This window comes from Jatropha curcas, chromosome 1 (genome assembly GCF_041381405.1).
Source record: "Jatropha curcas cultivar XTBG-Jc1 chromosome 1, XTBG_Jcur_1.0, whole genome shotgun sequence".
NCBI classification, from domain to species: domain Eukaryota; kingdom Viridiplantae; phylum Streptophyta; class Magnoliopsida; order Malpighiales; family Euphorbiaceae; genus Jatropha; species Jatropha curcas.
The window spans coordinates 18924841-18996929 of NC_143151.1; the positions used below are offsets into that span (position 1 = coordinate 18924841).

The window sequence follows — 72089 nt, forward strand, 5'->3', positions numbered from 1 at the left end:
GATTATCGTGGCCACAACTAGGGGTGGCCATATTACGGTTCCGGGAACCGAAACCGTGGGTTCGAACCGGTCCGGAACCGTAACCGGAACCGGTGAGAATCGGAATCGGAACCGGTGCCAATTCAACCGAAATTTTTTCTACTATTTGTTAGACTGTTCTGCTTCCTTGAAACCATCCTCAGTTTTTAAAATGGAAAGGGAAAAAAAAATGATAAGCACAGTATTGATTAAAATGGAAAGAAGAAAAAATTGAAAAGCATAAATATTAATAAAGCAGAAGCGAAGGACCTTTAGATGATGGTCCCTTTATGTCCATGCCATGGCCAATGTAGCAAAGTCCACTAATTTTACAAAGCACCAACAAAATTTGCATAACAAAAGAGAGAGTATGTGGCGGGGTGGGTGTTTGACAGCGATGTGTAAATGTAATAAAGATAAAGAGTACAATGAGGTTTAGGGATTATGAGGATAGAATTGCGGTTTAATTTTTTTATCTCTCCTTTGACCTTAATTTATTAGGTAAACTAACAGAAAATTGGGGGAAATTTTGACGGAAGGAGATAGGTATACGAGGGAATGAAAATTTAGGGAGATTTTAGTTAGTGTCTAAATATAAAATGAGGCATGTGTTAATTTCACTATAATTTAAGGAGGTGTTTTTTTTTTTTTCCTAATATATAAATATATATTAAACCTAAAAAACATTTTGACTTCCTTCCGTTGTTTAATTTTACATATAGAATTTTGTTTGTTTAAAAGCAAAGTACAGTATAATATTTTTCTGTCTTTTCTCCAATAATTGGACAATCAATATAAATAAATAACAAATTGCTAGTTGCCAATTGACAAAGCTCACATCCTAATATTTATCAAGATTCATCAAATCACAATTATTAAAATATATGATTTTTAATTTGGCAAAAGTTCGAAGCCTTTTTTTTTTTACCTTATAGACATGGAATTTTTTAATTTAACTTTTATTTTATGTAATTATATTGTGTATTGATGGGTTATTTTTGAGGATTATTTTGATTGTTCTTGTTATTTATTTCAAGCTGTGAACTCTTATTTAGGTGTGAGATTATAAATTTTTAGGGAATATATTAAGGCTTTGTCCTATAAAATTAAAATTGGAAAAAATGGGTTTACTTATTTTTTGGATTCTAAGTTTATATTTCTTTCTTCATTTTCATTTTTTTAATTACCATAGCAATAATTTTAAGATTAAATTACCCTATTCATGTTTACTTTCGTAGTTCTTTTGTTTTTAATATTAAACTGAAACGACCCGAAAAATTTTTTTCAAAAATTATTCATTTAAAAATTTAATCATAAATTCTAACCAATGAAATTCAGTGGAAAATAATTTTATTATTACCAATCAGACCCATAAATCAAGTGGAAATCTTGCAAACCAAGCAAAAACTGAGCCAAATTATTAAATTGAGCCAAACCGATTCGAATCTAACCGGAATTGGCCCAAAAAGCTCTAGAAACCTTGCCTTTTCTTTTCCTTTTCTCTTCTTCTTCTTATTCTTCTCCAGCGCCGCTCACCTCTCTCTCCTTCTCTTTTGTTTCCAGCCACCAGAGCCGATCGAATCCATCTTCTCCTCATCGTCGCGCCACATCGCTCTGCAGCTTCCTTCTCTCTCTATTTTCATTTTCGGTGGGCGCAGCAAACTGGCGACCTGCGATCTCTCTCTGACGATCGACGCAATGGCGCCTTCGCCGTCTCCGGTGACCTCGACACAATTGAACGGCTCCAGCAACTCCCTTGTCGATGGCATAATCTCCTTCACGCTCTGTTTGTTTTCAGTCTGCTAAACAGGCAAGTCGAGCCCGTTCCGATCAGTTAGAGGGCCGATCTCGCTCAACCAATGCCAAAAACGAACTCTTGAGTGAAATCCAAGCTAGGCGGAGTGAAGAGTGCTCGATTACGAGCAGCCATGGGCTTTTCGGCCACCATAGGCAGCGGCGACGGCAACAGTCCAGCGAGCAGCCGGTGAGGCCCCAGGAGGTGGAATCATCTCCTCCTTGCGCAGATCGTGGAATCATAGTCTGATTTTCGATTGGTACCCTCTAAGACCTAGTTCCTTATTTTTGGTATAAAATCCAAATTTAAAATTATTAGTTGATTAAGTTGATTTCGAATAAATAGTTAATTGAATCTGATTCTTGTTAAGGAACCTCAATAGATAAATATACTTAATTCTAAAAATTAAGAATACAAGTCATTTAGAATATTTTATTCTTTATGTTGTATTAGTTGGTTACTAAAGTAGACATAATTGAATGACAAGAAATTAGATTATTTGAATAGCTTTATATATAAATAGAAAATTTTTAATCTTATATAAATAAATTAAGTTTGATTAATTTACGGTATTTATGGTAGCCAATTGTGATTAATTAACTGGTTTAGAATTTTAGAATTATTAAGTGCATATATGTGTGTACATACATGTATTTGAAGTTTGGGATGTGATTATGTTTGGATATTGATATCATAAAATTAAATTATGTGACTGAATATTGAGGATGAGATTTTGATAAATGTTGTCAATGGCGGATGGGTTTGATAAGGATTTGCCCAACGGATGGGCTTTATATATTGTTTGTGATTTATGGATAGTCAACAGGTGGTTAAGTCCAGTTTTTAGAGGAGACTCTGTCAAATTTCCGACAGAATCTCCATAGTTCTAAGTTTAGCTAGTGGCTTAAGTTAAGTAATTTAATTTTGAATTCTAATATAAGCTTTTCTCTTATTTCTGTCTTCACTTTTAGATTGTATGGGTCTCTTCTCGGCTTCCCCAAGTTTGAATCAAGAAGAATTCTATCCTCTCCAATCACTATGAGAAATAATAAATAGTGCATTACCATTTGCATTATACATAAAATCATTACTATACAGAGCTTTGTTTTTAATTATTTATTTATTTTTATCATTTATTTATTTATTTTCAAGTATCAATTATTATATTATATTATTATTTAATAGTCTTATATTTATTTGAATTGGTATGTGAATGTCTATTTGTGCTCTTGCATGATAGTGTTTAATTATTTAATATGCTTGAATTTAATTGCATTATTTGATTATTTGCAATGTGATATATATTTGCCTTGTTTGCGTGGAATTGGGATGAAGTGGGTCACCATGGGTTTGTGAGGGTGATCTTCGATACCGTCGACCATGTGTGGGGAGATCGGCGCCCCTGTGTGCATCTGATGATACGGATTATATGGAAAACTACAGGGTGGCCTCCTGTTGGTATGGAAAGAAAAAAGAGTATAAAAAAAATGAGAAGGCTGATCAAGTGAAGATTAGACCAGTCGGCTATGTATGGGGGATCGGCTCCCTGGTGCACATGTCATGAGAGAATGGATCATGTGTGAGGACAGCTCATCGGGGGGTTTCGGTGACGCCACTAACCAATTTCCACTTGTTTGATTACCTAAGATGTAATTACTTGTTGATACTAATGTTGTGCCATATGCTTGACCGGCTGTATGTTCATTTTAGTACTTTAGGAAGCATTTCGTGTGAATGCTTGTATTATATAATAATTACTATTCATTATTAAACTCACATTTCTTTTGTTTAACTTTTCCAAGAAGTAGGTACTTCTTTGTCCCGGTTAAAGCTCTATCTCCTCCCCCGCAGAGCTAGAAAAGTAATTTTTATAGTCAGCAGTTATTTAAATTATGTAGCTATATGTTCTAAAACTTTTATTTATATTTATCTGTTAGTGAACTCCGCAGTTGTAGGATTATAACCGATTAATTTAGGTGGATGTTTAGTTATTCATTTAAGTGAACGCATGAACCAATTAGCCCATATTATGAATATTTTATATTATAATTGGGCCTGAGCTATAAAATGTTTAAGATGCTAGATTTGGTCCAAAATATAATATAATTATGAGATTTATTATTTATGGCAATATGGGCTGATTGTTTGAAATTCATATTATTATGGTTGAATTTCTGTGGTTCAGGCTTACTACGAGCCTCGAGGACCTTATACTTATCTGAGTCCTAATGCCGGTCCTGCCTATGGTTTCGAGTCGTGACATAAACATAGTAAATCTTCTTTTTTTCGCCAAGTGATTCTTAATTTTTTGTTGTGATAGATTTGCAACTCTAGGAGCTTAACAGTCATTTTAATGAAGTAAATATAGAGTTGCTTATATGTGCTTCATGCTTGAATCCAGTTGATTTATTCAATGCTTATGATAAAGAAAAATTGCTTCATCTTGCTCAGTTTTATCATGTTGAATTATCATCAGTCCAACTCACTATTCTTGATAATCAATTAGAGACATATAAGCTTGTAAACTAAGTCTAGTTGTGAGTGTTCTGAAGCAACTAGAATTAGTTTACAAGGTTATAACTTTAGCTTTGGTCTTACCTGTTGTAACTACATCTGTTGAAAGCACATTTTATGTTATGAAAATTGTGAAGAATTGGTTACAGAATATAATTGGACATCAATGGATGGCAGATAATTTGATCACGTATATTGAGAAAGATATTTTTGATAAGATTGACAATGACACTGCTATTCAATGTTATCAAGGCATGAAGACTCGCAGAATACAATTGTCAATTTTTTTCCTAATGTAATAAATATTATAGATATTTGATATTAACTGGCTACTTATTTCTGTTTTTTCGTACTTTATATATATTTTTATTTTTATGAAAAAATATTAAAAGTTTGCCACTGTGTTAAATCTTAGCTTCGCCCTGATGGTTGCTCTAAAAGAAATATAGGTATTGCGGGTTGCGATGGTTCTCTTAGAAATGCTGAATGGCTATGGCTTAAAAGTTTTGTAATGAGGATTGATTCTTGCTCTACATTTGATGATGAGCTTTTGAGGGCTTTCATTAGTACGGCAGATGGATTGTTGAAGAATTGAATTACAGGTAGATATATTATCTAATGAAGCTTTAAAGATGCCAAGAGATATACATATGTTGGAGAAATCATGTTCCTTGAAGATGATTTAATTGGATTATTCAACAAATAGTTTATTAATGTGGGTTTACATTCTCCTTAGTATAGAAAAATGAAAATTTATTACGTATTTAAAATAAAGAACATCGTACAATTTAAATTCAAAATATTTAATTAGTCTACAATATATATAAAAGTGGGAATACGAAGGAAGAATATTGGGGTTGATAAAAATACCCGACTAAATTTAAAGATTGAAAATATATATATATATATATATATATATATATTTAAGGCTTTAATTTCATTGGTTGAGAAGATAAAAATAATTTTAATTTGATAGTTATATTGATTTCCTATTTAAATCTAAATTTTATTGACTAATAAATAAAATTAAAAATTATAATCACAAAAGATTATAATTATAAATTTTAATTTAGGAAGTTAATTGTTTAGCAAGAAAATTACTTTAATTAAAAACTTATGTAATAAAATAGAAAAAATAATTATTTCGTCCATAACGTTTGCTATAATTATTTAAGTAGTTCCTGACTTTTATGCCAATATTTAAGACGTCCCAAAGGTTTGCCTCTGACTCAGTAAATAGTCCAATTCTTGTGTTTTTACCATTAAAATGGGAGTAAAAGACTTTAATACCCTTAAATATCATCATCCCATTTAGAACTCAACTGAAGACTCCCATAATGAAGTATGCTCATTCTTACCTTTTAAGTGATAAATCTCATCAACAACCAAATGTTTGATTTCTAAGTCTTCATATTAAGTATTACAGAAGAAGAACAATTCAACTAAATTCCGGACATAGTTGCCTAATGAGATTCCATTTTTGATTTTTAAGGCCCATGAACTGATTATCCAATGGCCTAAAATGGAGCATCATTTTCTTTAGGCATGGCCACCGGTTCGATTCTAACCGGAACCGAACCGTACTGTAGACGAACCGAAATCGGACTGAAACCGGCGGTTCAAAATTTTGAATCGGAACCGGCGGTTCAAGGGCCGGTTAAGGTTCATGTGAATGTTAAAAAATGAACCTGAACCGGCCTGGAACCGGCGGTTAACCGTCGGTTCCGGTCCGGTTCGAACCGGATTCACATATAAAATTATTTATGAAAAAAAACATCATCATTTTAATTTTAAAAAAAAAGAAAACATCATCATTCACCTTTTTTTGTTTTTTTAACATCATCAACGTTTAAATTTTTTTTACAAATACCTTTTGACCTATGTAATAATCATCATCATGAATATAATATACATTAAATTCACACAACGTTAAGCTTAAAGTTCAAACAAAGTTCAAACGGCTATAATTATTTTATTATAATTTAATTATTTATTTATTTATTATAATTTATTAAATTATCCAAAAATATAATTGTTTTTTTTCTGGTGTAAGGGACAATTTGGGAAACTACATAAATGAAAAATATGTATAAATATAATGAGTTGATTATTTTTTTTTCACAACCAATTATATTCTATCTCTCCTCTTCTTAATATTGCTTTATTTTCATACATCCAATTCTAAATTCTATTAAATTCATATTCCATTTATTCATTTTTTTTTTCCATAATTCCATTTAAAATTATGGCACACAATTCACAAATCTCCAAGGGAAAGCGAGTTGCTCAAAGCGTGGAAGAAATTGATTCGAATGATCCATTGTTTGATTTTTCACCACAAGAAGCAATATCTCCTAATATTTCAATAGGTAAACCACCAAAATCAGATATTTTCAAGAAGCACTTTGCAAAAATTGTTCAAGATAATGGAGAAATCAATGCGGTTCGATGTAATTATTGCAAAAAAGAATATGCATTCAAGCTTGGAAGAGGATATGGCACTCTCAATAGGCATTTAAAATCACATCATCCAAGTGAGGTAGGAATGGATGTAACTCAAACTCAATTATCGTCATTAAGGTATGGTGATCCTAACACTCCTCTATTTAAATATAATGATGAAACTAATAAAATTGAAATGGCTAAAATGGTTTGTATGGAACGATTATCTTTTTCATTTGGTGAAAAAATTGGATTTAATAACTATTGTAAAAAAGCATTAAATCCTTTAGCAAAAAAGATACCTAGGAATACACTTAAAAGGACTATTTTATCTATTTATTTAAAAGAAAAAGAAATTTTAAAAAATTTATTTGCAAATTTTAATGGTAAAATTGCCATTTGTTGTGATATTTGGTGTGATGCTTGGCAAACTCATTCTTATATGGGTGTTACATTCCATTGGATTGATAATGAATGGAAACTTGAAAAAAGAATTATTGCACTTAGAGTTTTTGATGACTCTCACACCGCGCATAATATTTTTACCATGTTAAATATTATTTTAGAAGAATATGGTTTGACTAAAAAAATTTTTACAATTGGTTTTGATAATGCCAGTGCAAATACCGCATCAATAAATGAATTAAAAACTCTTTGTCAACCTAAATTTGGTGGACAGTTTTTTCACACTAGATGTGCATGTCATATTTTAAATTTATGTGTTCAAGATGCATTAACAACATTAAATGTATTTTTACGTCCAATAAAAAATGTTTTAAATCATTTATGGACACATGGATATGTTAGAAAAGAATTTAAAAATTTTTGTCACTCTATGGGAAAAAAATATAAAAAATTTTCAAGAGATATTCCTACAAGGTGGAATTCAACTTATAAAATGTTAAATGAGTCTTATGAATATAAAGATATTCTTTCTTCATTTATGCAATTGCATGCATCACATTTTCAACTTTATCCAACCAATTGGACTATTTGTAAAAAAATATTAGATATTTTGCAAGTTTTTGAAAATTGTACGAGAATTTTTAGTGGTATTTATTATCCTACCTCCCATTTATTTCCATTTCATTGTTTGGCCATAAGTAGTGCCATAATTGAAAATGAAAATGATGATGATTTACGAGAATGTATATTCATGATGAAAACTAAATGGTTAAAATATTATAATGAAATTCCGAATTTAAATTTAGTTGCATTTTTTCTTTGTCCTAGATTTAAATTAATTGCATTACAAGAATTTTTTCGTCTTTATTATAAATCTTTTAATATTGAGGGAGATTATTTTTCTCTTACTAATAATGTTTTAAAGTATATCCGTCAATTGTATGATGAGTATTCTAAATTAGTATCTCCCCTTCCTCAAGTATCAGATTCACAAACTACACAATCCACTAAATTTCATTCTACACAATTTACCTTCATGCAAAATGTTTCAAAAAAATCAAGGGAGGGTCCACATTCATACACAGAAATTGAGACATATATTAGCACAGATTTTGAGTTTTTAGGTGATGATGCGAATGAAGACCCAACAAAATTTGATATTTTGGGTTGGTGGAAAAAGCATGCAAATCGCTTTCCAGTCTTAGCTTCAATTGCAAAAGATATTCTTGCTTGTCCAATTTCTACTGTTGCAGTGGAACAAGCTTTTAGTGTGGGTGGACAAATTTTAGATCCAACACGATCAAGATTATCGCCAAATAATGTGGAAATGCAAGAGTGTGTTGACGATTGGACTAGAGCGGCGTTGAGAACTCAAGACCAGCAAAATTCAAGCGATGATGATGATTCGGACTCATTAACGGAGACTAGTGGCACCGATGACTAAAATTAATTGTAATAATTAAGAGATTATTTTCCAATGTAACAAAAAAAAAAAGAACTATATAGGCTTTGATTTTCTATATCAGTGAGTTAGCAAAATTTGTAAATTTAATATAATAATAGTTCTAAATTAACAGAAGTTTTTGTTTTAAAATTTTATAATAATTTATTTAGTTAATAAAATTTAAACATTTTAAAATTATTATTTATTCATGAATTCGAAATCAAAATTTTATTATTTTTTTAAAAATTTGCGTAATGTCGGAACCGAATCGGAACCGTAATTTGAACCGTCGGTTCGCCGGAACCGTGCTGAACCGTGCCGGAACCGGAACCGGACCGAAACCGGAGGTTCAAGGGCCGGTTCCGGTTCAAAATTTTAAACTTCTCGAACCGGCGGTTCAATGAACCGAAACCGTTGGTTCATTGAACCGGCCATGCCTAATTTTCTTTATACTATAGGCAAAATCATAGAGCTCTTATATGTACATTATCTATCATAGTTTCTCCCATATTCCCAGTCTATGATATCACAATCTCACTAAGCTAGCACATATATTCTCTTGACATGAGACAATCATATATAAAACAAAATAGCTTTCATAAGTTTATTATTTCACTCTTTATTGCTGATTTATGCATAAGACATTGTAATTGCAAAAAATATCGAGACAAAAGTGCAGCATAGAATTCCTAGCCTGTGTCAATGGTCCAAAGCTCACTGCTCCCTTAATTTCTCTCTCTAATGTCTCGACACCTCTCTCCACTGTTTCGATCTCTTTCTCCACAGTTTCTATATATCTTTCTCGACCGTTTCTTTCAAGTTCTTTCTCAGCCATTTCTAACCAATTGGCAAAAACCATAAATAAAGACAATTAGTAATAGAATTAAAAAATCAACTCAAATCTCATTATCCAAATTGAAAATCCAATTCACATAAAAACAAGAACTAAAAACCAAATTGGAAAGAAGATTGATAATTAAATCAAAATTGAATAAAGACCTCATTATCTAAATTTAAAAACCCAATTACAAAAAAACAAGACAGAGATTGAGAATCAAAAAGAAATTATAGATAAGAAAACTAAAAGGATCTCATGTCAAAGCTTACCTTTAAAGATAGAGATTGAGAATCAGAAAGAGAAGAATGAGCAAGGGTTGAAATCATTTTAGGAAGATGATGAGGGACAGAGTTACCATGAGAATTAGAAAGAAAGTCTCTATGACGACATTAAGCTTTTTTGTGTTTTTGGATGGATTCAAGCTTTTTTGTGGTGAGTTCTTCCTTTTTTTCACTTTTTAGTTTTTTACTGCGTCTCTAACTTCATTAAGGGTATCAGTGGTATTTTAAAATCTCTCTCACCTCTTTCTTAATTTATACCTAATTTTATTGGAAAAAAATATAAAAAATAAAAAAAATGACTATTTAATGGGATGGAGGCAAACATCATGGAAGTCTTAAATATTTGTATAAAAGTCAGTGAATATTTAAATAATTATGACAAACCCCAAAGACGAAATAATTATTTTTCTAATAAAATATTATATTATGGAGCCTTAAATTTTGCTATCTCTTTGCATTTTATAAAAGCAAGAATGCCACTACTTGATAGATGGCAAGAAGAGATAACATGTTGCTTATGGTAAATATATAAATAATTAATAGATATGGTTGATTCTTTCATTCACAATTGTCGAGTACATATTGATTTTTCTATATTTGATCGCAATGTTTCTCTATTACTTTTGTAAGAAATTTAATATTTTTCAATCAACAGATTGATTTTCTATATTAAGTTGCAATGTTTATTTATTACTTCTGTAAGAAATTTAGTATTCTTCGATAATGTTATGAATTAAAGGGGGTGAGGGTAAGGTCCAAACTTAGACGTAAAAGTATCTTTATCTTGGTTTTTCGCACATGACTAGCTTGTCAGATTATGTTATGAGTACAATTGAATACAAAAAAGTGTTCTTAGTCATTTTAGACACGCATGGTCTCATTTTTAATAATAAAATTAGACACTACACACAACATTGGATTTCATGAACTTCAATGATTATATATTAAAAGTTTATATAGATTTTAAAATTTCTTTTAAATGTTTATATTGGATACATATAACATATGGTTCGAACATAATATTTGTAAACCCTTTTTTCTATTCAAAGGTTCTATTGGATTATGAAAGGCATACCTCATAGCTAATGACGTCATTAAAAGACTACCGCGTGAAACTTACCAACTCAATTAGAAATCTTTAGGATTAATATTTTATAATTGTCATTAAAAGAACTAATATTTCAACTTAATTATAATCCTAATATCATAATTAAATTATTACATATAATGACTAAAATGTGAACTATGACTAATAATTATATCTAATTTCTAAAATAAAAACATCATATTCCAATATCAAAATTTAACGAAAAAATTCACGAACATTACTAAGAATAAATAATTAATATTTAAATTTAAATTTATTATTAAGAAATATTAAATTAGGAGTATAAAAGATCATATGGATAACATGTCCATGTCTAAAAAACTAGTTACTGTCCTTTACATACTTTTTTTTTTTTTTTTGAAAATCAGATTTTTTTTTTTCACAAATTTTAAACAACGTAACATTAATTTTAAGTGCCTTTTTATTCCTATTTTTTTAAATTATTTATTATATTATATTAAATCTTAAATTAATTTTATTACAGTAGCATATAGGGGCAAATCCATAAATTTATAATAATGGGGTAAATGTGCACAAGTCTACGCGCATGCATATAAATTTTATTGTTGGCCAAACTATTAATAATCATACATTTTTAAACTTTGGATGAAAAATAAATTTTATCTATATAGTTTAAACAGAGAGAAAGCTCAAAGACGTTCTTTATGTCCACTATTCTATTTTTCTTTTTTTTATAAATTTTTAAGTTTTTCTTTAAATTATTTGCGTTGCGATTGAATGACTTGTGATTGAATGACTTGAATATTTTAATCATTATCTTGGTATAAATTATCCATATTGAATTATTTAAATATTTAAAATTTTTCGATTTTTTTATCTATCTACTCATCTATTTGATTAGATATTCAAGGTATTTGGAGATTGAAAAATATATTTAGTGACTTTATTCGTGAGTTTTGACCGCTTCTATTTTTATCTCTTTGTTTATTTGTGATATCTTTGGATATTATAGGCTCCACGTCTCTTGCACCAAGGCTGAAGAAGAAGATTACATAGTTGTAAACATGATATTTTTTGCTTCACCATGTAAGGCATATACTATTTTTCTTAGATTCTTAATTCATTATTAGTAATTTGTCTTACTGAATGTAAATAATTAATTGGTGACACCAAGTGATGGTATTTTTTCCTTCCATAATATCTTTTCTTCAAAGGATTTTCTTAACATGTTTGTGTATTCATTTATTATTTTCATTTAGAAACCTCTTCTGGCTAGTATAGTTCCTATCAAGTCGGATCATTCCTTTTCATAGTAAGTGAAATCTTTTTATTCAGTTTTCTTTTGGTATATATACAAAATTTTAGTTACAGTGACTCAAAAATAAATTTTGCGAGAAAATAGATTCATTTAAAATCAAAATATCATAAATTTGTTAATTATCATGAGTTATATTTTTCATGGCTTGACTAACTAATTTGAGATTTCAAATTAAATAGTTGTGATATTTATTTGGCATGTGAAAATAACTTATCTAAAAATTTTGATTATACATACTAAAAAAATTAGTTTAGCATTAGAAAAAAATAAGGAGATTTTAATTCAAAAATTTTTAAATTATATAATTTAACTTTCTTAATTTTTTAAGAAAATGATTTTATTAAAAGATCATAAAAAGTCATAGCTTACTTCATAACCTATTCTATGAGTTACAAGTTACTTAATTAATGTTTTAATTTGAAGGTGAAAGAAGAGTTTATCAATAGAGAAATCTCAATTTTATTATTGTAGTTTTATCTTTACAACTCATTCAAATTTACAATACCTATTTTCAATTTAAATTTATAATGTCTCTAAATTATTATAAAAAAGTTTAAATTATTTCCATTATGTCAACTTTAGATATAAAAAATAAAATCAATATTTTTTAAATTTCAAATATTCATTAGTTTTTTGACTAAATATAAGGGTTAATTATTGTTCTTAATAAGAAGAATTTCAATATAAAATTAAAAATTAAAAATTTATCAAAATATTTTACTAGTAATAATTATGAAATAATATGTAAAAATCTGCGCACAAAGCGTGGGGCTATAACTAGTTGTAATATATATTCATTTATGTTAGTATTTTATTTTATTTTTCAATTACTAGGAAGGAGATTGAGATAAAATTCACTCTAATGTAACTTTTGAATAATCTTATGACTTTCATCATTGTTTTTTTTTTTTTAAATACTAATTAAATAATTATATTTTTTAGTAAATTTATTCTAATATACCTCCATAATCTTATCATCTTTATGATTTTTTTTTTTTTACTTTTTTTTCTTTCAATATTAGAGAATGGGATTCGATCCTGGATCTATTATTAGGTCAAGTTGTATATGTACTTATCACTAGGTTATATCTTGGTGTGCAGTTTCTTTTACTTTTTAAATACTAATAAAATAAATTTACATCATTTGTTAGTTTCAGCTTTTGAACTTTACATTTATCACTAATTACGAAACCATTTAACAAATTTGCGCATAAAAATTATTCAGAAAATAATAATAATATTAGTGAAAGGCATGATAAGGAAAAGATGGTAATAATATTTTTAAAGTTAAACCTTAAACATGTTAAAGACCAAATCAAACAAAACTAAATTAAAAGATAATTCATTTTTAAGTTAAAAAATAAATAACAAATTTAATTAGTTAGTAGTTAATTTTGAAGCTCATCAAAGAAATTATATAATTATGAAATTTAAATTACTAAGTGGAAAAAAATATATATACATGCAAATATAAATTTTTAATTGTGGGCAGAGAATTCAATTAATTAAAAAATACAAAAAAAAAATATTTTGTGGATCAATATATTAAGAATATCTTGTAGTTGAGTTTATTAGAGTAAAATGGATTCATACTTTAGGTTGTAAGTGTCGAGATACCTAAAAATTTGTCTTTGAAGTAATTTTTTTTAGTTTCTATTTTAGTTTTTAATTTATTTTCTTGTTTAATAGGTTGCTGATCCAAGTGATTGAATGATGGATTTTTTTTTTTTCTTTTTAGATTCAAAGTGTAATCTTTGGATAAGGATCGATCTTATGTTCTTAATTTTATACGGATTGAGACTACTTACTACTCCGATTAATATGTTATTGGTTTTAATAATGAATTTCTACTAATAAAATAGATATATAAATAATAATAAAAAAAAAACTCTAGCCACTCTCTTTTCTCCCTGCTCTTTAAAATTCTTTTCCTTTTTTTCATTAAAACACAAGAGTCAAGTATGTAGCTACGGGGGAGGGATTGATTATCTCTTATGACAAACCCTCCCTCCTTTTTCTCATTTTTTTATAAATTTTTATTTTTTTTTAAATAAATTATAAATCTATATCTTTTTAGTATAGATCTATGTTATTTATATTTTCATTATTTTATTATATTTTGTTTCTATCTTGTATTGAGTTTGCGGCCTCTCCATCCTATGTAGAATATTTGTTGTTTGCATTTGATTTGTTTATTAAATAGACGATGATTTTTACTTTTTGGAGTCAGATAGTGTGGCCTATTTCTCCTTTCAATTTAGTGATTTAAATTTTTATATTCGTCACAAATAACTAGTTCATAGATATTATGTCATGTATAGAAAATTTAGAGTCTAGCCAACAACTTTAAAGATATAATAAATTTTTTAAGTTCACCTACCAACTTTTCATTATGAGTTCTTATTAGATCAGTGAACTTTACTATGCTATTTTAGTTATAACAATTTTATTCTATATCTATTTTTGAGAAGAGTGGTCTTGTCTTCCTTATACTATTTGCATTGATTTGAAGCTACTAATAGAATTCTAATATGATATATATATATATATATATATGAATCCACCAAAAATATTAGATAATCGACTATAAAATCAATTAAGCTGTAACATTTCTCTTTTGCAAGATCTTAGATTTTTTAACAAAAAATTGAATGAAAAATCACTTTCAAAAGAAGCTTTACAATACATAATGCAAGGATTAAGTCTTGCCTAGTCACTCTTTCAAAAAAAAAAAAAAAGTCTTGCCTAGTCAAGATAAGAAAGCTTATTTTGAAGGAATCGGAGTCTAAACTCAAACTAAGCAATCATATGGGGCAATGGGACCGAGTCGAATCAATTCGAGTCAAGTCATTCTAAAAGGTTCACTTTTAGGTCTCCATTATTCAAGTTTACTATTAGGCTATTGAAGCATACAATGATTCTAAAAACAAATTATAAATTTTGAGTTTAGCTGAGAAATGTTTGATCAAACATAATCTAAATTATTAGCTCAAAAATGATTTAAATTTAAGAATAAAAATTAAATTATTTTCATTAATTCAATAACGTTAAACAGGCATGTAGATTCGAGTCAAACTAGTTCGAATCATTTTGGATTTCAAGTCAACATTAGCACTAAAACAAATTCATTCTTTGTGGCTTAATGATGTTTTTTTTTTTTCAGCTAGAACTTCTCACAATGTTGCAAGTCAACCCTGAAACCACCATTATTTAAAATATACCCCGAACTTAAAATTTAGATACAATTACATCCTATAATTGAATAATAAAAAAAATATTTAGTAGGATCCATATCATAGCTTGGTTAAATTTAACCAAGTTTAAACTAATATTGATTGCTACTGTTTCAATAATTATTTAAAAAAATTAAATCAAAAAATAAATGTATATGTCACTTAAATAACTTAGCCATAACTTAAATTAAATCAAAACATTGTATCATATAACTTGGCCATAATAATAAAATTAAATAAATTAATAAAAATATTTAATTAAAAATTTGAAGATAAACTCTCTCATCTTCAATTAAAACAAAACTTAAAAAAAAAAAGGTTGAGAGAACACTTGCGTTAAACCATGGGTGAAAAGGCTTTTGTTTAGCTTGACACGTGTATGAAATAGCTGATTCTTGAAGAAACAACGATGAAATAGTGGCTTGACTTAGGGAAAATTTTTATTTAGACAGGTGTGATGCGCTTTTTCATTAACTAAAATAATGAGAATAAGATTTTTTATTGAAATAAGAGTATTTTTAATTATATATTGAAAAAAAAGATAAAATCAGAACACTTTTTAAAAAAATTTTATTATTATTGATTTAATTCACTTTTTAAAAAATTTTTATTATTATTGATTTAATTCATAAGCATGACTATAAATCCAGTTAGGCAAGTAATTTGCTTAACTTAATAGCTGCTGAATTTTCAGCCATTGTCTAACTTAGGGAAATACAAAAATATATATATTTGTTTTAATATCGCACATCAACGCGATTCGAGCCGTAAATCATTTCTGTTATTATAAGGGTAATTAGAAGACTTAAAAGTATGAGATTTAGCCGCGGTATTTAATTAACATTTTAACTCTAAGCATCCTATAACAGCTGATTATTATTATTGTTATTATTATTATTTAAAACTTATAACAACTGAGTCACCGGATCTCAGGTTTCGGCGTTTTGATATGCATATGCATCGCATTTCGATGTACGTTTGAAAACGCAGTTCGAGTTGAACCCTCGTTTTAAGTAACTTTTGCACTATCTGATTACTCTTTATGTCAAACCCAACAAGTTTCAACTGGAATACAGACTACTTCAAAGAGCTAACCCAAATGACTCGGTATCATTTTTTGCTAAAATGTTAAAGGGTCGGAATCCTTCCAGATCATTTAATGTTCTCCCTTTATTGTCAAGGCGTCAGCTTGCCTCTTGAAGCGAGATCTCGGTTTGGCCATATTACAAAAGCTGTTTATGAGTCTGACAGGTTTTCTCCAATTCTTTGATTCACATGGACACTTCTTTTGGAGATATTTAGCATGCACGAAAACCGTTCGATGGACTACCTCTGAAAATTTTGGTTCCGTTGAATTCCATGCTAGATGGCTTTGCAAAGTATAGTACGCCAAGTGTTTGATTGACGGTATGTTAAGAAAGGGGACTACGAGATGCTTTAGATTTTAATAAAATGCTTTAGTTTCATCAGGTCTTAAACCGCTTGAGCTGACTATAGTGAATGTTTTATGTTCTTGTGAACATTTAGGTGCTGCTGTTGAAATGCAGGGAAATACCCAAGACTTTAGATGAGATCCCATACTAATAATAGAACTTGTTGAGCGATTGTGCTCATGGTGGATAAGTAAAGGAAGCTTGTTATTCTTTGATTGTTTGGTAAAAATAGCAGGGACATACCAATTTGTATGTCAAATTCCAATCGAGAAGCACAGCTTCAATGTGACGGCTGTATGAAGCTAAAATAGTAGGAAGGAAGCTAAGTTTTTTTAGGCAATTTAAGTATTTTATCAATTTTTATAAATCCAGTAAAAACTTAACATTTTCATATGTCTAAACTCGAGCCAAAAGGCTCATCTTAAACGACCCAACTTAACCTAAAATTGTTAGGTAAAAGACAGAACCAAAACAATATAAACTTCGCATAGGAAGGACGCTTATTAACCTGTAAATCAACCATTAAGCTTCAGATATGGAGAAACAGTTTTCTCCAGTAAAACAGTGAAATATTTAGTACAACACGCACTCACAATCAGGCAGTTTTCACCTGAAATTATAGAGAGTGATTTCTATGTGATTGTTACAGGATGCATACATACTAGGTTTGACTAGTCTTTCAGTATAATAGGTGTACTTAATATCCTTTATTTCTTTGCTTCCATAGAACACAAACACACAACTACGTACGTAGAATACCAGGACATACATACAAAGAAAAGTTTCCAAACGTTCAAGTTATGCTAGATTGTTTTGAACTCAAAGATGACACACCACTACTGTTTAATTATAACTTCAAACCATAACTTGAAGAACATTAATGCAATGAGAAACCAAATATATTAACAGTCTGTCTTAGAAGCAATGAACGCATACTGTCTATAATTAATTGCACTGTAGTTGTACTTGTACTAAGAAACCCATCACTGAAAATCTTATTATTCTGCAGAAAAAAAAATGAAAAAAAAAATAAGAAGAAGAAATAAGTTGTAAAGACAGAGATTTAATGCCTTAGTTTATGAGATAGCAGGAAAGTAAAATGGTGCATATTTTGCTAATATACCTTGAAGGTTGGGCTGAGCAAGCTGGAGATGGTAAGAGTGGATTTGAGAAGGAATAGTTGCAAGCTGAAGAACACTACTTGGTTCTCCACAGAATGGGAATTGGTCAAGAACATGTTGATGCTCCACTGGCTTTGCTTCTATTGTTGCTTGCTGATACTCCATTGCCACGCGGTGATCCTGGATCTGGTTTGAAATAATCATTTTTATACATCAATTTTCAGAAACTTATATAACAACAAACGATTCCTATAAAACAAAATAACAAGATATGGAAATATTTGGTGAGAGTCGAATGGGATCCTTACCCAACGGTAAATATTCCCATTTTCTTCCTCCAACATCCGCACCTAACATTTTAAAGAGAAGGGAAGAATTAGGTTATGCGTTAAACTAAGAAATGTGCCTCTAACATTTTGCTTATAGTTATTTGCTTTAGAAGAAAGAGACAACTTAACCTTCCTGTGCAGATTGTCCAGTTGCTGTTGCAAGAGTTCATTCTGTATGTACAACAAAGCCAAAGAACCCACAGAACAAACTCAGAAATTAGAGAAAAACAAACAATGTATATGTTCTTTTTCTCATTCTTGCAATTTTTGTTCTTGCTAATTCAGAAAAAAAAAAAAAAAAAAAGACTAAAGAAAAATTACCTTCCGGCTGCGGATTTTGGCAACGGAGTATTCCAACTGTTGCTCGAGTTCATCTAAATCCTCAAAAGGGATGGAGCTCATGTCTTCACCGGTGTACCGTCGCATATTTAATTGAAGACGGCGAGTTTCTTTCCTTAGCATTGCCAATTCATCATATAGATTTTCCTGCAAAATTAACAAATGAAAAAGGATCAAATTGCAAAACATTAATTAATTTACATGCACATATTACGTAATTGAAATTTTTTAATAATTACCCTCCTATCATCCTCTGGAATTTTGGTCCCTGTAAGCTTCTGATACCTTTCTATGATTTGCTCCATCCTGCAACATCAGGACACACACACATTAATGTACATGGACAAGAACTTCAAAAAAAAAGAAAAAAAATTCTATAACAATTACGTGATAGTATTTTTATTATAAATTTCTTTAAATAGTAGATTTACATAAATTTTTTTATTGTGTTTTATAATTGAAAATAATCACCCATTGCTCACATTTTTTTAACATTTCTAATCAGCTCAGAGCATTCATAGGTGAAACTATAGTAACTTGATCAAACTCATCACTGCTCAGTAGGGTTTAGCTTCAATTTATAATTATTAATGTATTTATAAAGGAAAATGTTTATTTTGGAAAAAAAAATAAGTCAAATAAGATTCAGAAGCCTCTATTCCTAGAATACAATTTAAAAACCAAAATTAACAACATTATTGAGAGAAATACTGCAGTATGTGCATATTAGGTTTGAAATTATATATGCTTAACATATCTCCCTCTCTCTCTCTCTCTCTCTCTCTCTCTCTCTATACACATACATTAGAGAAAAATTATCACTTCTAGGGTCTGTTTGGATCACATTAAAAATTGAAATGGAACAAAATAAAATATTAATCTTACTTAATAAATATAAAAAACTTTAATATGAATTTGAATTATTGGAAATATTTTAAAAAAAAAAATTAATTGCTCATAAATGAAGCTAAAAGATGAAGCCTTATTACAAAAATATCTCATATCACACAAGTTCGATTTGAGGATGGTCAAAGAGAATAATATCAATAATTACTAAATCAGAAGCTGTTCTAAGTAGAGATCATGAGATAATTAAAATCATAAATAAAAGGTAAAGGAAAAATGAAAGAAAAGAAAAAGTAAAATCTTTGTAAAAGAAGCTGGTCAAGAAAATGTGAGAACGGAACTTGACTGGAAACCCTAGCTCTAGCTTGTCAGAGACGTGCAGAAAAGAAAGTGAATCCACTCAAGATATTTATCAATTGAAGTTCTAATAAGCAAAAATCAGAAACCAACAGATCCATCTCAGAAGAAAATGGGGAACGAACAAAAAAAAAAAAAAGGCAGAGAAATGGTAAAATGAATAAACCTGAAAGGCTCAGTGCAGTACTGGCACAGTTTTCCAGTGCTAGAAAAGATGATGAGACCAATTTGAGCTTCACAAAGCACTGAAAGTTCATGAGTCTTCTTCAAAAGACCAGCTCTGCGCTTGGAGAAGGTGACTTGCCTTGTCGTCTGGTTTTCTATTCTTTTAATTGGTATTTTTCCACGACCCATAATTCTGATCCCAAAGAGCTTTGTTAGCCTTAGCCTTTAGCGTTTCAGGAAAGATATAAAGATCTATAAAAGGTTCAAATAAGGGAGTAGAAGACACAAAGAAATGAGAAATGGAAACTAAAGAGCTTCTGAAACCTGGAAAATTATAATCTCTTCTCTCTTGGTGCAATTCAAATAGAAAAGAGAAAACTTTCCTCTGCTTCTACAATTATCTGAAACTATAAGTTACTATATTGTCAAAGACCATAATATGTTAATGGAAGGATGGACAAAAGATCGCTGTGACTGCTAACCACTCTCTGCCAGGTTACCTGAACTTTGCCAATTTTGGAATGTTTTAACCATTGTTAATATAACTAGGATTAGAATAAATACAGACTTAGAAGAGGGACAGCCCAATAGCCCAGACCCTAATAGGAAACGACAAAGTGTAACATTCGAATTGGAAAATATTTTTAAATTCTTATATATATGAATGGTTTATTTTCTTCACGGCCAGGTCATTAAGCATCATTGCACTTAAATAAGGAAAATTATGGTTAACAATTATTGTCTAATTTCCATACCAAATTCATTTTCCTGTGGGCTCTTGTTAACTTCATAAATTGACGAGGACACGGTCAATTTCACCATTCACTAGCTATTTTCACAAAATGCTATAGTTATTGTTTTATCATTTTTTTTTAAGTGAATGATTAGAAATATCTTCTTTTGAGTAAAAAAAAAAAGCTAATTTAAAAGTTTGTTCGGCAAAATTAGTTGTTTTGATAGCGTTTAATTGTTTTAGTAACGTTTAGTTGTTAGTTGTTTTAGCATTTAGCTTTTCATAAAATACTAAAAACTAAATGTTGCGTTTAGCTATTGGTTGTTGAGTAACTTTTCATAAAACGCTAAAAGTTAAATGTTATATGAATTAAACTTTTATAAAATACTACTTTAATCTCTACTTCATAATAGCATTTTGACCGCTAAAAACTACTTAAACAAAAGATCCACATAGGCTGTGTCCCCGAGGAAGTCTCTACGTATAATCTTTAGGTAATTAAAAACACAAAATCATAATTTCTTTAGTTGAAATAAAACCTTGTTTTAGTTTTGCTTGTAGAAAAATTAGGTTTAGGACCCACCTTTTTTGTTTTTGTGTTTTACACTTTGACATGAATGCTTCCTCTAATAGTGCACGTAATTGCTAAATATGTAAGCTTTTTGTTTAATAATTTTCAGTCATTAATTAGTGAATTAGAAGTGTTATTAGAAGTGGTTATTTCAATTTTTAATTGATATGAAAAGTAATATTGTAGTTTTATTTAGGGAGTAAATTTTTAAAGATAGATAAGCATTGGTGTCTGATTTTTATTAGCAAGTAAATAACCAAACCCCCACAGCTGTAGTTACTATGTAAGACCCATCAAAATTGGTCCAACTAAGCCAGCCACTCAAACGAAAAACATACATACACTGAAAGCAAATTAAATATTTTGAAGTGAATAAATATAAATTCACTATAGTTTTACTTAATATTTCTTAATTTTCTGTAAGCAGTTGGTTCAATGTTAATTAAAATTTTGCATATACAGGGAAAAACTAGGGTTAGCTATAATGTTGATCCCCATAGTAAGATTGTCTTGCTTCTAATTCTTGACAGTGATGAAGTTTATAGCCCGTACATATACTGATAGAAGATAGCCCGCATATATATTGATAGAATATAAATTTTTATCATGATTATTTTATGGAGCAAATATTGTATTTTGCACAAAATCTGGATAGGGTTAAAGGTGTTTTGCCTCCCAGTAAAGCGCGCTTACGGAAATCGAATTTGTGTTCTCATCCTTATGAGGGTTGAGGTCGCTTATCACTCCAACTAATACCTTATTAATTTATTCCAATTACAACTAATCAAGAATCTTTCTACTTTCTACCTCTATATAAATAGGATTAGAATCCCTAGTCATGTAGGGAATATGCAATAAAATATCTATGCAATAGGCTTGACGGCTTTTTTTGCGCCCTCTTGTTCGTTTTATATGAATGCTATATATAGATTTTTTGAATCTATCATCTAGGTTGCATAGACACAGACACCAGATACATGATACGAGTACGGCACGGAGCCAAAACATAGGAAGTTTAAAAAATAGAAGATACATTTAAGACATGTTACATTAAATAAGTATGATTTATTAATAATTCAAATAAGTAAATAATCATTTATAATTAGTCATAAACATAAAATGAAAAATACTTAATTTCTTATTTTAACATAATTATCATCACCAAAAAGTCATAACATCTTTGCTTATTCAGAGATCAATTGATAATTTCAAGAATTTTAACATTTTTAAAAGAGATCAAAATTACTCTGCGATAATATTCCACATTTTAGTTTGTTCAATATAATACATTGTTGACTCTTTTTTTTTTTATAAAAGTCTTGTGAATTACTAATTTCAAATCAATACTGTGAATTAGTTTTTCAATTTGATAATAATAGATATATAATAATTACAAATTCTAAATTATAACATAGAGTTTTTAATTATTTTATTTCAAGTATTAATAATTAAAAATTATATATTTAAAACAACAAATTTAAAATTTTTATTAATGAATTTTCATACGTATCTCTAAAATCAATAAATGTCCTTAAAAATATCTAAATGTGTTCTTAAAGTGTCCGAAATTGTACTAGAGATTTAATATTACTGCTAGATTCGGAGGCAAGCAAATACGATTACTCACTCTTTGGCTAGAGCATCGTATGATTGTACTAGCTTCCAAGTTTGGAACTCTATTCCAAATGTTATTTCTTCTTCCTATTAATGAATTTGGATGTTTTCCTTTCAAAAAAAAAAGTTCGAAATTAATAAAATAAAATAAATAATAGGACACTTTTTTTTTAAAGAGTTTGACAGATTTTTAAAAGTGTTCGAAATGTTAATGTCAATGTTGAATTTTTTAAGACGTCGGTATGACTTGTTATATATGTACACACATATGCAGAAAGTTCCATCTCTCTCAAATGGTTAGCAATTGAACGATGCTTTTGACCAATACTAATTCAAGTGTTTAATTAATTATTTCAGCTTCAAATATGCGAAAGGACATTTTTAAAAAAAAAAAAAGAAAAAGAAAAAGAAAAAGAAAGATAGGGTGAAGAAAAAATGTGACGTAGGGCAAAAGGCCAGTTGAGTAATAAATTAGGTGAATTAAAATGTGCACTAAAAACAAAGAATAAGGAGAACATAGCAATTGCCTTAAATAGAAACTGTCTGTAACAGTGGTAGTTTCACGTCCCCTTCATTACATTAGCTTGTGATTCACTCCTTCACAAGTCCTTTGTACCCATCTAAAATGCACTATACAGTTTCCCACCTCTCCCTATTAATTATTATTAATTATTAAAGGCAAGGGCACCCAAATTTTTTTTTTTTAAATCCATTCTTTTTTTATATATAACCAAAAGTTATAATCTTTTCAAGCTGTCTGTAGAGTACGAAATTTTTTTGCATTCTCAATAGGTTAAAATCGCTTAACAGTCAGTCAACACTTTATTGATAAAATAAATAAATAAAAATATTCATTCTTAACACTTCAATCAACACTTTATTAATAAAAAAAAAAAAAAACCACTCTTTAATACAAGGAGATGATTTAGGGTAGCAGCCAAGATTCCTCAACTTGAGAGCAAAAGCTATTGTTGTTATTTAAGCTGTTTTCATTAAAAAAATTTTGACCATATGTTATAGATTTACTTATGTAATTGCACTATTTTTAGGCGCTTTTTTAAATTACATTTATTTTGTATTCATCGAATGAAAATATATTCCCCTCCCCTGAAAAAATCATGTATTAGTCACTGTAAAACATATTAGCAATATTATAATAATAAATAATATAATTAAATATTTTCATGAAATTGAACAATTTTATCAATTTTTGGATTTTTTTTATTTGTGCATTATAATGCTCCATATCTCTTTCCATTTCCATTGTATTCCTCTGTTCAATTTAGTAGCTCAAATTATGTATTCGTATAAGTAATAAATTCATGGATAATCACCCTATGACAAAATTCAAAAAATTTATCTAGCTAATCACTTTGAAGTCTACAAATTTTTTAGTTCACTTGCTAATTTTTTAATTAAGAGATCAACGAATTTTGTTGTATGATATAACGATGAGTATCATTCCTATATTATTTGTATACTTTGAAATTATTAATCAAATCATAATATATTATATTAAAAAATAATTGACCATAGCAATTAGCGATAAAGAAGAGACATTGCCGTAGGCAAATATTCCTATAATTTAGAAGTCTCTTAGTATAAATTAGATATAACACAGTAATTACCAAAACAAAATAGCGTATTGATCTTGCACTCACAATATCCTTCTCAAATCCTCTAAAATAGTTTTTCCTATCTAATTATTACTCTTTTTTTTTAATTACTTCAAAAAAAATTTAAGTTATTGTTTCTATTGCAAATCTATTCCAGAAGAACTAACTAGTGATTTAGCATTCTCCCACAATAGGAACAGCAATGTAATAACAGTGGCTGTCTTGGATATAGAAGCTCATACAAAAGCATTTTCTGCCACTTGTTTTAGAGATGGAATGAACAAAAATTCCAGAAAATAAAGTATTCCATATGACTAATATTCAAAAAGAAAAACTTCCTGCTAAAAAGAAAACAAAATCTGCAGATTCCATTGGTAGCCTGTGGAACAATCGCCGACGACTTTTGTTTAGCCTACAAAAGAACCACAATTAAAGAAAACAGGGAGCATAATAATCAGAAAAAGGTATTAGTAGCCCAACGAACAATGCCTCAACAAGGGCATAGACTCGCATGTCTACTTCCGCTTCTTTCTTGTTTGAGTCCTGGCAGTTGGCTTTTGCTGAAGAGTTCAATGGATCAAAGTGATAGTTGAGAATGACACAAGGCTTTTCATAAAAAGACAAAGATGAATTTATGCATTTGGCCAAAATTTATTCAAAAAGTCACCAACTCAGCTGGGGAATCTTGCCATGATGTACCCAGTAACTAAAAAAAGTGTTGTTATTGTATTTCATTTATTCATTTTCGGCGAGTTTCAACCTTGGCATAATATTAAAAGTAGCTTCATTGTGACTTAAAAGCCACAAATGCAAACAATAAAAATAAGCAAAAGCAGCAATAAGTAGAGATGGCAGCGGATTGTGTAGATTAATTAAGTCCATGACCTTCAGGAGATATAAAGACTACTTATGTTTGTTAAAATTAAGGCACATAAAGCATGTACGTGTAGTTTTAATACTAATTATATTTGCGCGTATAAAATACAAAGATTTTGAATAGTAACAAAATAATATTCTTAGATATATATTACTAAAATTATGCAATTATATAATTCCTTATGTAGTTAAGTTAAATTTTTATGCAGTTAATTATGTAATTCCTATATAAATAATTTAGTTATTAATTAATAGTGACTTGTACAAAATAAAAACTTTGACCTATATAAAATATATGATTTAAATTTTAGATTTATATTCTGTGTTATAGCTTGGAAAGAACTGTTTACAAGTTCTTCAAATCTCAGACAATCTACCACTGAACTTGCACCCAGCTAATCAATTTAGCTACCGTCATCTTCAAATCACAAGTTTATTCAATTAAATGGATTTTTGCATCTAACATCCTAAGTATTCTCTGGAGTCCCATATATTTAGAAATTACATCCAAAATGCCCAATTTGATAACCTCTTTCGTTGTCCTTCATTTTCAAAATTTCACTCTCTTTTGAAATAGCTAAGTGAAGAAAATAGAGGGCATTGTAGTTTTTGGCGCACTAATCAGTGGAGGGAAGCTACATTTCTTTTGGGATGAGATTGCCTAGTATAGGGGTTGGCTCATACCCCTTCCATTGTCTCTAGCAGATTATAAGCCATGAGAAAAACTTTCAATCCTTACTGTCCAAAAATCATAATTCTGTCCTAAGAAAGCAAGAAGTCATACAAGTTAAAATTCCTGCTATCCAAGGGGGAAAAACAGCACTGAGAAATTTTGATGAAACTCTCACAAGTCTCCGTCATCTACAAAAAGCCCTTAAGAAGAAGGGTTTGACACCAGTTAAAGTTTTCAGATAATTAAGAGAGAAAATATAACATGAAAGTTAAGAATAGAACTTCCCTCATTAGTATTTTGTTGGATAATTTGCCATAATATATAGCAAAAATTTTATTAGAGAAGAAAACAAAGTAAATACTAACTTTACCTAATATTTGCACCTTTAGCTAGAGAACATTCCTAACTAGATAAACTCACAGCTCTAACAGAAACAAAGAAACCATTACTCTGAAATAGCCCCACTTAATGAGAAGTTGAACAATAAAGCAATTTTTCTAATGGGAATGAGCTCATTTTCAATTCATAACACAGCATATACTATTAAACAAGAAAAACAAAAACACTACTAATTTGGAGTTGCATCATCCAAAACTGATAAAGACTACTCATTATAACTTCTATAAGCAATAGTCTAGTGGGAAAATGAAGAAACAAAATTAAGGATGAAGCAGTCAATATATATGCTCAAGATAAAAGAATGAATGTATAAGTCAGAATGTATCATTAGCTACTCACTCTCTGCCATTATCCAACACTTCCACAGCCCATTTCATAGCATGAAGATACATTTTCTGCACCTGTTTCAAGGCCCAGATTCTAACTAGTCAATACATAATGGGAAAAAAAAAAGTAATATTTGGATGAGCATAAGTAATGCAACCAAAAACAGAGTTGAACAAAGGTTATGAACATTGTGGTGCCATAAGCAAAACATTCCACATATGATGTTCAATGGCACAACATGGGCGATATGAGGTAAAGGGAGCAGGGGTATGGTTAGGCAGCAATTAGAATTCAAATGATGCTAGTGATCCAATATTACTAGTTACATTTTAATAACATGTCTATTGGACATTTATTAAAGAAATATGAAACTACAGGCCCGTTTGGTTCAGCGGTTTATAACAGCTGATAGTGATTGTTGATAGCTTGTGGTTGGCGGCTCATAGCGGTTAGCTATTGGTCGTGTTTACTAAAATTTTAATAGTAGTTGTTGTTAAAACATATAATAGCCATTAATAATATAATTGTTTTTATATATTATGATGTATAGTGTATGTGTTATATATTAATTTAAAAAAAATATTAATTTGAAAAAAATAATTTTATTAGCAATTATTTTTATGAGGTTAATGAAGTCCATATATAATGTACATACAAATCAACTACTAGCTGATACGAAAAAGCTATAAAACATAATTGATGGAATCAGCTGCTGATTAGGACTTCTATCAATTATCAGTTGCTTGATTAAAAAGCTTACCAAATACTTACAACCTAATTGGTGGGTACAAAACAGCTATATCAGCTGCATGAATCAGCTAAACTAAACGCTCTCTACATCACTGCCTTTGTATCAAGGATATTTTTAAAAATCTTAATGAGTTGTCTTGCTAGGAACTAAGCTATTACACATTATATATCACAATGTTATTGCCTTTATTTTGTCTTGTTTAACATTTAGCAATTGAAAAGTAGTCTGCTTATGGATTTTAAAGTTTCATTTTTGTTTTCTTATGGGATTTGGAATCTTTTTAACTAGAATACTATCAGTCATTGATCCAAACAAAAAAAGCCTTCTAATAGCTAAAATGTCAAGAATTCCAAAATAAAGGCTGTTTGATTGACATCTTAAGTTTAATCTGGCCTCTAACAACTTTATAAGCAAAAATTAATAATTAACAAAATAACGAATGCAAAACGGCAAAAAGTAATTACCTTGAAAAGTTGAATTTTGGTTTCCTATTTGAAGTGGAAATTAATATATTGATTGAAAGGAAAAAAAAAAAAAAAGAAAGAAAGAAAAACCGTTAAATTTCGAGACAAGTTTGGATATAATTTTAGTGGCATATGTGACCAACTGTCTGTTTCCACTTTTAGTGGCAGATCTGGCCACTCGATGCGATTCAGACTAGAACCAGGAAGGATCAGTTCCAGTCCCAATCCCTCCCCCAAATGTTTCAGGACCAGAACTGACCCAAAACCACCACTTCAACCGCCAGGTCTGGGTAGATTTGGTCCCAAATTTTCTTTCAAAAAAAAGAGGCAAAAGGTAGGAAAAATTGAACTGGACCAATGGGTTTTTGCTGGGCCCAAAACCAACTGAACCATGAGCAGAACTGGAACCTTAGGATAGATCCCCATTCAGTATTTTCTGACCTAGAAAGCTAGAACTGCTGGTTTATTGAACCAGAATTCCCAGTTCAATTAACAGGCCAGGCTTTGTGCCCTTATCATTTCTTTTCCATCTGAGACTCGCGAATTCATTTATGTAAAAATAAGATTTGAATTTGAGCCATTGTTGAAATCCGATCACACAACAATCAAACAGGCTCTATCAACATAAAATGCATAATAGGAAAGAACTAAATGTAAAGACAATTCATACCTCCAACTTGTCTTCCTTAGCCCGATGATTTGGGGGAAGCATGCGCAATTCCTCCATCAAACGGATGCACTCACCAACATTTTCTGGTGAAACAAAGTTCATTGCTACCTTTATACATGACTGTAAAATATGGAAGATCATTAGTCACTTTACCTATGCATATGAACACAAGCCCCAAGAGGCAAACCAATTGACAACATAAATAAATGAATGGAGTTAGTCAGGCATGAAAATAGCAAATGCTAAGGTACTAATTTCAGAGGCGTCCTATGATTTCTTCAAAGTGCTCTCCCCCATCAGGCATTTACAGTTTCCAAAGACAAGTCAACACAACATGCCATGCACAGGTTTCAACTTGAAATCCTATTGATAGTCTCAAAATAAGAGGATAGTGATATAATGTTAAACTCCAATAAGAATGTTCATTAACCCTTTTTTGTGGAAAGGTCCGCGTCCTATATACAAAGATAGGATGGAATTCGTTATGGAGAGAGATATCCAGGAGCATTATCTCCTAATATTTCGCCAGTATTTGCAATCCTCTTTTCGAGGTGGGTTTCTTTTGACTAAGTAATTCTTTTGGCTATCACATAATTTCTCAAACCCATGCCTTTATAGTACATAAGACACTTGCAGTGCATAACAAATAGATGCGGAAGCAATCTAAGCTAATAATGCAAATTTGAGCAGCGCCTATGGAATGGTCATAATTCCAATAAAGTTGCCAAATGAAATTTTGTTGAAATCTTTGTGAATAAAGTAAAGATTGTGTTTCCTAGTTTAGGTTTATTCCTATTTAAATTACTTCCTATATTGGAACAATTTTTTGTCTATATATAGTGGAATAGAGGTTGAAAAATATAACCCAATTGAAAGAAATAAAACATAATCTTTCCTTTAATTTCTACATGGTATTAGAGCCATTGCCGTGAATTTTTCGGCAACGGTTTCAGTTTGCAAAGTGGTTTGAGATACACACGAAGTGGGAGTTGGTAGTCACCGCCCGTCTCAGAAGGAAGAACGACCGCCGATTGGCACTACGTCTAAACCGCGTCGCCGTCCGACCACGCGCATGTGCACACGCACCTTCAAAAGATTCTGAGTATTCTTCACGCGCCGGCGCGTGCAGCTGTTTCCGGCGAGCTCCGTCGACAATTCTTGTTCCGACGACCTCGACTCGGTGTAGCGACTTAGACCTACTAGTTCTTTAGCACCAGTTTTTCCTTTTTTGGAATTTTTTCCCTTTCCACCACTGCTGCTGCCTTTTACCGCTACTGCCGTTTAATTTTTTTTTTTTTTTTTAAAGATATGGTTGACGGAAAGAAGATAGATATGGTTTTTCACTCATAGAGCCCCTCACTTTAGATTAGTCCGGTGAAGTTGGATGGAACAAACTACCTGGCTTGGTCTCGGTCTTGTTTATTATTCATTGAAGCTAGAGGTTTGCAGGGATACCTTAATGGTGGAGCAACAAAACCAGTTTCGACAGATCCTGCCTTTAACAAATGGAAATCCGAGAATTCTCTTATTATGTCTTGGTTAATAAATTTCATGCAGCCAACTGCTTCCCGAGGATATTTGCTTCTTGATACAGCTAAGAAAAAATGGGATGCTGCTTCACAGACGTATTCACAAACTGGAAACTATGCTCAAATGTATGAATTGCGACAGAAAGTTCATGAAACCAAGCAGCGAGATCTAACTATCGCTCAGTATTTTGCTGAACTTAGTGGGTTATGGCAGGAACTAGATTATTATCAAGACTTTCAAGCAAGATGTACTGATGATGCAACTCAAGTTCAAAAGTTGATTGAAGTAGAACGTGTGTATGATTTTCTAGCTGGTCTAAATAACGAGTATGATCAGATTCGAGTCCAAGTTCTTGGACGAGATCCTTTTCTATCCTTACAACAAGCATACTCATTTGTACAGCAAGAGGAGACTAGGAGGAACGCTATGGTTCACAAATCTACCATTGACAAAGCAGGGTTGATTGCTAATTCTGCAAGAGAACATATCCAAGCTGCAAAGAGCAGTTCTTCAGATAGAGATCAATTATTTTGTAACTATTGCAGTAAGAATAATAGGAACCTGTAGACATAGATAGTGATATGGATCCATTGGTGCCTCCTAATGGATTCTAGTGGACTTTGCTTGGATGTGGTCTTATCCCTTATTGCTTGTTTTGGTCTAATTAATATGTAAGGGATATGGGCCCATAGTGTTTATTTAAGTTATTTTGGGTTGATTTTATGATGCATGCAATCTGCCCAATATTAAGTTGTTTATTTTGGGCTAGAAATGATTCTATTTTGTGTGTACTAGTTAGGCCCATGTGTTTTGGCCTTAGGACAGCCTAGTTAGATACTCTTCTTTAGGGTTATGTTTGTTTGGGGCTTATATATAGCCTCCTTAAGATGTAAAACGGGATTTTTAGCCAACCATTGAATTGAAATCAAAACAAAATGTTTTCTTCTTGTTCTTTCAAGAACAGATTGTGTTCAGGCTAGAAATGATTCTATTTTGTGTGTACTAGTTAGGCCCATGTGTTTTGGCCTTAGGGCAGCCTAGTTAGATACTCTTCTTTAGGGTTATGTTTGTTTGGGGCTTATATATAGCCTCCTTAAGATGTAAAACGGGATTTTTTTGCCAACCATTGAATTGAAATCAAAACAAAATGTTTTCTTCTTGTTCTTTCAAGAACAGATTGTGTTCTTCATAGAACCAAAATATCCTTAGTAGTTAAGCTTGTGAGTTCTACAAGATTAATTGCACCAAGAATTTCAGAGTTGTTTTCAAGAGTACTTGAAGGTAAGTTTCTGATTCTTGTTCTAAATTCCTTGCTTTCTCTCTTCAAGAGTACTTGGGGGTTAAAGGGATTGTCGGGTACTTCCGAGATTGCATGCTTTTCGCTAGATGTTCCTTGTTGATTTGCAAGAGTACTTGTTAATTGGCTAGGGTCGTATCATCTGGTATCAGAGCACTGTGGTTGTGGATTTCAATCTATCCTAGGGTTAGGGACTTAAAAAAAAAAAAAAAAAAAAAATCTTTAAATATTGTTCGATCTAGACATTATCTCTTTAGATCTTGTTGGGTCTAGACAATTTCTCATTAGATCTTCTTGGATCTAGAATTTTCTTGTTAAATCTTCTTGAATCTAGTTTTCTCTTTGTATCTTCTAATTGTTTGCATCATTTTCTAGTTACCCTTTTGACTAATTCAAGATCTATCTTTGAACATTCTTGTTGTTTGCTTATTTCTTGATTAAAAAAAAAAAATCTGGATCTGAATTGGTTGTTAAAGACATTACCTACCTAAAATTGAATTGGGAGACACAAAAATCATTGTTGGACAAAGTCATTACCTACCTAAATTGAATTGGGAGACACAAACCATCCACTTATACTGTCATTCTTATTTAAGAGAGAGCAACCACCAAATCTCTAGGGAGATTGGATAGACCTGATTTGAAAACCTACACACGGCGGACTAATACAGATACAACCATGAAGCATGAGACCCCTGATCAACCGTGCTCTCTAATTTCAGTCCCTGAAGATACAGAAGAACAAGAACTTGGTGAGTCTTCTTTAATTCCTGTTGATTCTGATCCTAATCTTGATTCCAATCCTTCTGACAATGCTTGATATTCCTATTGCTGTCAGAAAAGGAGTTAGAACATGCACTAAACATCCCATCTCCCATTTTATCTCCTATAATGCTCCGTCCCCTTCCTATAGAGCCTTTGTTTTGTTTGTTTCTTCTGTTTCTATACCGCAGGATTGGCAAGAGGCATTACAAGACTCAAAATGGAAGGCTGCAATGGTTGAGGAGATGAGAGCTTTGGCAAAAAACAAGACATGGGATCTTGTAACTCCACCAGGAAAGAAGCCAGTTGGATGTAAATGGGTGTTCACAATTAAACATAGGGCAGATGGTTCAATTGAGAGGTACAAGGCTAGATTGGTAGCCAGAGGATTGGAGTTGATTATCAGGAAACATTTGCCCCTGTAGCCAAGATGAACACAATCAGAATTTTGTTGTCTTGTGCAGTCAATCTTGACTGGGAGTTATATTAATTTGATGTTAAAAATGCTTTTCTACATGGTGATTTGAAAGAAGAGTTGTATATGGAGATTCCTCCTGGATTTGATGATGACAAAACCAGAGGAAAAGTTTGCAAGCTGAAGAAGTCATTATACGGGTTGAAACAATCACCAAGAGCATGGTTCAAAAGGTTTAGTAAAGCTATGTTTTCTTTTAGGTATATTCAGAGCGATGCTGATCATTTTTTTGTTCATTAAACATCATAAAGGTAAGATCACATTGCTTATTGTTTATGTTAATGATATAGTGATGACTGGAAATAGTGAAGAAGAAATGACTCACTTGAAAAATTTATTAGCTAGGGAGTTTGAGATTAAGGATTTGGGAAAGTTGAGATATTTCCTTGGGATAGAAGTTGCTAGGTCAAAAAAAGAAATTTTTATTTCTCAGAGAAAGTACATCCTTGATCTCCTTAAAGAAATTGGTATGTTGGGATGTAAACCTGCAGAATCACCTATTGAAGCTAATCATAAGCTTCAAGCTGGAGTGGGAAGTTCAATTGATGTTGGCAGGTATCAGAGATTGGTCAGGAGATTGATTTACCTTGCCCATACTAGACCAGATATTGCCTATGCTGTAAGTTTAGTGAGTCAGTACATGCATGACCCTCGAGTGTCTCACTTAGAAGCAGTGCATCGGATTCTAAGATATTTGAAATCAACTCCATGTAGAGGACTTTTATTTTCTAAACATGGTCATTTAACAATAACAGGCTATACAGATGCGGATTGGGTTGGTTCCCTTGATGACAGGAGATCAACCTCAGGTTATTGTGTTTTTGGAGTAAACTTGGTCACATGAAGAAGCAAGAAGCAGGCTGTTGTTGCAAGGTCCAGTGCAGAAGCTGAATATAGAGCTATGGCACAGAGAATCTGTGAACTTCTATGGTTGCGCAGATTAATGGAAGAGTTAAAGTTGGTTGAAACAACAAATATATCCTTATTTTGTGATAGTAAAGCAGCCATCAATATTATGAACAATTCAGTCCAGCATAGTTGAACTAAGCACATAGAGATTGATCGTCACTTTATAAAAGAGAAGATAGTTGAAGGTTTTATAAGTGTTTCCTATATAGCTTCAAAAGAGCAACTAGCTGATGTTTTCACAAAGGGTTTGCATAGCAAGTTGTTTCATCCTTTAGTTTGCAAGTTGGGCATAAATAATATCTATGCACCAACTTGAGGGGGAGTATTGAAATCTTTGTGAATAAAGTAAATATTGTGTTTCTTAGTTTAGGTTTATTCCTATTAAGGAAAATCAATATAGTACACGTATTCCTAATTAGTTCCTAAGTATATTCCTAATTAGTTTATGATTTGTATTCCTAAATAGCTAGGTAGCATAGGAATTCGTTATATATAGACCTATTTAATCGATTGATGAGATACAAGAAATACAATTACAATATATTCTCTCAACATGGTATCAGAGCCTTTCATTCACAAAAAAAAAAAAAAAAGGAATTTCCCGAAACTTACCTTACGAGAAGCCACTGCCACCCTAGGAAGCCTTTCTAGGGTTAGTATTTTGCCTCACCGCCCATCCCAAGATATTCTCCAGCTGCCGATCAGCAACTCCCAAGAATTCGGTCGTCGGATTCCAAGCGAATGGCCACCACTTGCCACCTCTTTCTTCCTACTCTAGTTCACGCGCTGGCGCATGTCCAATGGTCTGTTTCACTCCGATTCCTCTCTCCAACGTTGGCTTGAAGAGAGACGTGCAACCCAGTGAGTTGCATCATCATTCTTGGGCTTATTCAATAGGTTTGTTTGCTGCGATTCTGTTGCAACTGTGTTGGGCAGTCCTCTGCTACTGTTGTTGCTTTAATTTGCTGAGGAAACCTATTTTTCCTTTGCTGTGACAATTGGTTTAGGTGATTTTCGATGATTTTCTAGTGATTCCTTTTTGCATTAGGGTTTAGTACTGCACCTTTGCTGCAGTTACGGGTATTCTGCTTTTGAACCTTCTCCTTTGTCGAGAGCAGTGCAACCCCAATGAGTTGCATTGTGTTCTTGGCCTTCAGTGGTGTGCTCCGTTTGCCAGATTTTACTTTGCTGCGTTTCTGAATATCTGCGCTACTGGGCTTCCTCTTTGAGGCATTGATTATGGAAGCTTGAAACAACCCTGTGAGTTGTTTTCTGGTTCAGTGAGATTTGTTTCGACAACCTAAGTGTGTTGTCTTAATGCTGCTACTACTATTTGGTTTGGGATTCTATATTGCTATAATGAAGTGGGTACAGTTGCTGAGTATGGTATTGTGCTTTGCTGAAAGTAGTAGTTTGTAACAAGTTGAGCATGATTAATATTGTAGATTTAACGTGGGAAAATATTTTTTCTGTAATTGATTCATCAATAGGGACACATATATATACACATACAAGATACTATAAACCTATTAGGAATCTAACTCCTAATAGAGTTCTATTTACAACTAATCCTTAACACTCCCCCTCAAGTTCGAGCATAGATATTAATCATGCCTAACTTGTTACAAAGATAGTCAACCCGAGGTCCGTTTAGAGCTTTTGTAAAGATATCCCCTAACTGTTCACTTATTTTAACGTGTCCTGTAGAGATAACACCCTGTTGTATCTTTTCACGAATGAAATGACAATCAATCTCGATATGTTTTGTTCATTCATGGAATACTGGATTTGATGCAATGTGAAGAGCAGCTTGATTATCACACCATAACTTTGCAGGCAAGGATGACTTGAAGCCAATTTCCTCTAACAACTGACGAATCCAAATTAATTCACAAGCAGATTGTGCCATAGCTCGATATTCTGATTCAACACTCGATCGTGAGACTACATTTTGTTTCTTGCTCCTCCATGATATCAAGTTTCCACCTACAAAGACACAATATCCTGAAATTGATCTTCTATCAACCTTCGAACCTGCCCAATCCGCATCTGAAAAACATTCAATGTTCAAATGCCTATGATTACTGTAAAGCAGGCCACGACCTGGATTACCTTTCAAGTAGCACAAAATTTGTCCTAAAGCTTCCCAATGGATAACAGTAGGAGAAGACATAAACTGGCTCAGGACGCTCACAGAGTAAGCAATATCTGGACGTGTTACGGTAAGATAATTCAATTTACCCACTAACCTTCTATACATCTCAGGATCATCAAATAGCTCACCACCAATTGAAAGTTGCAAATTTGGAGTCATTGGAGCACTGCATGGCTTGGCACCCAACTTTCCAGTTTCCTTCAGTAAGTCAAGGACATACTTCCTTTGAGATAAGAAGATGCCTCTCTTACACCTAGATACTTCAATACCCAAAAAATACTTCAACAATCCTAAGTCTTTTGTCTGGAACTGGGTCTGGAGAAATGACTTGAGTGATGTAATGCCGGCTGAATCACTCCCTGTAATAACAATGTCATCAACATAAACCACAAGTAGAATCAAACCAGTCTTAGTACTTCTGAAAAATACAGAATGATCAAAAGTACTCTTCTGCATGCCAAATTGATGTACCACATTGCAAAATCTACCAAACCAAGCTCGAGGACTCTATTTTAGGCCATAACGAGATTTTCGAAGTTTACACACTTTACCCGACTCCCCCTGAGCAACAAAGCCTGGTGGTTGCTTCATGTAAACTTCCTCCTGAAGATCCCCATGAAGAAAGGCATTCTTAACGTCCAACTGATGTAAAGGCCAGTCCAAAGTAGCTGCTAATGAAATAAATAAACGAACAGAAGACAATTTGGCAACAGGAGAAAAAGTATCAGAATAATCCAGGCCATAGATCTGAGAATAGCCCTTTGCAACTAATCGAGCTTTGAGACGAGCAACAGTCCCATTAGGATTCACTTTAACGGTGAAAACCCACTTACAACCAATAGCTTTCTTACCTGCCGGGAGAGGCACAAGATCCCAAGTACCATTAGTATCTAAGGCAGTCATCTCCTCTTTCATTACTGCACACCAACCAGGATGGGACAAAGCTTGGACAACAGTTTTAGGAATAGAGACAGAGTCTAAGTTACTTACAAAACAACGAGATGAAGAAGAAAGATGATCATAACTAACAAAAGAGGAAATAGGGTAGGTACACTTGCGTTTACCTTTTCGAAGAGCAATGGGAAGGTCAAGGTCTGACTGGGGAGTGGATGGCATAGGCTCAGGTTGAGTGGAGAGAACCGGATCTTCTGTTGAAACGGCAGGTGGAGGAAGTGAGTCAAGAGTTCCTGGTCTCCTGGAATAAACTTGTTCAAAACGAGGGCGTGTAGATGTTGGTGCAGGAGCGAGAATAGGAGCAGCAGACGCTGGAGTAGGAGCAGGAGCAAGGTCAGGAATACGAGCAGGAGCAGGAGAGTTATGAACTTGCCGGATAGCATAGACTAAAAGGTCATCATTCTCCCCCTCACTCTTATATATATAGAAGAAGGAAAAAATGGAGTATTCTCAAAAAATGTGACATCTGCAGAAATAAGATAACGGTCAAGATCAGGAGAGAAACAACGATACCCTTTTTGATGCCGAGAATACCCAAGGAAAACACAACGAAGGGACTTTGGATCTAATTTGGAAACCTGTGGACGAACATCACGAACAAAACAAGTACAACCAAAAATACGAGGTTTAATGGGGAATAGAAGTTTAGAAGGAAACAAGACATTATAAGGAATTGCACCATTAAGCACAGAAAAAGGCATGCGATTAATCAAAAAACATGCAGTAGAGACAGCATCAGCCCAAAAATGTTTAGGGACCTTCATTTGGAATAAAAGTGCCCTAGCAACCTCAAGAAGATGTCGATTCTTTCTTTCTGCAACCCCATTTTGAGAAGGAGTATCAACACAAGATGTTTGATGGAGAATACCATTTTGTGACATATAAGATTGGAAGGAACTAGATAGGTATTCTTTAGCATTATCATTGTGCAATATGCGAACAGAAGTATTAAATTGAGTTTTAATTTCAGCACAAAAAGAACAAAAAATAGAGAATATCTCAGAACGAGTTTTCATTAAAAATAACCAAGTAACACGAGAATAATCATCCACAAAAGTTACAAATACCGAAAGCCAGTTTTAGAAATAAAAGGACATGGACCCCAAACATCAGAATGAACTAACTCATAAAGGGATGAAACCCATTTATTGACTCGAGGAACTAGAGGTAAACGATGATGTTTGGCAAATTGACAAGATTCACATTCTAAACTTGATAAAGACTGAAACTGCGGACACAACTTCTTTAAAGTAGACAATGACGGATGACCCAAATGACAATGAACCTCAAGAGGAGATAGAGCACCAGCACAAGCTAGAGATAATGAAACGTGTTCATCCAGAAGATAAAGGCCACCAGACTCACGTCCTCTACCAATAATCCGCTTTGTCAAAAGATCCTGAAACACACAATATGTAGGATAAAATTTGACACAACAATTCAGCATACGAGTAATTTTGCTAACAGATAATAGATTAAACGAAAAACGAGGCCAACAAAAAAGAGAAGACAATGGAAGAGATGGAATGGGATTGGCGGTGCCAATACACTTGACAGGAGATGTGGACCCATCAGCTAAAGTATCATGACGATTAAATTGTTTAGGTTCTTTTAATGAGGATAAGAGACTAAGGTTACCTGTCATGTGATCGGTGCAACCAGAATCAATGACCCAATCTGATGATGTAGACATAAGACAGGAAGGAGGAGTACCTGAGTTGGCAGCAGCAGCAATTGAGGAATCAGTAGACTTAGAGGAACGGTATCTAGAGAGCTCAGCATACTCCGCAACAGAAATTGTTACATTGTTGTCAGAAGAACTGCATAATTTTGATGTGCCATATTTACCCTTGGTGGCTTATTTATTAGTTTCTTGCAATACCGTTTAGTGTGACCAGGTTCATGACAATAATGGTAGATACGAATGCTTGTCTCCCGAGTGATTGGTCCATTACTGCGGTTATTTCCTCCTCTTCCTCTATTTCCTGGATGTCTAGCTACCTGATTACGACTCATAAGGGCACTATTATCAGAAGGGGAAGGTGTATGAGAACCTTCAGTACGTAGCAATCTAGCAAAAGTCTCCTGAAGAGAGGTAACATCACTGCCTGAAAGAACTTGTAATTTGGCAGTTTCAAACACTGGAGTAAGACTTGCAAGAAAACTCATCACAGTCATTTGTTCTCGCTGTGTCTGTTGAACCTTAACATTAGGACTAAAAGGCATTAAAACATTAAGTTCCTCGTAAATCTTCTTAAATTCCATGAAATAAGTTGTAAGGGGCTTATCTTGCTGGTCGGCCCGATAAAATCCCTTGCAGACTTCATACATACAAGACAGATTACCTTTTCCCAAGTACAAAAATTCAAGATAATCCATTAATTCTTTAACAAACTCACAATGATTAATTAACCCAACCACTTCATTGTCAATAGAGTTGCGAATCAGGAGAAATAACTTAGCATCTTCTCCTAGCCAACTTTGTCTATTGTCACCAATTGGTGGATCATCAATTAAATGATCATCTTTTTCAACACTCCTCAAATAAATTCTAATTGTCTTACTCCAATCTAAATAATTAGTTCCTTTCAATTTATATTCTGTGATTTTATTCATTGCTGGGATCAATTCAGTAATAACAGCTTTAGAATCTGTGGGTGTAGTTTCCATTAATAAAATACCCCAACAGCAACCAAATAATAGCACGAACCCAATTGAACAGTAGCAACACCAAAAGGAACCGAAAACCCAAACAGCAGTAGCAAAAAACAAAGAAAGCGCCTACCAGATGCTGCCGGAACCGAAAACTAACCACTGGAAAAGAATCTAGACGTCGAGTCGATCTTGGGAGACGAAATCCGGTCACCGGAAACTGCCGGACGCGCCTCCACTCGCCAGCGCGTGAGATGACGTCCGATTCTTCTGACGGCGCGTGAGGCACACTCGCCGGTCTTCAGGTCACCGGATTTGGTGGAGACGCCGATCGGAGGTCACTCTTCCTCCCTTGGGTGGCGGTGAGACAAAAGCAAAGGCCTAGGTAGGAGACCTAGACTGACAGGCGCGAATCAGAGTTGTCGCCGGTCGCCGGAAACGTCAACGCAGAAACCGGAAGAAAAAAAAATGCTAACGAGCCAAAGGCTCTGATACCATGTAGATTTAATGTGGGAAAATATTTTTTCTGTATTTGATTCATCAATAGGGACACATATATATACACATACAAAATACTATAAACCTATTAGGAATCTAACTCCTAATAGAGTTCTATTTACAACTAATCCTTAACAAATATCAATGCTCCAACTTGAGGGGGAGTATAAAAGAAAATCAATATAGTACACGTATTCCTAATTAGTGTAAAGATTGTATTTCCTAGTTTTGGTTTATTCTTATTTAGATTACTTCCTATATTGGAACAATTTTTTGTATATATATAGTGGAGTAGAGGTTGAAAGATATAACCCAATTGAAAGAAATAAAACATTTTCTTTCCTTTAATTTCTACAAATTTACTTTACCATCAAGTTTCTCACTTGATGAGGACAGCCTGCAGGTACAAAGACTGCATCTCCAAGTTTCTGGACAAACGTCCACGGCTCAATGCCTGCACCAAAGTGTATTAGCACATAATTAGAACCCCAAATTTGAACTGAAGAGAAAAGAATAAACAATTCTAGATATGGCAGATAATAATAAATGAGATGGCTAACCATATTCCTCTTTCAGTTTCCTCTTATGCTCCAGAGTCAAATAAAAGGTCTGATCACGTATAGGATGAACAACCTACAGAAGAAGAAACATTAGTTCATGACAAAAAGGGCAAAAGAACAAAAAAAAAAATTGCAACTACAACAAATGCAGCTAACCAGTAATACTCCGATTAGTTATCATACTGTATTTAAATTGAAACATGTCTCTTATTAGTAGTGTTTAAATAGAATATACTAGATTTGCAGATTTGTCTTCCAGAGCAGTATTTGCAGAATAATTATTTACAAAAAGATTAAATGATAGGGCATTTTTAAATTATTAAAAAACATGCATTCAACCATCAATTACAGTTATCAATTAATCTTTCCTAGTTGGGACGTGTTTTAGGGGATTGACCCAAAACCTTGACTAGAAGAAGCAAACATAAAAAATAATAGCACAGACACATTTCAGCGAGAAATAGACAAGCATAGCCTAATGTATTGCTTAATAAACATTTACCTTCTGCAATGGGCAACAGTGTATGTGCCTAAATTCTTTGAAGTGCTTGTTAAGATATCCCTGCAACTTGGGAACATCTTCTCGCCGGAAAATGTCCCAAAGAGAGCCTCCTTCATTGGGACTCTCCGACTCATTTCTACAATTTGATGTCCCAACATTATCTGTGCATCTACTTTGAACATCTGTCTCACTACTTTTCTGCTCCGATTTCTCTGAAAAGTTAAGCTCAATTAACAGACTTCGTATTCAGGTAAACAACATGACTGTAAGTTAATTTTCACTTCCAAAGCTCATACCTAGAAATACTTTGGCCTGCATGCTATTTTTCAGCTTCGATTTCTTTGAAAAAGCAGTATTATTAAACCTAGAATCCACATTTTGGTTTTCGATGTCCCCACATTCCTTGGAATTTGTAGGGAAGCTGCCAGACAAACCACCATGCATTTTTCCATGAACATCTTCCTCTATAAGCTGATCGTTTCCAAAAATTTCTCTTTCATCTTGCTTTATGTGCGCTTTTTTCAATTTTTCTATTGATGCTAAATCTACAGGATGAAGGGTCACTTCGGCTGTATGAGTTAAAACATTGACCTGAAACAGCCAATTTTAGCAAAGATAAATGGTTATAACATTTTTAGAAGGCTGGTGGTTAGAAGGCCAATTTTAGCATAAATAAACACAATAAAACAGTTAGCATGGATAAACAACTAATGCTTAGAAAGGCCAATTATAAGCTAAGCATCCCTTTCAGAATAATTACATCCTTATGTGCACTTTTTTCAATTCTTCTATCTTAGCAAGTCACAGGAGTGTAAGGGCTTCAGCTCTGTGTTAAAGCATTGACCTGGAACAGCCAATTTTAGCATAGATTAATGAATAATGATTAATGATTAAAATGCCCATTACAATGTTAACAAATTGTTCTAGAACAGGCACATTTCAACACCCGTACATTATTAAATTTACAGGTTCAAGTAAGACAGCTTAAAAAGACCAGAACCCAGATAATTTCCCGCCTAAGTGGAATACTAGGAATGGGAGTTTGATCATAGTTGTTTACAAATATATTTTCAATAGCATGACAGACTGCTTCTACGCCTCAAGCAAACGAGAAGGTTGCAAGCTCTTTACCATAGTTGTCATCAAACCAAAAACATGGAAAAAAAATATTTTGATGGTTGGTTTCTGGGTATTTTCTTAACTATGTAGCACGCATTCCATAACATGGCATGATAGGAAGAAGTTCTGGGTCTTTTGACTAAAGAAACAATTCACTAGGCATTAGCAAACTGCTCAAGATTTAGTAAGTTGTCATTATATCATCAACCATCATAGAATCTGAAACCATAACACAAACATCAACTGCTTAACTTCTAAAGACAATTTCAAACAATTCATACACAGCTGGCTGGTAATAAACTACACTTGGACTGTCCTCAACTGGATTGCAGGAGCAGGTATACATTGTACTAATGATAGACTATCCAAACTTGCTGCAAGATATCCAGTTTAGCCAAATTGGATGCAATGATATTTATATTGCATGGAGCTGTTCCACCAAATTAGTTGAATATTCATCCAGATCTTTTGGATTTTGTATTGAAATCACAGGGGCAAGTGCAGCACAGATCATACAAGAAATACACCTCACAGTTAATCCATTCCATCATGAATTTCTAGTTCTAGCTACAGAAAAAAAAAAATTATGCAAGAGAAAAAGAAAACCGAGCATACCACATCAGACATGTCACAATGAAGCTTGGTTACAGAATCTCCCCGACCAAGCTCTTGAGGATATCCATAAGCAATATATGTCTTTGGCCCCATATCTGGCTTCAAACACCCCTTAGGTAATCTGACAGCAAGGTTCAAGGGTCCATTTTGAGGATGTGTGTACTCCTTAAAGGGCAAACAATAAGTAAATTCAGCGCCATGTCGTGGCAGATGTTCATCGAACATACTAGATGTCCAATCTTTCAATTTCAGTATCCGAGGCCACTTCTTTATGTCAAATTCAGGCTTCAAGTATCCTAGAAAGAACTGATGGACACTTATATCTACCTGCATATTATTAAGATTTCAGCATCACTAGTTAGAGAAGCACACAAATTATAGTAGAGAAATAAAGCTACAAGAATTTGTTAGAGAATTAAAAAAGAAAGAAAAAACAGAAGATATAAGATGCAACGACAAAATGTTATCATAAACTGAGAATTGCACCATGACCACCACTTTGATTAACAATCCACTACCATAAATCTGAGGAGATATACTGCAAATTTCAAAGCGTCTATATTTGTCATTTATACAAGAAGCAATCCATGTGGCCAATAGTAGTGTTAAAAGATATTAGGTTAATATGGAATAACAGACTGGAAGCTAATAATTGGAACAAATAATTCATTATCCGTATACAGAGGAACAATACCTAATTATAGGATAAGTTTTGCACATCCCAATTTTATAAAACTTAATTATCCCACCCCAAGGAACAATAGTATTGGCATGTTGTTGCCTCGCAATGCTAAAAATTCACTTATAGATATGAAGAAAAGGACTAAAACAATATAATAAGCAGGTGCTAGAGATGAATAATGCAAAAGCATCCACCTGAACGATAATACGGCTCATTGCTTGAGTTTCTATAGCATTGACCTGCTGGAACTATTTGCTCTAAAATAGAAAACATAATGCAATCCCCATAAGGAAAAATACATCATGGCATCATGTCCACTGGAGAAAAGGCACATAACATTGGGACTAGTAAAATAATTTGGACATGCATACATTCAGACACCCATTCATGGAAATTAGGATCCATATTCCCATACAAAAAGGCAATCATCTTACTTCAATTCCTAAAAGGAGAAGCGAGAAGAGATTTGGCTTCTAAGAATTTTCTCTGGTAACAAACAATACTGGCTTATTTGATGCTTTAAAATCAATATTCAGCACTCAAAAATCATTGTTGAAAATGTATTACACTTTAAGAGAAACATCAGCATACAATCGCTCAACATAACAGTGAAGACAACAGAACAGATCTTCTCTTTAAAAACTGTGCATCGGCATCCTTTGTGAACATAGAAATTAAATATCATGAATAAATGCAAGCATTAGACCAAGCAGTTAAAAAGTTAGCAACATTGACTAAGGTGACCAGTCCAAACTATACTGACCCCGCACCAATCCAAACAGTCAATCGCCTTCACATCCAAAAGCGTGTCATGTTTTGCATTTCTTATCTGGCGAAAGGCACGCCACATGACCATTGGTTCCCAGCTTAAGCCAGTTGCAGTTTCAAGAACATTGCTAACAACCACAGGCTCAGCCCTCATCCAATGGTATTGAAAATGCTTCAGATCATTTTCGTTGATGTCTCTGGCCTTTGGATAGTATAAATAATTGTCTTCTGAATCCTCACGACATGCTGCTTTTAACAACTGATTATTTTCCAAGTCAAAATCTCCTTTGGAGTTAAAACAGGAACATCGTTCAACTGGATTTTTAACCTCATTAAATTCATATCTTTATGCAACAACTTCCGCTCTCTTTACTAATTCTGAAACCCAATATTCTGAGAACAAACATTTCAACTCTAGGTTTCCAAAACCACAACCACAAACAATGCTTCCATCTTCATTTGCTTTCCATTCAAAGTTGGAACTTGGGAAATCCTTAGAACTATTTTCAGGTGGCTTCTCAACTGCCAAATTGACTTCCTCCTTTCCACCATGCAAATATTCAAACCCTCTATCAATAAATTCCATAACCACTGCTGGACCGCTGCCCTGTAAATGTCCATTACGGATCTCCCAGCAACATATAAGGCATAGATGAGAAGAGCAGCTTGAACAGCTCCTGTGATAATCAAAGATAGAGGTTCTGCAGCTGTGGCTGAAACAAAGAGAAAAAAAGTAAAGGATGGAAGAGAATACACACTGCATTTAACTCCAACCCTTAGCAAAATTAGAGGGAAATTTGACACCAAGAGAAGGCTTTACCAATACATGCATTCATCCATAGGGCAATTAGCATTTTGAATCTCTAACATCAAAAGTGACACACCTACACAAATGAAACTTGGTCATTTTAATAAAATACCAAACCCACAAGCTGACCTAAACGTCCATGCATGAACACATATAGAGAAACTCACAAGAGCAGGCATTTACCTGCTTCTCCACAATAAGCTCAGAAATATGCATGCCGACAAAAAACAGGGAAGCAAAAAGACTTTGGAAGCAACAGCAGAAACAAGTAAAAAAAATATCTTCTATGTCTAACACCAGAAAAAAAATAAATAAATAAAAAAGAGAAAGAAAGACAAAGCAAATAATTTTGTATGATTTTGAAACTTGACCATTTAAGTGATAGGAACAAAACACAAAATGTAACTTCTAAAAATCTACAGATCTTATGAGGTTTAAACAAACCTGAAACAGTGCAAACTAAGCCAAAGCAAAAGTACTCCCTCATTAGTTCCAAACAGTATTTAGCACAAACTCTAAGTACCTCGTATCCTAGCTTCGATTTCTCGCTCCAGTATTTGTTGTTCATCTAACTGCTTCAAGAAGGGAAGAAGTGCTTGAAGCAAATACTTAGAATACAATACTTTCTTATCATCCGTGACGTGGAGCATTTTAAGACTTTCCAGCTCCTGCAGAGAATACCAAAATGGAGGGAAAAAAAAAAAAAAAACATACCAAGCTCTTGATTGGTTACTGCAAATAGTGAAAACACCAATAGATCATTGTTGCTGGGAAGAAGAACTAACTTTGGCTGGAGTATCACGCAAGCAAGCTTTGCAATTACAATTTTTACGACAAACTGGACAAGCATCAGCAACTTCATCATATGTCATCTTAGGACACCTATAGCGTGAACAAAAAATGAGTTTATTAACAAGCACGCTAATAGTGAAATGAACTCAAAAGTAAAATCCACATAATATCATGTAAAATAATTTTCATATTCAACATTTTAGTATACACATCTTGTGCTGCCAGCTTGCATTTGATTTGATTAAGTCTTAAGTTTAGATTATTGAAATTTTAGCTTAGATCTCTTAGCACAGAGAAATATCTCCCATACAAATTTTTGAGCAATTCCTCATGGAATTGCATTTAGAAACAAATAAATCGAAAGGCAAAACATATCAATGCATTATCAATAGTTGCATTTGGAAACAAATAATTGAAAGGGAAAAATCTCATAATAACTTGCACTGTCAAATACCAACAAAAAAACATAAACACAAACAATCTAATAAATGTCATCTTAGGATACCTATAGCGTGAACAAAAATGAGTTTATTAACAAGCACACTAATAGTGAAATGAACTCAAAAGTAAAATCCACATAATATCATGTAAAATAATTTTCATATTCAACATTTTAGTATACCCATCTTGTGCTGCCAGCTTGCATTTGATTTGATTAAGTCTTAAGTTTAGATTATTGAAATTTTAGCTTAGATCTCTTAGCACAGAGAAATATCTCCCATACAAATTTTTGAGCATTTCCTCATGGAATTGCATTTAGAACAAATAAATCAAAAGGCAAAACATATCAATGCATTATCAATAGTTGCATTTGGAAACAAATAATTGAAAGGGAAAAATCTCATAATAACTTGAACTGTCAAATACCAACAAAAAAACATAAACACAAACACAAACAATCTAATAAATGTATGAATTAATGAAATTCAGAGCAACAACGGGTAATAATACAGCAACATATCACTTAACAAGCTATCAACATAGGAGATGTATAAGTACTATTATTATTATAGAAATAGTGGATTCTAATATGTAGTTTTTATTTTTTATTTTTTAACCAAAGTTGGCAGATTTATTGTGTGTAGTTGGCTTTAACTATGAATTAACTTTGGCAATGAATTCATTATATTCTTTTCTTTCAACCATTTATTTCAACTGTTAGTTCGTATCAAATATACAACTAATAATTCAAGTGTAATAGTTTAATGCCACAAAAGTTTAATAGCATTAAAAGCAATTCAAATGTCAAAAGCTTAGCTATCTAAAATCTGCTGCTTCCATATAATACGAACTGGACAACTGAAAGCAAAACTGTACCAGGTTGACAAGCAATGAAAACAATAACGCTTCCTTTTGCAATTCTGGCACCTAAGAACTGCACCTTTGTCATTCCTCTGGCACTGATGGCACATTAAGGAAACTTCCGCAACGAACTGCAACACAAAAATCAAAAAACAAAAGCCACTAATAATATACAGAAGGAAATATTAACAACAGACAAAATAGAAAATTACCTTCTGCCTCTTTGTCCTTGTTTGCGTAGCTTTCTTTCGATTTCCTTCAACAGAATCTCCATCTCCATTTTCATTACCTTCTAATGTTTCCATACCGCCTATCTCAGTGGCTGTCGTGCTGTTTCTGCGCTTACTACCCCGCTTCTTCCTCGATGAAATATCTCCATCTTCTGCAATATCCAAAGCATAGCTCATCTTCTTTTCATTATCTCTTAGTTTCTTCCTGTAAGAGCTTTCATCGACTTCCATAGAACCAATATTCTCTCGCTTTTTCTTAGTATCCATTTCCTGGTTTCCCAAGTCACTTCTTTTCTTCCCAGGCTTTCTACTCTTATCCTTCAAAGAAATTCCTTCACTTTTCACAATTTCTCTATTTTCCTGCTCTTTATCAGCGCTTTCCTTCAGTTCCTGATCATCTTCTTTTCTTTTATCAGACACTAAACCCTTTTCCACAGTACCTTTGTTAACGTATCTACTTCCTTTTTTTTTCTATCCCTCTACGAGCATCCTTCCCGTCAGCCCCTTCATCTTCACCTTTCTCCTCCACTATTTCACCATTCCCTACACTTTTTTCTTCAATCTTTCCCACTTTTCAAATGTATTAACCATCTCACGCCTCCTTCTTTCTCAGAATTACAATTTTCCACTACTTCCTCACTATTTTCCTTCTCTGTGTTCTTTCTCTTAAAAACTTTTCAGTTTCTCATCGTTTCCTAATCCAAATTCGGGTATGAAGGGTTTCTTGTTTTTTGTGCTGCAACAATTTGGGAGGGAATTCTTGCCCCCTACATTTTTTTTTCTTTTTATTCAGTGATAAATTTTTTTTATTTATTAATTTAAATACATTATAATCTTATGTATGAGAAAATACTTTTCTTCTTGCAGTTTTAGATGTGTTGTTGATCAAATCAGTCTCGCTATAAATGTCGAAAAAAAAAAAAAAAATTCAGTCTTGCTATAGGTAAGTGATATTGCTTTTTATAGCTAACCATAGGATCACCGCGGTTCAGTTTCAAACCCGAACCGAATCAAAACTGATCGGCCAAAATTGAAATTAAACCATAATCGATGGTTTTTTATTTTTAAACGGTAACCGAAATTATAAATTTAAGATTCGGTTGTATTTCTTTTTTTTTTTTAAATCGAAATCAGCGATTTTGATTTAAAATTGACGATTTTGATTAAAATCGGCGATTCCGATTTAAAATGGTGAAGAACATGCCTTTAAAGGAACTCTTAACTTATTTTTTTTATTTTATTGTAATTTTTAAAATAAAAATTTTATTAAATTGGTTTAGTATTTTTCAATATTATTATTATTATTATTATTATTATTATTTATTTATTCAAGTTACAAAGCTTAAAAAGAATTTTAAAAAGTTTGAAATAAATTATCAAATTTTGGTTTCAAACCAAAATTGACAGCTTCAAAACCGTTTTAGAAACCGCCTAAAGTAGCTCAATTTTGGTTCCATCTTGCTTATAATTGAAACTTGCAGTTTTAAAACCGAAACTGGCGGCTCTAGAAACGTGGTCATGTTGAGTTTCTATAGCAATAAAACGCAGTGTAATAAAATAATTATTCTAATAGGGATCTGTTTAAACGATTAAAATAGTAAAATTGTTTAGAAGAATACCTCTTATTCTTTGAAACTTTGGTCTACGTTGCTAGATTGTCGCAAACCACAAATCGTCCAATTGTCCAACCTCTAATAGTATCAACACGAACAGATAATCGAAAAACTCTAAAACTATTTTAGAGGGTCGAGAGAATAGAGGATATAATGATGCTAGATATTTTATACTTTATATTTTGTTTTGTATCTATCAACAATAACTGTCTCTTAAACCTTATATATGAAAACTTTAGGTCATAAATAAATAAATTATAATTATTTATTTAAACCTTTTAAATAAATAAATTATAACTAAAACAACACTTAATAATTTAGGTAAAATTATAATTAAATATAAATTGTAATTTTGCCCTTAATCTCCCAAAACTTATCAAGTTATTTGATTCAATTTCTTGTTTTTACTTTCTCATATCCATTCTTATGTATGTTACCTATTAGGTTCTAAATATGTTGGCAAAAAATATAAATTAAATTAATTAATTAATATTTAAAGGTCAAGTACATTGTCTAGTAACATGTCATGACTACCAAATATATGGAACGTTAAAGTGATTTAATTTAACTTTCGGTGCATGATTTATCAGTGTAATTAATATCACTTTATCATTAATATTCTGATTTAGTAATTAAGCATGGAGTATGTCTGTTTTACTAAATCATGTTAGTTATCTTAATCTTAGTATTAATTGTTTGAATGAAATTCCAAATCTGATTTACTAATTTCATTATACCTTGCGCAAGGATTTCTTAATCAATACTAATAGAGAACAATTGGAATATTTTTCCTAATTTACTTAAGGTAATGAATCATCTCTTAATTACACAAGTATTTTCATATAGTTCCTACTATGTCTAATTAATCATTGCTTATTATCCATGAATGAATAATGTGAACGAAGAATCAAAACATAATTATCTCCATACAAGATAACTTAATAATTTCAAATCAAAGGATCATTTACACAATACATAGACACATATAACTTTCTATATGAAATTCTCATACAGGTCAATTCAATGGAATTGTTCAAATAACAAGCACCTACATATTAGTTTTAGATATCACATATATCTCAATTTATGAGAATAACTACTTCCTTTCACAAAGGAAAAAACATAATATGTATCGGTCTTAACAACTGTAATCATCATCCATTAATGAAGAGAACATTGACCATAAATATTTAGAGACATTGCTTTAATGCAAAATGAAACTCATAATTATAACCACATTATAATTTATTTTGCAAAGCAATATTGTATAATGAACTTTATCTTTTATCGAGATTTTTTAAGTAGAATATAAAAGATAAATAAATGTCTGTTATTAATAATAATAATATTTATTATATAAAATATTATATCCAAAACATAATCAATCAAATTGGTTATAGGACATATAACTAACAGATGATGCCTAGCTAACTAGGCTACCTCTCGCGTAAGAATGAATGACAAATTCAATCCACGCTGGTGGATACCCGCTTTGATTTGGTCCTAATGAAGTTGATTTTATACGATCTGTTTAACAAAAAGAGTGGAATGGATATAAAAATTATATACATTGTGGATTTAGATCGGTAGTGGGTAACATATAACCCACTTCGAACCCAATCCGATTAAATTTTTATTTAATTATATTTTTTCAATTTATATATAAACAAAAAATATAACAAAAACTAATAATTTAATTAGTAGTTAAAACTCCATTAAAATTCAAATGTTGTAAGTAACAAATCAATTTATACCTTTTGTATTTTTCTTATTTTGCTATTTGGTTTATTATATTAATATTCTTAACAATTAGTTATCGATTTTTGACTTTTTTTTATTTATTATGTTGAATTGGAACTATAAACTTATTTTATTTGTGGTTGTTATGTACATTTAATTATATAGTTTTATTTTCATTTTATTGATTTCCACTATATTTTTTTTATTGAAATCAATATATAATATTGAATAACATTTTGTTACAAATATAAATAAAAATACGCATGCATAAATTAAATGTGTAAATAATAAAAATTTTAAAAATAAAATTTAGATTTTTTTTTAATGGATGTATATGATCCATAACCTGCCCCACCCTGACCTGTCGCAGGGCGGATGATGGAGCGGTAATTATATATGTTCCTTCGTGGGATGAGGGAGGGTAATATACTACTCAATCCATACCTACCCATTACCATTCACGCTCTCGCATTTCAGCGATTCTATAATATCTATATTTTTATTTAAGTCGTAATATGTGAATAAGCAAATTACTTATTATATATAACTTATATTTCGAATGTATAAAAAGCAAGAATTAATGAGTATTGCGATTGTCAATAATTCCATTACTGAGTTCATGCATTTATAAAAATATCATTAAGAATTTTAATTTTATTGGCTAAAAAATAAAGGTAATTTAATTTTGATTGGCCATATTAATTTTCTATTAAAATATAAATTAATATTGGATAAATTAAGAAATTTTATTATACTATAAATAAGATATATACTAAATATGGTAAGAAATTACTATCTTTAAAGATTTTAATTTTATTAGTTGAAAAAATAAAGGTAATTTTGTTTTGATTGATTATATTATATTATGCTCATATTAAATATGGTAAAATATAATATTTTTAATTATAATTTTTAATAAAATTTTAATTTGATTGGTTATAATTGTTTCCCACAAATAACTTATTCTACAATATATAAATCATTTAATACATATTAAACTTCACATTTCATACTTAATATAACTTATTTGTCACTTAAATACTCACACAAGTCATGATAAGTCAAAGGTACCATAGGAAGCTAAATTTGATTTAATTAGGTCTTAAGATCCATAAAATTCATTAATTTACGATTAAGTCCATTTATTTATTAATTTCACTTTTTATTTCATTTTAAGGTTATAAAGTAGCAAAAATCTTCTCATAAGAGAAGAAAGGTCCACAGAAGGAACGTAGTGCTCGACCGGAAGGGAGGGAGAGGATGGGAAGTAGTACGCCTGGTTCACCAGGTTCTACCACTGCAGGGCCCAATCATACTCAAAAGAAGAGTTTGATCCTGGCTCAGAAGGAACGCTAGCTATATGCTTAACACATGCAAGTCGAACGTTGTTTTCTGGGAGCTGGGCAGAAGGAAAAAGAGGCTCCTAGCTAAAGGTAGCTTCAATGTGTTGGGTTGGCTTATTTATGGCTCGATTTAGAGCTTAAATGTGTTGGGTTGGCTCTTTGGAGCGCTTTTGACTATGTGTGATGTAATAGAGTGGGTGCCTTAATATGTTTTTGTTTTCGGGGAAAGATTAAGGAAAAAACCTTGTGATGGATTTCATTTTCAGCTTGCCTTTAGATAAAATGCACTAGCCTCGAGTCATTAGGTTCGAAGACTAGATTTTCGGCCTCTTACAAATGAATTAACAGTTTGGGTTATAATTGAGAAATCATAATATTATTTATGCATGAATGTCAGTTTATCGATGCATGAACATACTAATAAATAATAATGCATGGCAATATCGGAAATATAGTGCATTAAAAGTAATAATTGAATGATGTGTAATTCAGAGGGGAGCCCGACTCTAGCCTCGTTTATCGAGGATTCTAGGTCGTGGACACATCCCTTAAGTCCCTACCGGTCAGTTTGTCAAGGGCTCGCTACCTAGGCTGAAAAATCGATAGGTATGCCTTCGTACCTCGTTTGTATAAGGATCAGGGTGCACGAAGTTCTACTATCGATTAGGAAGGTAGGATTTTGAAGGTGCCACTCAAGAGTGGGCTTATAGGATGCCTGACGGACCGGGCATTTGGCTTAAAAACTGGTTTTATCGATTTTGCTAGATGAACCGGGCTTAAAGCATGCAAAGTGCCAGATGGACCAGGCTTGATAGTTTGTAAGGTACTGGACGGACCGAGCTTAGTGTACGGGACGGATCGAGCTTAAAGCATGCAAAGTGCTGGACGGATTGGGCTTGACAGTTTGCAAGGTGCCGGACGGACCATGCTTAATTGACAAAGATTTGAGTTTGAGTGATTATATCCTCGTGCTTGTGACGTAGCTGGATCAGAGCTCCACAGTATTAATCGGCCAAAGAGGTCGAGTCTCTATCGAAATAAGCTCAGGTAGGGCACGAGGACCCGAATTATAGTCTTATATTGTAATAGTGTTAATTAACGGATTATTAATTAATTCTTACATTAACAATAATAAATCAATTAACTAATAGCTTTAGTCTAAGGAAGACTAAAGTGTGAGTGAAAGTCGAAAGGATCGACTTTTGAGAACAGGTCAGCCTTAAACTCAACTAAGGAAGAAGAGTAAGGTCAGAATATATAGCCTTGGAATCACAAAGGGAGAATGAGAGTCATTAAAGCTTGAGAAGTGCTCAATCAAGCCACAAGAGGGCTGTAAGAATGAGGGGGAGTGTCATATTTATAGGCAAAAGTGTGCTAAGCTAGGGGCACGACGGTACCGAAGTCCCCGTTTTTAGTGCCGAAGTGCTCTTTTTTTATACCAAATTGGGCCTTCGGTGAGCCTCTTTTCAGTACCGAATTAGGGGTGATCGACACTAGTGAGGAACTGTTTGGCGCTGATCAGGGCAACTTACTACCTTGCCCCTGACCTTTGATTTTTGGGTTTTCAGGCTTTCGGAGGTCCTTTCAAGGCCCTTTGATCGAGCTGATTCTCATGCCGTTAGAACCATAGCAGAATTTCCTAGAGCTCATTGCTGAAATCATGGTCAACAGCTTGCCCCCTCCGAGAGATCAAAGCCGATCAAGGCCTGATATTTCGGACTCTGATTTCAGCACTTCTGAAAATAAATTTAGTCTGAGAACCATACCTGGCAGATCGTTGCGATGTCTTAAATATCCTGTGAAAATTTTGCCTGATTTCAAGAATATTTTTCCGGAGTCGGTCCGATCCGTCTAATTTTTTGGGCCCTTTCTTTGATCTTCTGTCGGATCAGAAGGCACCATTGCATTTAGGAATTTGTCACAAATGTTTTGACTATAACTATGCGTCATTCTGAATCTAGATGAATCCTGGGAAGTTTGATTTTTCGAGTAAGGGCGAGGTTTGTTATCCCCTTTTCCTATAAATAGGGGGGGGGGGGGTGAGCTTCAGGAGCTCACACTTGCTCACTTCCTCTTCTTACTTTCTTTTAAACTTCTGACTTTGTTATTCTCGTGGAAATAGCTCAGCAACCAAGACGCATGCCTATCACAACCTCTGGTAACACAAACTTCATACTGAAGGATCGAAGCACCAAAAATCTCAATCCTCGGCCAAGGCTCGATTTTTTTCTATTTTGGTACCTGAACTTTTAAATTTCTACAATTTAGTCCCCAATTGTGTACTTGTTAGGTGTTAAATCCGCATCGAACATCAATTGTTATACATGAACCATAGGAGAATAGATTCCCAGTGCTAGGACCCTAAGTTTACTAGATAGGAATTTTTGCAATTTGGTCCTCAAACTTTGGGCAAATTGCAGTTTGGCCCCAAAACATACTCAACTTAGATTTTAGGCCTGATTTTGGCTCTGATCAAAGCTACAACCTCCTTAGGCCTCGTAGCCAGCCCTGGTTGGAGTCTGATGATAATTTACCATTTTAATCCCTAGATTTTAGGAAAATTACCACTTTGCCCTTGTGGTCTATGTTTAGCCCTGGTTGGAGCCGTAACCTCATGTGACCCGGTACATAGCCTTGAGAGGAGTCTGATATGTATGAAAACCCTAAATTAAGCTTGAAAACTCTATTTTGAGGCTAAAAACTTCTGTAGTTGGTCTGAAAACTCTATTCTGAGTTTGAGAACTTCTGTAGTTAGTTTGAAAATCCTGTTTTGAGTTTGAGAACTTTTGTAGTTGGTCTGAAAATCCTGATTTAAGTCTGATAACTTCTATAGTTGGTCGAAAAATCTTGATTAAAAATTTCTATGATTAATCTGTCTACTTGCTACTCTCCTTCATGAAATGTTAGTTTTGCTACATTTACATTGTTTTTCACTAAAATGCATGTTAGTGAGCTCATTTATGTGCCTGTGCATGTACCTGGCAGGCCAACATCCATTCCAGGGGACTCAAAAGGACCTAGGCATTATAGGGAGCGTCATTCGGAGACATCCAGCTGTCGGCGACATGATAGCTCCTACTGGGCTGCGCCTGTTTACTATGGTGGAGTCTAGTAACGCCTACCATCCGTTGTGGCAGGCATTAGTAGAGAGGTGGTAGGACATGATCGATACCTTCCACACAGCCATCGGGGAGTGGACCATCACTCCCTTCGAGTTTACCATCTTGACAAGGATTCTCTTTGGTTCTCACCTACTGGATGTGGATTTTGCCATGCTCACTCCTGAGCGTCTGACTGACCTGCTCGAATTCATGCTGACACTTAGTGCAGGGGTTCTATACTGACGCAGTACTATTTGCGAGCAGTTGAGGGACTTGAGCCCGGTAGACGGAGGCAGTCTACTACTGACTGGTTGACCCGTGTATGCCTCCTTCTGATCTTAGGGTGCACCATCACGCATGACTGGGTGGATCACGTGGATCTTACCTTTCTGCAGTCTTGGTAGACCTGAGCTTGCTTAGGGAGTATGATTGGGGTGGTGCTTTTATGGCATCCATGTATCTTGATATGAGTCAGTACAGTCACTGCATTCGAACCGGCTTAGGAGGTACTACAACTATTTGGGAGGTACGTTTTCTAAACTATTCCCCATTTTTCCATTGAGTTGATTTTTCCTGTCTTTACCTTCCTGACCATCTGTTTTGCAGGCTTAGGGTTTTCTGCTTTTCCCTCTCCCGTCCTGACACGGGACATACAATGGGAGATTCCGGCGATGAGCCACTTCCAGTCGGCTTTGATAGAGCGGTATGTTAGGGAGAACCACCTGATTTTAAGGAGGAGGTTCAATGAGCTATCCATAGCTCAAGTGAGTTCCAAATGACTTGTATATCGTCTCTCATGTCAAAGTCTGGTCCTGATCCTAGGATGTAATTACTTCTATAGATGAGGATTTGCATGTTCCAGCATTTCCTAGATACTTCCCTAGAGGGGAATCTGCTTCGTCCCTAGGAGATGACGCACTCCCGAGTCCTCCTGAGATGTAGGGTGATCCGGAGCTATTACCTGGGTAAGCGGGTTTATCACCAGGTGATGGGCTTGTATCAAATTCCAACTAACCCTCTGGTGGATATGCTGGACAGCATTGGCACCATGGACCAGGCCGCGAAGGTGAGGGGAGACCCTGTTGAGCTCTTTCTCCTTCGATGGGACACCTATGCTGATGCGTTGCCTCTACTCTAGCCACTAGGGTGGAGCCTCCTCTAGATAAGTCTTCGAGCACCGAGACTAGGACGACTTCCCAAGGATAGAGTGGCGAGGCTGAGCCAGAGGAGGAGTTTAATGTCGAGATAAATGCAGAGACGATCTTTAATGTGGTGGAGGGCTTGGGAGTCAAATTTGGTCTTACTGGTGACACCCTAGATTTGACGAGGACTTCTACAGTGGTCGAAACTTCATCTTCAGGTTACGACCCTCCTTCTGGAGCCTCTCAGTTCAGTTGGCTTCCCTCTCGTTTGTAGACGGAGTCATAGAGGAGAGTGCCCTACTTTGATTCAGGGAGGACGGCTCACTTCGAGGTGCTGAGGATTCTTCTTGACGATTGGCTAGAGTAACTCGTAGATGAGACGATGAGTCTCCTTGTTGAATCTCAGTGTTCGGGACTGACTCTTTTCTGTTTTTCTATAGCCGACCCTTAAGTGGGCTCAGGAGATTTCCGTTGCTGTGGGTACCTCCGGACAAGTCTTTTTGACGCCCTTACCCGGGAGAGCATTGCCAATGCGAAATTGGTGGAGAGGGAGGGATGGCTGAAGAAATGTAGATGGTAGGATCGCTTTTAGATTAGCATACCTTTGTTGGCTTTGATAGCCATATTAGTACATTTTGAGTCGGTGCTGCCCTGGTTTAGGCACAAAACATATTTATTGTAGGATCTGTTATCCTTTTTATGTCTATGGGACTCTCTGTCTCCCCTGGATACTTGACTTTTTGATTTTGCACTAATTGCATGTTCATGCTGTCTAATTTGAAAACTGCACTGATTGCCTATTTTATATTTTACACTGTACTGGACTGATTGCCTGTTTTACACTGAGTTGAAGTTGAAAACTGCATTGACTGCCTGATTTTGTATTTTGCACTGTATTTCGCTGATTGCTTGTTTTGTGTGAATCTGCACTGAATCATCTTCTTTAAGCTTTGCACTGATTGCCTGTTCACGCTATCTGATTTGAAAATTGTACCAACTGCCTGTTTTATATTTTGCACTGTATTGCACTGATCTTTGCACTGATTGCCTGTTTTACACTGAGTTGAAGTTGAAAACTACACTGACTGCCTGAGTTGTATTTTTCACTGTATTGCGCTGATCTTTGCACTCATTGCATGTTTTACTCTGATTGCTTTGATTTGTATTTTCCACTGGTTGCTTTGATTTAAAATACACTGACTACCTGATTTGTATTTTGTACTGTACTGCACTAGTTTTCCATCCTTGGCACTAATTGCCCTACTTTACACCGGGTCTGCACTGTCTGCTTGTTTGCTTTGATTTTGCACCAAATTGCCTGTCTCTCTTTTGTAGTTGCACTGGATGCCTGTTTCTTGGTTTCGCACTGATTGTGTTGGAGGTTGCACTAACTGCCTATCTTAATTGTCTGAGTTTTGCACTTATTGCTTGAATTTAAATTTTGTTTCGATTCCACCCTAAAAATCATGGTTAGTTGAATAGAATATTTATACATGATGCATGAGTGCCATTTTGATTGTTTGGCTCAACTCCTGAGAGGGTTCTTTCAGAGAATTCAGGCCCGGTTTGCCAAAACATTTTCAAAGTTGTACCAATTTTTTATGCAAAAATTATTAACCTCGGGGCCTAAAAATACCGACTTTTGAGTAGAATGATCAACTTTCAGAAAAAGATGGCATTTCCACGTTTTAGAAAAAGTTTCAAAAAAAATTCAGAAAGGGGGGCAATTGGCACCGAGGTGCCTTAGGAGTGCGCCAAATTCCTCTAAAACTTTACCATTTTAGTACCAACCATTGGCCAAATCAGTATCAAATGAGAGCTCATTGGTGCCAATCTTGGGCAGATTGGTATTGGCGTGTTTCTAGAGGGAGGCAGCTGGAACCTATAAATACCTCATTTATAGCCTCAAAATGGTGTCATTTTGCATCCCGGAGCTTGATTTTTCTGCCCAAAAATGGAGCCGTTTATCAGTTATAGCATGCAAAGATGGACCAAGAAATTAGAAAAGGTTGAGAAGATAAATTTAATCCGGTATAATTTGGTTTCTTTGGTAACTCTAAGAGGCTTGCCTGTTGATTGGGCTTTCTTAGACGCATGTTTGCACTTATGGGATTCGCAGGCTTATGTGTTTCAATTCGACACACATTATGAGGAGATGTGCCCAACATATGAGGAGTTTGCGGCATTATTGGGTAGTGATTCTGAGAGGGCTCCGGTCGCTGCACCGATCGGGACAGGGTTCAACAAGAGCTTTATGAGGATGTTGGGTCTGTCTGTGGTGGATGCTAATGGATTGGTGGTAAAAGACCAGGTTGATATATCGGGCTTATTGAGCGGTATTTGATCCACTCGATTTTGGATCTTGTTCCTTAAAGTCTTGCACTCATCAGTTTTGTGCCTAGGTCCTTGGTGAAAGAGCAGAAGGAGTTCAGGTTGAAGTTCTTTTGAATGGGGTTACGTAGAGGCCTTGGCTGTAATGGCTGAATCAACTTGTCATCTATAGCCTTTTGGAAGATGAAGGAAAGAGGGACCCTTAAATCTATGAAGTTGTATCTGTCTGTTCGAGCAACTGGTATTAGAGGTAGAGAAGGGGGAAGTTGTCTTTGGCCAGTCAGGTTGGCTACCTCACCGCCTTTCTAGGTGACATAAGGAACTGCATTATAGTTAACTTAAGGTTTCTTATATCTGGAGGAAGAAGCTTAATCCTATTTAATCTGGCTTGACTGTATCAAGTATCTTTGTTGCGGTGGTAATGAGGGCTCGGAAGTCCAGGAGGTACCATGTCCTCAAATGATTCTGGTAGGAGGGGAGTAGATTCTTGACTATGATGTCAATCTGTTCTTACTTGGAGGGACGGTTGAGTTTCTAAGCAGCCTTACCTCTCCACCTTGTAAGGAATAAGAAGAAAGACTCGCGGGCCCCCTGTTTGATAGTCTCCATATCCCTCCTAGTAGTGTCAACCTCCATATTATAATGGGTACTGCTGGTTGAAGGCATTACAGATCTCATCCTAAGTTCTATTCTTAGTGTTGTCCAGGGCGATAAACCAATGGAGTCCTGCACCAGTGAGAGATTGCTAGAACAGTAGGGCAAGGACCTCATTGTTTACACCAAAAGGAGTGAGGGAACCCATATATATCTTTTCGGAGCCTATTATCTAAAAAGAGTGGGAGAGAGTCAACATTGATAAGATCCTCATATTTCTTGGTGCTTTTGAGGAACTTTTCGAAGGAGTCTATTTTCTCCATCATCTATCTTACCTCGAGAGAGGCAGAGTCATCCCTTATTTGGCTCGGGGTAGCACTAGCATTGGAGGTGGTCCCTATATCGAGAATTGACCCTCGAGCAGTCTGATCATCCTTGGGTGGGGCAGCAGGTTAGTCATTTGATCCACTAGTCTGGTTTGGAGGAGTATTGCCATTTTGGCTAGTGTTCATCAAATCTTTACTTCCCCTAGAATGGTCTCTCGTTTAGTAGCGATAGTGTTGTGAAGGAAGTTGTTCTATTCAGTTAGCATGTTGCAGAAGTGGGTTTCCTGATCCAGGAGCATTTCTTCCATCATAGCCCTTAGATCGGTAGGTGGAGTAGTAGCCATTATTGTTTTTCTCTAAAAGAAGCAAACAAAAGGAGGTATCAGTATAGATCATCAAGGTTTCATAAGTCAGGTGTGTGTTTGGGGTTTTTAAGAAATTGAGGTGCTCAGGTCAGTGTTTGAGGCTTAAGTAATTTTATAGTGCTTAGGTTGATATTTGAGGCTTTTTGGTAAGGAGGAAGTGAGGAAGAAATGCATGCATCAAGATTTGAGGGAATGATTTGGGCATTGCTCCCAGTTTGGGAATCATGGGTGCTTAGGTTTGATTTAAGGCTTTTGACTGATTAGGGGTGCTCAGGTCAATGTTTGAGGCTCATGAGTAACTGGTAGAGATAGTAAGGGTGCTCAGTTCAGTGTTTGAGGCTTTTAGGTGTTTTGAGGGTGCTCAGGTCAGTGTCTAAAGCTTTTAGTAGTTTGAGGTGCTCAGGTTGGCGCTTGAGGCTTGGAGATAATTTTGTAGTGCTCAGGTCGGTAGAGGCTTTTTGGTAATGAGGAAAAAAAAAAATACACAAATCAAGATTTGAGGGCATGATTCGAGCATTGCCCCAGTTTGAAAATCATGGGTGCTTAGGTCTGATTTAAGGCTTTTGAGTGATTTGGGTTGCTCAAGTCAGTGTTTTAGGCTCATGAGTAACTAGTAGAGATCGTAAGGGTGATCATTTCAGTGTTTGAGGCTTTTGGTAGTTTTGAGGGTGCTTAAGTTGGTGTTTAAGGCTTTTAGTAGTTTGAGGTGCTCAGGTCAGTGCTTGAGGCTTGGAGATAATCTTGCAGTGCTTATGTCGGTATTTGGGGCTTTTTGATGATGAGGAAATAATGCATGAATCAATATTTGAGGGCATGATTCTGGCATTGCCCCTAATTTGGGAATCATGGGTTAGACCAGTGGTTGGTGTTCAGGTTAGACCAGTGGTTGGTGTTTAAGTTTGACCACTAGTTGGTGTTTAGGTTTGACCACTGGCTAGTGTTTAGGTTATTTATTAGTCTATGACATGAAATGCTTGAATGCATGGATGTCATGCCAAAATCATTTCATGATGTTGGGTACATATAGTCTTAGGGATTGGTTTTTGGGTCATTGCATGCTTTTGGTGGTTTGGTTTAAGGATCCCATCCACTAGAGTTAGAATATACCTCGTCATTTGACCATGTCGTATCAAATGGAATGAATGGTACGCCAAACCCTTTATCCTATCGTAAGGAACGGAGGTGCACAAGATTGGGTGAGCAGCTTTCTCGACCCGGGGTAGCTCTAAGGAAGATTGCCCCTAAATGATAATAGCAACTTGCTTTGCTTAATTCTAATGACGGGAAAGGATCCCAAATGATGCATCCAAATGTATGCAAGGGTGATTTCTCAATTAGACCCAAACCAGAATTCGAAGCTTACTTGGTAGTCCTCTTACTACATCTTTTAGTTTGTAAAAAATGTTTAAGTCTCCAGCAGAGTCGCCAACTGTAAGCCCCCTCCCGACAGCCATGGGAACGATCCAAAAGACGAAGTCAATCTAGATGGGCCCATTGGTCGGTTCATCACAGAAACTAGGAGGAACTCTTTACGGTGCCTTAGATTGATTGATTGGATTAGTTATGGCTCGGTTTAGCGCTTAAGTGTGTCGGGTTTACTCTTTGGAGCGCTTTGACTATGTGTGATGTGATAGAGTCGCCACCTTAATTTTTTTTTTATTTTCGAAGAAAGATTAAGGAAAAAACCCCGTGATGGACTCCACATTCGGTTTGCCTTTGGATAAAATGCACTAGCCTTGAATCATTCAGTTTGCCTTTGGAGCGCTTTGACTGTGTGTGATGTGATAGAGTCGCCACCTTAATTTTTTTTTTTTCGGTGAAAGATTAAGGAAAAAATCCCGTGATGGACTCCACATTCAGTTTGCGTTTAGATAAAATCCATTAGCCTTGAATCATTAGGTTCGGGGACTAGGTTTTCGGCCTCTTACGAATGCCTCAACAGTTTGGGTCATAATTGAGAAATCATAATATTATTTATGCATGCATGTCAGTTTATTGATGCATGAGCATACTAATAATGCATGGCAAATATCAGAAATATAGTGCATTAAAAGTAATAATTGAAAGGTGTGTAATTCAAAAGGGAGCCCAACTTTAACCTTGTTTATGGAGGATTCTAGGTTATGCGACACATTCCCCAAAGTCCCAACCAGTCAGTTTGGTCGGGGGCCTACTACCTAAGCTGAAATCCACAGGTATATCTTCGTACCTCATTTGTATGAGGATCAGAGCGTATGAAGTTCAACCATCAATTAGGATGGTAGGGTTTTGAAGGTGCCACTCAGGGAGTGGGCCTATAGGATGCCGGATGGACCAGGCTTTTGGGTTGAAAACTTGTTTTTTCGATTTTTTCGAATGGATGAGGCTTAGTGCGGCAAACGGACTAGGGTTAAAGCATGCAATGTGCCGGACAGACTGGGCTTGATAGTTTATAAAGTGTCGGATGGACCAAGCCTGACAATTTACATGGTGTCGGACGGATCAAGCTTAATTGACAAAGATTTGAGTTTGAGTGATTATACCCTCGTGCTTGTGACGCGGCTGGATCGAAGCTCCACAATGTTAATTGACCAAAGAGGTCGAGTCTCTATCCATATAAGTTAAGGTAGGGCATGAGGACCCGAATTATAGTCTTATACTGTGCTAGTGTTAATTAACGGATTATTAATTAATTCTTAAATTAATTAATAATAAATTAATTAACTAATAACTTCAGCCTAAAGAAGAAGTGTGAGTGAAAGTTGAAAGGATCGACTTTTGAGTACCAATTCAGGCCTTAAACTCAACAAAGGAACAAGAGCAAGGTCAGACTATATAGCCTTAGACTCGCAAAAGGGAGAATGAGAAAGCTGCTCACCCAATCCTTTTAAAGTTTTTGGTTATTATCTCAAACACTGACCTGAGATACCAAACAGCCTTTAAAAACCGATCTAAGCATCTAAACTGGGGGCAATGCCTCGATCAAAGCCTCAAGTATAGATCTGAGCATTGCCTTCCACATTCCTTAAGCTCAAACACTGACTTGAGTCACCAAAAGCCTCACCCGAGCACCTCAAAATGCCAGAAGCCTCAAACACCAATTTGACCTACTAAAAAGCCTTAAACCCAACCTAAGCACCCAAACTAGGGGCAATGCATCGATCCAAGTCTCAAATACCGATTGGCAATTGCTTGAACACCTACTTAATTCCCTATAGCCTCAAAAAATCGACTGGAGCACTGTCAAATTCCTAAAGCCTTAAACCGGACCTAGGTACCTAAACTGGGGGAAATGCCTCGATCAAAGCCTCAAGTACTAATCTAAGCATTGCCTTCCAGTTTTCCAAGCGTCAGACCCTGATGTGAGCTACTAAAAAGCTTTCAAACCCGACTTAAGCATCTAAATTAGGGGCAACGCCCCGATCTAAGCCTTAAGTACTGATCTGAGCATTGCCCTCAAAATACCTAAAACCTCAAGTCTGACCTAAGTACATCCAAAGCCTCAAACTTGATATGAGCATGCCAATTACCAAAAACCTCAAGTCTAACCTGAGTATACCAAGAGCCTCAAACCTGATCTGAGCATACCAATTACCAAAAACTTCAAGTTTGACCTAAGTACGCCCAAAGCCTCAAACCTGATATGAACATACCAATTACCAAAAACCTCAAGTCTGACATGAGTACACCCAAAGCCTCAAACCTAATTTGAGCATATGAATTACCAAAAACCTCAAGTCTGACCTGAGTACACCCAAAGCCTCAAACTTGATCTGTGCATACCAATTACCAAAACCCTCATTTTTGACCTGAGTATGCTAGGAGCTTCAACTGAGCACCATCAACTAACCAAAAACCTTAAACCTGACATAAGCAATTCCAAACACCCTCAAAGCCTCAAACCTGATATGAGCACACTGACGTGAGTATGCCCAAAACCTCAAGCTTAACCTGAGTACCATAAAATGCCCCTCAAACATTGACCTGAGAAACATCCAATTGCCTAACCAAAGTGCATGCTTTTACCCTGACCAAAGCAAACATCGACCTTCTATTGTCTATTTTGTGATTGGTGATGGAAGCAGACCCCATCACCCTTATCCAGCCTACCCAAGTATGGCTAAATCCTTATCGTTCGACCTAGACCAAACATTAATACAAACCCCATTCTCCAACATCAACCCAAGAGATAGAAACTGACCTTGGTTCTCTAAGATCCAGTGTAACCGAGCACTTTCCTTCAAACCCAAAGCCTCAAATTTGACCTGAGCACCATAAAATTACTTCATCCAAGTTGCATGCTTTAATCCTGACTAAAGAAAACTCAGACCCTCTTTTGTCTCCCCTCGTAGTCCAGATGGAAACAGATCCCATCAACTTAACGAATCACCTCTTCAAAATTGGTCCTTAGAATAGTCCATAGAGCGGACCCAGTGTATATCGAGTCTAAGTCAAAGCCTAGTTCCTTAAAGTCTATGCCTTTTCTTTGTCTTCTTTTATCATACCATACGGTCTCTTTGTCGAACCTAATGTAGATGTCGATCAGGGCTCTTTTATTCATAATGAAAAGTTCCAACTTTCTTGTTATCACTTTCTCGAACCTATAGTGAGAATTACTGGCAAAAATAATAATTATAAAAAAACAAACAAGTAAATGTTGGCATTTAATCTAAATTTAGCATACAGGGGCTAACATAGCTCATTAGACAATATCCAGACTACTTCACAAAGGGTAAATCTAGAAATTGCTCCCGTCTATGAAAAATTAAGCCAATTAAGGATGAAAAACCTCTATCAGAATGTCGACCAGCGCAAGGCCGCATTCATCGATCCATGGAATGGAAACAGTCCTCCATGTTGACACTCAAAGTTCATTCAACCTGGATCACAAGGGAAATCCAGTTGCCAAAAATAGAATGGGCTCAAAGCACTATGACCAGTTAAAAAGGAGACTTAAAGCACTCAATCAAAATCAAGGTTACAAAAAAAGAACAGCATGGTTCCTCAATGACGGGGATCGAAATTGAAAATTAGAAGAAGGATGTCTTATACTTAAGGAAATCAGAATTTCTGTACACGATCCTCAGGGCAAAATCAGGCCAAATAGGACAACCCTTTCATATCCTCAAGAAGAGTCTCTTTGAAGGTAGTGTCTTTACAAGTCCTTACAATTTGGATCAACCAAAGAGGTACTTAGTGTGAATGCATCCAGGCATTAGCACTAGAAATCTTGCCCCCCCTTTAATGCCACTGTTAAGCCGAACTACGGTGACTTGACTCTCAAAAATATGTTCACTGAAATACGAGATATGTAGGTAGCGTAGCTTGTGGGTGTTATCACAATAATAATAAAAATATATTTTGCCTTTTTCATGAAAATTCAAGATTTCACTATACCAACTAAAAAAAAAGAAAAGAAAAAGGGAAAGAATCAAAAGCTGAATTGAAAACCCACAAAGGCAGTTCAGACAAAAATAAATATAACTAAGTTAAAGAGTTGCAAGGGCAAGCGACTTGGGCAAAATCAGAAAGGCCTGCTAAGTCAAAAACCCAAAAGGGCGACTTAGGTAAAAGTTAGAGCTGCTTAGGCAAAAGTTAAGGCGACCTGCTAAATTGAAAACCCACAAGAGCGATTTAGGCAAAAATTAAGGCCTAAAGCAGCAACCTCATAAAGGCTAAAATTAAGTGTCCTTTTCATAATGTGTCAAGATGATTTCTCTTCTACATAAACAGTATGAGCCCTATAAAAAGAAAATCACAAAGCCCGAACATCTAGGCATCTGTCATCTATCTCTTGTCATTACCCAGTGTCAAGTGTTCATCTTATATAGTATAGGTTAGAATATGTCAAGAGCCCTACAAAAATATAAGCTAAACCATCCACTCCCAATCGAGATCCAAAAATTAGACATGGGTGAAAAGACAAAAGTCAAAATTAACCCGATGAGTCAAAATGCACTATAGGTCTAGGAAACTCGTCTACATCACCTTGGATGCATGTCTCTGGAGTATTCTAAGTCATCTAAGTCCTCAAACACAATAGTGTCAAAACTTGCTTTGATGTCGCCATGCATCTACCCTCAATCCCACGAGTCAGTGTAGCTCTATGGTCTCTCTCGTGGTTTCTGTGCCTTGAAACACAACCTTCTCTAAAAAGCATGCAAAACCAAACTTTGCACCATAATATAGAAAACAAGCATTCATATGCAAACCCATCCTAAGACCAGACAGACTCAGTTGTATCCACCTTCATATCCAGCCTTTCCTGAAAGCACACCAACCAAATCAGAAACCCAATCCAATTCAAGAATGGCTACCTAAAGCGAAATCAGACCTTTCACCAGAATCCAGAAGACAGGCATCCATGTGCAAACTATCTTACCCATCAGAAAGACTCTAATGCAGCTTTCAAAAAGACCTATTTGTATTCATCAGACATGCCCAATTGTACCCCTTAGACAATCCCAGCTGTATTCACCAGACAAGCCCAGTTGTACCCCTCAGACAACCTTGGCTGTGTTCATCAAATAGATCCAGTTCTACCCATCCTAAAATCAGATAGACCTAGCTGTACCCATCTAATAAACTTAGTTGTACCCGTCATCCCTGAGCACCACCACAAGCCTCATCCTTGGACTCCCTTTTCTAATATACCAGAAGTCTCAAATATCAACTTAAGCATTTGTCCAGTCTGACCCAAAGGAAAAATAGACCTTGCACCCAAAATCCAAAAAAGAGGTATTCCTCCTACAACATATTTACAGATTATCGTCTTCGCTGTACCCATCGTAAACACCTAGCCTTTTCTCAAAAGACTGTAACTTGAGTCAGAAGCCAAAACCAGTTTAGAAATGGTCATTACATTCATAATTACATATGCATATTTTTTGCTAACTATGACTTTCAGGGTCAATGAAGAAAAAAAAAAAAAAAACAGGCAATCAGTGTAAGATTAAGAAAAACAGGCAACTAGAGCAAACCACTCAAAATCGACAATCAGTGCAATCAATCAGAATAGGCAATCAGTGCTGCCAATTTAGTCAGGCAATCAGTGCAATCAATTAGGCAACTAGTGCAACCAATCGCAAACAGGCAATCAATGCAATCCATTAGTCAAGAACAGGTAATTAGTGTAAGTTTCCCAAAATTAAGCAATCAGTGTAAGTGACAATCAGAATCAAGCAGCCAGTGCAATCAAACAGAGCAATCAGTGCGAAAATATAAAAACAAGTGCAATCAGTGTAATCACGGTTCAAAACAGGGCAATCAATTCCAAAATCAGAAAACTAATGCAATCTAGTGTAGTCGCAATTCAAAATAGGGCAATCAGTGCCAAAATAAAAAACCAGTACAATCAGTGCAGTCACAGTTTAGAATAGGGTAATCAATGCCAAAATCAGAAAACCAATGCAATTAGTGCAATCACGGTTTAAAACAAGGCAATTAGTGTCAAGATCAGAAAATCAGTGCAATACGGTTAAAACATGCAGGCAGTGCAAGTTACCATTTAAGCAATCAGTACAAAGTAAATAATTAGTGCAAGCTAGAGCAACCAGTACAGAATCAGAAAGTCAGGCATTCAGTGCAGAACAATAAATGATGAACAAAACAGACATGTACGGACAATGAGAAAGTCCAATAAACATAAAAAAGGATAGCAAATCCTACAATAAATATGTTTAGTGCCTAAACCAAGGCAGCACCAAACCATACATATCAAAAGTGGCTACCGGAGCCTACAACTTTCCTGAGTCCTAAAACAGAAGAAGGAAGAAGTGAAAGAGTCAACGGTGCTTCCTAGCCCTCTCTGCCTTTGCATCATCCAATTGCTTATTGGCGAAGTTCTCCCTAGTGAGTGACTCTGATAATGTAACCCAGAGATGGCTGATGGCAACAGATATCTAATTGTTCCAACGAGGGGGAGCCTATAAAATAGATAAGATTAACCAAGTTAGTGGGTAATCCTTTCAAAACTGGCCAAAGGAGAACAGTAATTTAAAAGCACACTTACCGGCTGATCCGTAGGAAAGTCAAGCCAAGCCTCGGGAATAGTCACCGAAACCTGGAAGGTCCTTGTACTATCATGAGCAAAGAAACTAACTTCATTCTGAAATGCTTGTAAGAGACGGGCAGAAAACTGACTAACCGAGGAAGCCCCGGTCACCGAAGGAGGAACAGGGCTGGTGCCAGAAGTTCCAGTAGCAGGAGAGGTCCCCGATGAAGGAACGACCCTTCCAATGGGGCTGAAGCCAGCCTCCATACCACCAAGGAGGTTGAAACATGCATCCGGATCCATATCACATTCCATGTTGGCCTCCGTATGATCAGTCGATGCGGTACCCCTAGGAAGAGGTAGGCCCTCGAGAATGAGTACCCGTCGATACATCAGTAAGTGGGTCCAATCTAACTAACAAAGTAGATAGGGCTTAAGAACCATATGTGCCCCTCGAGTTGAGAAAGGGATCAATGGGCTCCTAACAAGCCTTGGCTGGTCTATAATGCTAATACCGTCCAACATGTCTTCCAAGGGAGGAGCAGGAATTCGAAATACTCCCGCTTCCTTTCTTCAAACAGAACGAACAGAGATAGAATCAGACCGATTCCCTAAGTGCCTTTCGTCATCCTCACCTTCCTCCAGCTTATCACCAGCAGTCTGCTCAGGGTTTAACTGGAGATAAACCCTCTCAGTAAGGTAATAATGTCAAATGACTTCGCATCTCAGCAAATGCCGGGTATGAGACAGCTCCCAGGCATACAATAGATGCCTTGTAAGGGAACCTCCAAAAATCGCCAAAACATGCACTTCTTCACCTATGAAAGGCAAACAACACTCACCAAGTCAGAATAGTTGTAACAAATATGGCAAACCAAGAGTTAAACCAGTACTCACCTGAGTAATAGTCAGATCATCAAATCTCGCTCTTAGGGTATGATGGTGCATCCGGTTATGCTTCTTCACGAAATATAGCCTAAACCAGCTCATCATAAGATCCTTCCATAGAATCTCCCAATTTAGAATTGGAGTGGTTAAAAGGAAACACATATACGCCCAAGCCTATAGAACAAATGATCAAAAGGGTAAAAACAAAAGGAGAACAACTCACAGGAAATAATAGTTCAGACAACTTACCTCCCATATGTTCGTAGCGCCACCTAAATCCGTCCGGTCCTCGCGATTATACACACTCATGTCCTGGTACATCATGGCCATGAAGGCTCCACCCCAGTCATATTACCCTATCAAATCTAAGTCCATCAGGGACTGAACAAAGCCAAGTCCATGTGATCACCCTAGTCATGCGCAATCATGCAATCCAGAATCATCATAATAGAAGCATGAGCGAGTTGTTCAGTAGTGACCTCATCCTCATTGGCATGATTATGATCTAATACTTGCTCATCCAATACAGTGTGTCGGTATGAATCATCGGCATCAAGATCTAGCACGAAACCAGTAGATTAGCCAAGAGGTTAGGCTCGAGTAAGGAAGGGTCCACATCTACTGGGCAAAAACTAAAATGAATCCCCATCAACACTGCAAACTCAAAGGGAGTCAGTGTCCATTCCCCAACCAGCGTGTGGAATGTGTAGGTGGTATCCCACCAATGCTCTACTAAAGCCCTCCATAAGCCATTGTAGGCACTGACAATCTCAAGCATAGCAAAATGATCTAGATCAAAAGGAGATACCCGATCCTAAATCGTCGGATATCTCTGAAAGATATATCAAACTATACTCAAATCGTTCAACACCCTCTAGAACGGACAATCGCCTGAAACAGGTACATGCACAGGCACACAACAACATATGTCAGTTTTCAAATTTTCAAACTTGTTTCTTATAAGCATGTCAAACTAACAAACTAACAGGCACAAGAGTCCAAAATTATGATATGCAGCAGAACTAACAGATCATGCAGGAAAATAGTAAGCAAATAGGCTAATCATAGGGTATTCAGACCAACTACTAAGGTTTTCATATCAAAATAGGGTATTCAAACCAACTAACAGGGTTTTTAGACTAAGATCAGATACGAAACAAGATTTCTAGACCAACTACGAAGTAATCAAACTTAAAATGGATAGCACCTGATGAAGAAACCACGCCATTAATGAGCTGAACCACCATCTAGTTATCGCATTCCACGCAAAGAAAATCTACTCCCTGTTGCTGCGCCATTTTCAAACCTTCCAAAACTGCCCAAAGTTCCGCTATAGGAACCGAACACTGACCAAGCTTGGAAACAAACCCGCATACTCATCTACCACGACAATCTTGAAGCAGGCCTCCACCACAAGAGACACTACCAGGCACCGACCCGCCCGTGTTGAGTTTAAAGAAAGGAGATATAGGAGGAGACCATGATATCCATTTCACTTCCTTACCAGGCCAGAGCTTTATTAACAACAGCATCCATTTCTGTTTTTTCTTTGAAAATGTAATAGAAGAGAATATCAAATTTATTTTGTTTACTTTTTTTTCATATAATTGCTTCTCTTTTTAGTTTTGCAGCTTTACAATGAAATGGTTCATATTAATATCTCCAATAAGTATCTCTCTATTCCTGTTTATTTTTTACTTTCTTTGGGAATATATTATAAGAGAATATCAAATTTATTTTATTTGTATACTCAAAAAAGAAAATTATTTTATTTATTATTTTAAAATTTTCTATGAATTGATATTTGTGGATAAGATTAATGAGGATTATGGAGTGTTTGGTTGAGCCGTAATGAGCTGAAATGGAATCAAGTGGAAGAAGGACCCTATCAAGTGGTTACTCGAGCCAGAAGTATGCTAGCATCTTGGAAGAAAGCACATGGGAAGTCGCCAGATTCAGGTATAGGTACAAGTGCTCATGCAGGCAGTCAATAGTATCTGCCACCTGTTGGCACTTTTAAAATAAATTTCGATGCAACTCTTCTCCCCTCTATCGGCCATAGAGCCATTGGTGCTATAATTTCAAATTGTAATAGCAAGTTTGTATCAGCAGCAACGTCTTCATTACAAGGTTGTTCTTCTCTAGCAGTAGCAGAAGCTCAGGCGGTAAGAACGGTGTTGTCTTGGTTGCTTTCGGACTACTCCAACTTGAAGATTCAGATTGAGACTGATTGTCTGCAGGTTTACCGTGCTATGAGGAATTCTGTCCAAGACTGGTCTGAGTTTGGAGTTGTTATTTCTGCATGTAAGCTACTATTAGTCCAATTGCCTAATGTCACCTTGGCTTGGATAAGAAGACAAGCTAATGATATAGCTCATGTTTTGGCTATATCAGTTCCTTGTGGGGCTTGTTTTCGAACTTGGGATATTGTTTCCACTTGTATTGCTCGTTTTTTCCTCTAAATAATAAATTGCCCAATATTTCAATTAAAAAAGAAGATATTATATTTCTATTTTGATTTGACTAGGTTGAATATGTGGATAGTTGATTTTAGTAGAACTAGAAGGTAAATTTAATCTACTCCATTGTTTTTTTTTTTCCTGCTTGATCTCCTTACATGTCTATCTTTTGGTCAAGTTTTTGGAGTATATGAAGATGCGAATGACTTAATTTCCGTGTTTCAAGAATTATGCATTAAGCCATTAACCTTTCTAGAATGTGGGATGTCAAATTATTGAATAATTATAATTTATTTTGCCTTTTAGTCCTGTGATTAATTGCATTGATATAAGATTACTTGGAAATCAAAGTTTAGGTTGATTTGAGATCTAGAAAATGTAAGTATTTTTATAAACAAATGGGGATAGTGAAGATGTACGGTTGGGAATTGCAAATAAACAAGATAAAATCATATTACTCTTCATATTGAGTAAATACATCAATCTTTGCATGCAATATTAAAAATTGTAATAAGCTAACTACGTTATCAAAAAATGTGTTTTATCGGTGAAACAAAATAATAATGTTTGTTTTGTTTTATGATCAGATATACGTAGATTCCTTTTTTATTCTTGACAATTGGTATGTTGAAGGCTTATATATATTTCATTCTTCTAATTAGCAGTATATGAATGTAATATTTAATTGTTTTCAAAAATATGTAACTAGAAAACATTCTGATATCATGCTAGGTTTCATATTATTTTTGTTCAAAAAACATTACATGTGTCATAATGCTCTTTATTCTTTTTGAAAGCCAGATATACAACTTGCAATCATATAAGTAATGTCATACAATACTATTTGCTCAATTTTCCAAATTTTACAGGGTCATCTTTTGAACAATTTGTTGAAAAGGTATATTTGTATAGATTTTTTTTTTTTTTTGTGTATTCTCTATATGTATGTGTTCCAAATTACCTT

The 72089-nt window shown here is 34.5% G+C and overlaps 2 protein-coding genes and 1 long non-coding RNA gene across 3 annotated transcripts; 1 reads left to right on the forward strand and 2 right to left on the reverse strand.

Annotated features, from left to right (window-relative positions):
• Positions 1–1470: 1470 nt before the first annotated feature.
• On the forward strand, positions 1471–3944 carry LOC149499096 (uncharacterized). The gene is made up of 2 exons (XR_016318466.1): positions 1471–2072; positions 2785–3944. It is a non-coding gene; the product is annotated as an uncharacterized LOC149499096 (long non-coding RNA).
• Positions 3945–17475: 13531 nt separating this feature from the next.
• On the reverse strand, positions 17476–20375 carry LOC105634574 (protein TRANSPARENT TESTA 16). Its single transcript, XM_020679457.3, has 8 exons — positions 20272–20375; positions 19949–20140; positions 18819–18885; positions 18562–18726; positions 18370–18411; positions 18220–18261; positions 17914–18097; positions 17476–17793 (listed from the first exon to the last, which is right to left on the reverse strand). The coding sequence occupies exons 2-8, from the start codon at positions 20134–20136 to the stop codon at positions 17789–17791; spliced, it is 693 nt and encodes a 230-aa protein (XP_020535116.2). The 5' UTR covers positions 20137–20140; positions 20272–20375; the 3' UTR covers positions 17476–17788.
• Positions 20376–24674: 4299 nt separating this feature from the next.
• On the reverse strand, positions 24675–48086 carry LOC105634572 (lysine-specific demethylase JMJ25-like). Its single transcript, XM_089719587.1, is given in 14 exon segments — positions 24675–24893; positions 26769–26830; positions 28642–28761; positions 40242–40327; positions 40434–40506; positions 40936–41147; positions 41232–41526; positions 42670–42996; positions 44115–44832; positions 44940–45003; positions 45451–45595; positions 45713–45809; positions 47037–47152; positions 47234–48086. Coding segments are annotated over 14 exon segments (2691 nt in total). The 5' UTR covers positions 47519–48086; the 3' UTR covers positions 24675–24802.
• Positions 48087–72089: the final 24003 nt, after the last annotated feature.

Coding starts and splice junctions, on each gene's coding strand:
- LOC105634574 (XM_020679457.3), bottom strand. CDS start 20,136: ATGGGTCGTGGAAAAATACCAATTAAAAGAATAGAAAACCAGACGACA. Junction 18,412..18,561: donor CCAAAATCCGCAGCCGGAAG/GTAATTTTTCTT, acceptor TTGTACATACAG/AATGAACTCTTGCAACAGCA. Junction 18,262..18,369: donor TGGACAATCTGCACAGGAAG/GTTAAGTTGTCT, acceptor TTAAAATGTTAG/GTGCGGATGTTGGAGGAAGA.